We start from the raw sequence: 72,089 nt of genomic DNA, 5'->3' as shown, positions 1-72,089 counted from the left end.
TTGTGACACAAGTTGCGGGAAAGAGACAAATTTTTTTTTGCACAAAGTTGTCACTAAATGATATATTGCTCAAACATGCCATGGGAATATGTGAAATTACACCCCAAAATACATTCTGCTGCTTCTCCTGAGTACGGGGATACCACATGTGTGAGACTTTTTGGGAGCCTAGCCGCGTACGGGACCCCGAAAACCAAGCACCGTCTTCAGGCTTTCTAAGGGCGTAAATTTTTGATTTCACTCTTCACTGCCTATCACAGTTTCGGAGGCCATGGAATGCCCAGGTGGCACAAAACCCCCCCAAATGACCCCATTTTGGAAAGTAGACACCCCAAGCTATTTGCTGAGAGGTATAGGGAGTATTTTGCAGACCTCACTTTTTGTCACAAAGTTTTGAAAATTGAAAAAAGAAAAAAAAAAAAAAAGTTTTTTCTTGTCTTTCCTTATTTTCAAAAACAAACGAGAGCTGCAAAATACTCAATATGCCTTTCAGCAAATAGCTTGGGGTGTCTACTTTCCAAAATGGGGTCATTTGGGGGGGTTTTGTGCCACCTGGGCATTCCATGGCCTCCGAAACTGTGATGGGCAGTGAAGAGTGAAATCAAAAATTTACACCCTTAGAAATCCTGAAGGCGGTGATTGGTTTTCGGGGCCCCGTACGCGGCTAGGCTCCCAAAAAGTCCCACTCATGTGGTATCCCCATACTCAGGAGAAGCAGCTAAATGTATTTTGGGGTGCAATTCCACATATGCCCATGGCCTGTGTGAGCAATATATCATTTAGTGACAACTTTGTGCAAAAAAAAAAAAAAAGTGTCACTTTCCCGCAACTTGTGTCCAAATATAAAATATTCCATGGACTCAACATGCCTCTCAGCAAATAGCTTGGGGTGTCTACTTTCCAAAATGGGGTCATTTGGGGGGGGGGGGGGTTGTGCCATCTGGGCATTTTATGGCCTTCAAAACTGTGATAGGTAGTGAGGAGTGAAATCAAAAATTTACGCCCTTAGAAATCCTGAAGGCGGTGATTGGTTTTCGGGGCCCCGTACGCGGCTAGGCTCCCAAAAAGTCCCACACATGTGGTATCCCCGTACTCAGGAGAGGCAGCTGAATGTATTTTGGGGTGCAATTCCACATAGGCCAATGGCCTGTGTGAGCAATATATCATTTAGTGACAACTTTTTGTAAATTTTTTTTTTTTTGTCATTATTCAATCACTTGGGACAAAAAAAATTAAATATTCAATGGGTTCAACATGCCTCTCAGCAATTTCCTTGGGGTGTCTACTTTCCAAAATGGGGTCATTTGGGGGGGTCTTGTACTGCCCTGCCATTTTAGCACCTCAAGAAATGACATAGGCAGTCATAAACTAAAAGCTGTGTAAATTCCAGAAAATGTACCCTAGCTTGTAGACGCTATAACTTTTGCGCAAACCAATAAATATACGCTTATCGACATTTTTTTTACCAAAGACATGTGGCCGAATACATTTTGGCCTAAATGTATGACTAAAATTGAGTTTATTGGATTTTTTTATAACAAAAAGTAGAAAATATCATTTTTTTTCAAAATTTTCGGTCTTTTTCCGTTTATAGCGCAAAAAATAAAAACCGCAGAGGAGATCAAATACCATCAAAAGAAAGCTCTATTTGTGGGAAGAAAAGGACGCAAATTTCATTTGGGTACAGCATTGCATGACCGCGCAATTAGCAGTTAAAGTGACGCAGTGCCAAATTGGAAAAAGACCTCTGGTCCTTAGGCAGCATAATGGTCCGGGGCTGAAGTGGTTAACACATGGCCCAAAAACTTTTTGTCAAGGTGGTGGTTGTCAGTATATGCTGATATGGGCATGGGAGTTGGAAATAACTGGGGGACTCTGGAAGACGATGGTCTCTAATGACAGCAGGTGATGCAAGATTCCCAAGGGCATGGGAGTCTAAAGGCCAGCCAGCATTCAACAGAGCTCCTGATGGTGGGGATGTGCTTTATTGCATGCTGACACGACCCTAGGGATCGCTCAACTTAAAGTGGTGTTCCGGACGAAATTATACTTTTTAAATAAAAATACCCCTATAATACACAAGCTTAATGTATTCTAGTAAAGTTAGTCTGTAAACTAAGGTCTGTTTTGTTAGTTTATAGCAGTAGTTTGTTATTTTATAAACTTACAGCAGGCCGTGGCCATCTTAAGTGTGGGCATCTGAACCCAGACTGTATTTGTTCCTGGATCTCATCCTTGCAGATCTCGCACATGCTCAGTGCAGCACAAGCAGTGTAATAGGTTTCAGGTCAGGTTTCCATAGCAACGGCAGTGTCAGAGGAAGTTGCCGCCCCTTCCCAGAATGCATTGCAAACAGGAAATGATGCGATGGGCCACGGCCAGGGAGGAGGAAGTGAAAAATGAATACAGCAGATATACAGTAGGTGCTGAGAAAAAAAAAAAAAAAATATCCAATTTGTTTACAGTGCACAGTTTAGTGAGGGATGCTGAAGAGTTGTAAAAGTGGGTGGAACTCCACTTTAAGATTAGTGACTCAGAGACAAAAAGGTATCAGGAAGCAGGACTGAAGTGGGAAGATACACTGTGGAAATTTGCACAATGGGATAGCCAAAAATGAATTTAAGGATCAGGGCAGGTAGTGGACTCCACTTCCTGGATAACCAGAAAACAAACCCATAGCTCAATAAACGAGAATGAATGGAGGCTACTATGTATCAAGTTAGATAGAAAAAATTCTTTCTAGTTTAAAATCTAATTCACCACAGGTTGTAGCTTATCATGTCATTATCAGTTATTTAAGCAGTGGAGTTCGCATAATTCCTGGTTTAGCATTGGATTTAGCCTGTTATGGACAGTTTATAATTTATCTATTGAAGGAATTCCTTTGTTATTATTTAGCAATATAAAAACTTACAGTGCCTTGAAAAAGTATTCATACCCCTTGACATTTTCCACATTTTGTCATGTTACAACCTAAAACATAAATGTATTTTATTTTATGTGATAGACCAACACAAAGTGGCACATAATTGTGAAGTGAAAGGAAAATGATAAATAGTTTTCAACATTTTTTACAAATAAATATGTGCAAAGTGCGGCATGCATTTTTATTCAGCCCCCGAGTCAATGATTTGTAGAACCACCTTTCACTGCAATTACAGCTGCAAGTCTTTTTGGGGATGTCTCTACCAGCTTTGCACATCTAGAGAGTGACATTTTTGCCCATTTTTCTTTGCAAAATTGCTCAAGTTCTGTCAGATTGGAAGGAGAGCATCTGTGAACAGCTATTTTCACTTCTTTTTAGTATTGTTGAGTATTAGTGTCAGAAAGCTAGTTGTTAGGTCATTTGGACAGGGTATAATACCCAATCCTCATTAAATTGGTAGGTACAATGCCCGGCGGGTGTGGAGCTGCGACTTGGCATCCATCTTGCGGCATATATGCGTTCCTTGATTATCTGATCGAGGGCGAATACTGTTGTGCAAAATGTAAGCACATTGTTCGGCACATCACGGATCTGGTGGACAGATTACTGGGAGGGTTTGGGGAAGACCCAGCTGTCATGGTGCACGTTGGCACCAATGACAAAGTCAGAGGCAGATGGAGTGTCCTAAAGAACGGTTTTAGGGACTTGGGACCTAAATTGAGGAAAAGGACCTCCAAGGTAGTATCCTCAGGAATACTACCGGTACCTCGAGCCACACCAGTAAGGTAGAGGGAGAGTAGGGAAGTAAACAAGTGGCTGAGGAGCTAGTGTAGTAAGGAGGAGTTTGGGTTCCTGGAGGACTGGGCTGACTTAGTACTATAGAAGGGACGGACTGCACCTAAATGAGGAGTGTGCAGATCTGCTGGGAGTAAAGATGGCCAAAAAGTTAGAGGGGTTTTTAAACTAGGCAACGGGGGGGGGGGGGGGGGGGGGGGGAGTCCAGAGGTAGAGATCAACGTGGAACATATTCCAGAGGGTAGTATTGGAGGCATTAGTGGTAGGTTGACTAAAGCTAAACTAATGTTTAGACTAAAGTTGACTAAAGCACATAAACCCAAGGTAAGTATAGTAACAAGTCCTAGTTGCAATCTTAGAACACCCAATAAGAGTATAGTATGTGACTGGTCTAAACTACGTGGCATATTCACCAATGCCAGGAGCCTGGCGGACAAAATGGGTGAAGTAGAGATACTGTTGTATGAGGAGGATTTGGATTTTGTGGGAATTTAAGAGACCTGGCTCAACAGCTATAGTTCATTGAGGGAACCATGACTGCCAACATGTACTGTGACATACTGAAGCAGAGCATGATCCCATCCCTTTGGAGACTGGGCTGCAGGGCAATATTCCAACGTGATAATGACCCAAAACACACCTCCAAGACAACCACTGCCTTGCTAAAGAAGCTGAGGGTAAAGGTGATGGACTGGCTAAGCATGTCTCCAGACCTAAACCCTATTAAGCATCTGTGGGGCATCCTCAAATGGAAGGTGGAGGAGTGCAAGGTCTCTAACATCCACCAGCTCTGTGATGTCGTCATGGAGGAGTGGAAGAGGACTCCAGTGGCAACCTGTGAAGCTCTGGTGAACTCCATGCCCAAGAGGATTAAGGCAGTGCTGGAAAATAATGGTGGCCACACAAAATATTGACTTTGGGCCCAATTTGGACATTTTCACTTAAGGGTGTATTCACTTTTGTTGCCAGCAGTTTAGACATTAATGGCTGTGTGTTGAGTTATTTTGAGGGGACAGCAAATTTACAGTGTTATACAAGCTGTACACTCACTACATTGTAGCAAAGTGTCATGTATTTAGTGTTGTCACATGAAAAGATATAATAAAATATTTACAAAAATGTGGGGGATGTACTCACTTATGTGAGATAGTGTGTGTGTATATATATATATATATATATATATATATATATATATATATATATATATATATATATATATATATATATTCTGCATCCAGTGTAGCCTATATTTACAGTGCATTCCGTGGTGTACTATTTCTAATATACTTCAGGTGGTGTATGTATATATATATATATATATATACACACACACACATACACACTCTGCATCCAGTGTAGCCTATATCTACAGTGCATTCCGTGGTGTATTGTTTCTACGACACTTCTAGTGGTGTACACAGTACACAATACAGTGCAGCCGTAGTGCAGTTGCTACTACATTTCTGGTGGTGTACACAGTAAACAATACAGTGCAGCTGTAGCAGTTGCTACTACTTTTCTGGTGGTGTACACAGTACACAATACAGTGCAGCCGTAGTGCAGTTGCTACTACTTTTCTGGTGGTGTACACAACACAGTGCAGTTGCTACTACACTTCTGGTAGTGTACACAGTACACAATACAGGCAGCCGTAGTGCAGTTGCTACTACACTTCTGGTGGTGTATACAGTACATAATACAGTGTAGTGTGGTGTTGCAAAACAAAATATACATCATATCCGGAAGGCCACCAAGGAGAGGCACACGCTCACAGGCCACTAAAAGAGGGCAGGCAGCCTCTGTGTCTACAGTCAACAGTGCTAGTCATGGACATGATGCATCCTCTGCAGGTGGCCGTGGGGCATGCTTGTCCTTTTTTACTGCTGCTGGCCGTGTTATTGAGCCAGAACATGCAGAAGAGTTGGTGGAGTGGATAATAAAGCCGTCCTCGTCCTTCTCATCCTCTGTCACCCAGGCTCAGAGTAGTTTGCCTTCCAATGCCGCTGCCAAAGCAGCCTATTCCACCGGCTCCTTGTCCACAGTCACTCCTTCCGTAGCCCCAACATCATGCACGGAGGAGTTCCCCGAACTATTCGACCACAGTGTCGGGTACATGCTGGTGGAGGATGCACAGTGATTTGAAGGCTCCGATGTTGATTCCCAGGTTGAGGAAGGGAGTAACGGAAACCTAGAGAGAGGGGGTGCCCAAGAAGGACAAGAAACTGGCAGTCATGTTCCCCCAGCTGCAGCATACTGCCAAGTTTGCTCCAGTGACGAGGAGGGAGGGGATGGTGAGGTCACTGACTCTACTTGGGTGCCTGATAGAAGAGAGGTGGAGGAGACGGCACAACTTCAATGAGGCAGGATGTAATTTAGGGGTCAGCTTAAGGGCAGTCACCCTATTGCATCACACCGCAGAGCTCCGCAGGTGCAAGGCGCTGCAAACTCCCCGCTGATTTTGAAAAGTTCCTTGGTATGGACCTTTTTTAACACGTGTGCAGCAGATCGCACCATTGCTGTTTGCAACCTATGTCTGAAGCGTGGCCATAACAGCAGCCGCTTGGGCACCACATGCTTGACCAGACATATGACGACCTCCCATGCAGTCCGTTGGCAACAGCACTTGAAAGACCCACATCAAAGAAAAAGGCAGACTTCTCCTTGCTCCTCATCTGGGATCTCCAAGCCCACTATACCTCCAGTCCTCTCAAAAACCTGCACTGAGAGGAATGAAGGTATAGCAATAGATGTCCCAAGTACTTGCAGCCAATCTGCTATCTGTACACCACCATCTGAATTTAGCAGGCAAATTTCCCTACCCCAGTTGCTAAACCGTAAAAAGAAATTTGGTCCCAGCCATCCACATGCTCGGCCTCTGAATGCTAGCTTGGCCAAATTGCTAGCACTGCAACTGCTGCCTTTTCATCTGGTCGACTCTGCCCCCTTTCCTGAATTTGTGGAATGTGCTGTACCTCAGTGGCAGGTTCCAAAACGCCATTTCTTTTCACGATAGGCCATTTACCTAGTTATCTACCGGCATGTGGAAGGCAATATTTTGGCCTCATTGGACAGGGCGGTCGGCAGTAATGTGCATATTACCGCTGACTCATGGTCTAGCAGGCATGGGCAGGGACGTTACCTTTCCTTCACGGCGCACTGGTTAACTCTGCTGGCAGCTGGGAAGGATGCAGGATAGGGTTCAGTATTGTTGGAGCTTGTTCAGCCACCACGCCTCCAAAATGCTAGTGGCGATTCTGCCACAGCTCTCTCCTTAACCCCCTCCTAATCTTCTTCCACCTCTATGGCCTCTTCTGCAGATTTGTCCTCTGAACCAGCGGTGCTCCGTAAGCATTCATATCAATTTCTTTGATCTGATCTCTACTAGCAGCCCCAGTAGTTTAGGGTTCCCAAAAACGCAGAGTTAGCGGGATCAGCCCAGATACCTGGTAGCACCTGGTTAAGCCCCTTCGCCCAGCCCAACCCAAGTGCAGTACCAAATCGATCACTGTCACTTACAAAAACACACATGACTACAGCATTCACAGAGTCAGGCCTGATCCCTGCAAAAGCTAACAGTTTTTTTGGTAGCGATTGAAGCAGGCTCTGGCAGTCAGGTGCTCTTTTTGCCTGTGAGTCTCACTAGTTGTACCAGTAAATTTAGAGGCCACAATGTCCAATCAAAGGAACACTAGTGAAGAGGCCTACACGTTTCTGAGCATGACAGATGAGAGTGAAGAGGTCACCCATCTGTCAAATCCAGGATCAGTATTCAAACCGTAGACAGCAGCAGCACCCTGACAGCTCTGACTACGGAGTAGTGGTCCCTGCCAAGGTCAGGTGTACCCGACCCCGTTCTGCTGTTGTCGAGGTGCAAGAACCGCAGGGCTCTCGTATGGAGCAGAGAGCCAGTACTAGTGCCGCTCATCCTTCTGGTGAACTGGCACCAGCAGCCTAGTACACCCTGGTCGTAGTCAAACCAGCACTGCAGTATCACGTGGTGAGTCCCATAAGTGAGTCCTACAGCCACCAAGAAGACAAAGACAGGCCCGTTGAGCCCATAGTGCCCTTCCTGCTGCATTTGCCAATCCTAACTGCAGCACCCGTACTTCCCCCCCCATTCACTGACCAACCCGGAATCAGGTGGAAACAGTTGCTTTTATGTCACTAGATTTTTATTTGCTGTTTTTCACGAAAAATCTCCATAGATCAGAGGTGTCCAAACTTTTTTGAAAGAGGGCAAGATTTGATGAAGTGAACATGTGTCAGGGCCGACCATTTTGCCTGACATTCTTTAAAGCATTAAAATTCAGTGTAAGTGTGTTCGTCCGAGCACTAATACACTGCCTAACAAGAATTCTCTTGCCTTTGTGGCTGTGTGTGGTGAAGAGATGAGCTCCGGCGTGATATTTGGCTATACCATATTTATCGGCGTAAATAAAGAACTGTGAAGCAAAATAAGGGTCAGTGCCCATCTGCAGCCCCACCGTTGCCATGAATGCAGCCTTACCATTGCCATGCCTTATCATTGCCAGGAATGCAACACCCCCATTGCCAGGAATGCAGACTCACCATAGCCATCACTGCAGCCTGATTGATGCCCATTTGCAACCACGGATGGGACAGGGAGGGGGTGGGACAAGCGCCGACAGATTACATACAGCAAAATCTTTTTTCTCTTTAATAAAAAGTCCCACCTCCTTGATGGACAGAACAGTCGTCCAATGGCAGCGCAGGAGACAGGAATTCCTATTACAGAGGCCGCTGTGCAAACAGGAAATTCACCTGTATGTATGTCCCGCCCCTCCAAAGGCAGCCAGCATGTATATCTTTTGTGGCCCCCGGCGCTTGGGGATGTGTTGGGGGCCACAAAAGATATACATGTCCAAATCACCAGGCGGGCCATTCAAAACCGGAAAACGCGGGCCGCAATTGGCCTGCGGGCTGGACTTTGGACATGCCTGCTATAGATCTATAGTGGACCAAAGCAATTTGTATGCTGGTCCATTCATTGCCATTAATCCCCATTTGACCCTTGCCTGGGCCTATCCCTCCTCATGGGCATAACTAAAAAGAGTGAGTTGCGGTTATATTGGTTCACTGACCCAGTTCATCATATGCCCCTGTTCTCTGCCTCCATGGCCAGGGCTAGATACGAGCAGATCTTGCGGTTCATGCATTTTAACGACAATGAACTCTGTCGTCCTCGGGGTGACCCTGAATACGATCTGGTCCACAATATTCAGCCCCTCATAAACCACTTCAACCAACAGTTTGCAGCCTTGTTTACTCCCAATCAAGTTGTCTGCGTTGAGTCCCTGATTAAGTTTTCTGGCCGCTTGTCTAACAAACAGTATTTTCCCAGCAAGCGTGCCAGATATGGGGTCCAGATGTATAAGCTCTGTGACAGGGCAACAGGCTATAACATAGTATACAAAGTTTTATGGTTTATGAGGGAAAAGATAGTCACGTGGAGCCAGAGAACTGCTCAGGCTACATAGCGAGTGCTGGTAAAATTGTGTGGGACTTGGTGCCACCATTATTCAGAAAGGGGTACCACTTGTATGTGGATAATTATTACACGAGCGTGGAACTTTTTAGTCACTTGTTTGATCATGGAATTGGCAGACGTGGCAACGTGCGATCCAGTCGCCGGTGCTTATTCCAGCGGATTTTAGATTCCCGTTTTAGGCTGGGGGAGAGAGCCTGCTTGAGATGTAATAATTTGCTCACGGTGAGGTGGAGGGATAATCAGAATGTTTTCGTTCTGTCCTCAATTCATGCAGATACAACAGTCCAAATTCAAAAGGTGACTGGTGTTGTGGAGAAACCCCTCTCTGTCCACGAATACAACCTTAATATGGGTGGGGTGGACCTCAACGACTAGTTGATGGCGCCGTACTTAATTGCCCGTAAGGCCAGATGCTGGTACAAAAAGTGTCTTTATACTTATTCCAATTGGCTCTGCTGAACCCTTATGTGCTATGCAACGCTTCAGGACGAAATGGATCCTTCCTTAAATTCCAGGAAGAGATCATCACAGCCCTTCTGTTTCCAGACAGTGCTGTGCCCCACCTTCCAATGCAAATGCAGTAAGCCGGCTGCATGAGAGTCATTTTCCACATGGTCTCCCTGGTACCCCTACCCAACAATCACCCCAAAGAAAATGTTGTGTCTGTAGGAAACGCAGATGTAGGCGTGACACCCGCTATTAATGTCCCTCCTGTCCTGACCAACCTGGTCTTTGCATCGGTGAATGTTTTGAACGCTACCACACACTAGTGTAGTATTAGCATAGAGTACAGCACTGAACAGACTGGGACCCGCAGGAGTCTATTCCCAAAAGTGGGTGCAAATACCTTTATTATATGGGTATCTGCACCCCCCCTCCCCCCTGAAAGGTGCCAAATGTGACAGCAGTGGGGGGGTTCCGAAAAGCGGAGGTTCCATTTTTGTGTGAACCTCTGCTTTAACTGCAATGTTTTATCATGTTTGTTTTTCAGGCATGTAATTCTTTTATTCTTTGTTTACTGTGTTTTATGGTTAACCTCTTTTTCTTTTTAGGTACGCGATTCAGCTGCAGCACCAATTTATTTATCTCAACAATAACAGCGTTTGCTCCCTCGACACGTAAATCAGCGACTCCAGCACTGTAGGAGGTGATTTCACCACCACAGTTAAAAAAAAAAAAAAACTATGCATGTATGCCAACCGTTAAAAGTGGGTGGATGCAGAGCAGTATTCTAATGGTGGGCATACCCACCGATCAATATCTTTTTTTCGTTCAGCCAACGGGCTGCGTGAAGATAAAAAAAAAAAAAAACAAAACACAACAACATTACAATACATGCCCAACAAGGACCAGCAACGTACTGGTATCCTGCTGGACTTTGAGTGGTTATACCAGAATGATGCCTGCAGGATTGGGTATCATCTGTGTATTCTTCTTTTCAGCCAGAGCTCGGCTTTCAAGTAAAAGCAATCCTAGCGGCTAATTAGCCGCTAGACTGCTTTTACAAGCAGTGGGAAGGAACATCTCCCCCCTCTCTACCCCCTCCCGTCAACTTCCTTGGTTTTCAAGTTTCAGGACAATGACAATTTTTATTTTATCCCACAAAGTTGTCACTAAATGATATATTGCTAAAACATGCCATGGGCACATGTGAAATTACACCCCAAAATACATTCTGCTGCTTCTGAGTATTGGGATACGACAGGTATAGGACTTTTTGGGAGCTTAGCCGTGTACAGGACCCTGAAAACCAAGCACCACCTTCAGGCTTTCTAATGGCATAAAATGGCGATTTCACTCCTCACGACCTATTACAGTTTTGGAGCCCCTGAAATGTCAAGATCCTTGGAGGTGTCTACTTTCCAAAATGGGGTCATTGGGGGGGGGGTTTGTACTGTCCTGTCATTTTAGCACCTCAAGAAATGAGATGGGCAGTCAAACGAAATGCTGCGTAAATTCCAGAAAATGTACCCTAGTTTGTAGACCCTATAACTTTTGCGCAAACCAATAAACATACACGTATTGAATTTTATGACTAAAATTGCATTTATTGTATTTTTTTAATAGCAAAAAGAAATTATATATAGATTTAATTTTTTTCAAAATGTTCGGTCTTTTTTTTTTTTTTTTAAGTTGCCTCTCCTGTCTTCTTCAGTTAAGCCCCTTTCACACTGAGGCGCTTCTAAAACTGCCAGTAAAACACTGAGCGCTTTTGAAGAGCTTTTCATTAATTTCAATGGACAGGGGAGTTTTTTCACCGCCCTGCCAACGCACTGCCAACGCACTGCCCCAGTGTGAAAGCATTCATTGATTTTAATTGAAATGGTTTTTTGTGAGCTTTTCAGGCGCTTTTTTTTTTGCGTGAAAGTGCCTGAAAATCACCTCAGTGTGAAAGGGGTCTTAGTGCCTGCAGAGCAAGACTTCATCCTCCACAGTAGAAAGCCTAAGGAATTCGTAGTCTTTCAGATATATATAGGATGAGCAAATAGATCAGCTTTTCTGAAACTACTAAAAACAAAAAAAAATCATTTGAGAATTGACCCTTTCTGTGGGCTGAGCCCCCAACTGTGTCGTGTTACATCAACCTAAGTAGCTATTAAACATACAAACATGTTTCTTTTACATATTCAGACAGACACAAACACACATTTCAGTTTTTTTTTATTATTTCATGAAAACTTTGGACCAAAATATACAGTAGGGAAAATATCAATGCGGATATATCTTTTCTGCTTGTTCCAGACACTTGTATATATGCAGTATATAAACCATTGCCACACAAGCCCAGTCTTCACATGCTATAAGCATTAAGGGATTTTGTAATCTATTTAAAATAGACCAAATTTGTTCATTAGACCTTAACCGATTTACCTGTGGCAGTGCATTTTTGAAGGATCCTGGGCCTTAAGCCTAAGGACTCATGCACACTGGGTGTTTACCGAGCTCACGTGAACGCCTTTCTAATGGCAGGAGAACAGCGTCAAAAAACGCGCTTAAAGTCATGTTTTTGTAAATGCATTTAGGAGTGTCAAGCAGTTAGGTGTTAATTTAATTTGTCAGAATAATTTATTCTGGCCATTGAAATGTGCCTATTGTTAATGAGTGTTTAGGCACATCAAAAACTTTGCTGCGTTGGCAGTTTATTCTGCCTCTAAAATGCCTATGTATGTGTGAATAGACACATAGGCCAACATTAAAAGGGTCTTTAGAGGCAGAGAAAAAAAAAAAAAAAAAAAGTCAAACACAGCATTTTTAGGGTCAGTTCACACCAGAATGCGGTGCAGGAAACCAGCATTCAAAATGATCTGCAATTGCAATCTGCAGCAGGGGTCAAGGTAACTTGACACCTCAAAACGTAGATCAAAAATGCAGTGTGTTTGCCTGCACAAGATCAAATGGTACAGTAGTACCATATAATATGGTTATTTTGCATTTTGTAAAAGTAGTGCATATACTACTTTTGGTGTGGTCCGACACAATTTCAGCCCCTTCAAAATGAATGGGCTGAAATCGCATGATGGTGGTGTGGCCACATGCTCTGAACTGGACTCAGAGGGGAATTTATCAAATCCGGATTTAGCCAGGTCATTCGAATTGGATGTGCAGGGCAACCAATTATTTCAATTTTAAAAGCTTAACTAAAAAACAAATACGACTATAGACGCCAACTGGTTGCCATGTACAGCTCCTCCAGGTTCTAACTGCTCCACATTGTGAATCAGAACCCCCTATGGCCTAGCCAGGATGCCAGATCCTGATCTAACACCTTGGACTTGCAATTAGGCTGCTTTCAGACTGGGGCAGGCAGGCGGGCGTCGGCGGTAAAGTGGCGCTATATTTAGCGCCGCTTTACCGTCGTTTTAGCAGCGCTATTCGGACGCTAGCGGGGCGGTTTTAACCCCCCGCTAGTGGCCGAGAAAGGGATAAAACGGCCCGCAAAGCGCCGCTGCCCCCATTGTTTTCAATGGGAAGGGGCGCTTTAGGAGCGGTGAATACATCGATCTTATAGCGCTGCAAAGATGCTGCTTGCAGGACTTTGACCGTCCTGCAAGCACAGCGCTCCCTCTGGCTTTCACTGGAGACACAGGAGAGGCGCTATTTTTAGCGCTGTAGCGCCTCAGTGTGAAAGTAGCCTTAAGACAAGATCCCTCTAGAACAGGTGATAGCGAACCACAAATGCTAGCTGCAGCCATTCTGGGAAGAACCAAGGATAGATAGGAGAGCGCAGAAGAGGGTAGCTCAGAGAAAGCTGAACACATTAGTGTGATTTAGCTTGGAAACAATTAAACTTGAGGTCGCACAAAGCACAACCGGAATATAGGTCCAGTTGTTGGGGGCTGCCAGTATCAGCACTGGTGCTCTTAGATGTGGTGTCAAACATGTTGCCAAAATTAGGGAACAGTCCTAAAAGGATGGACCAAGTAGTGACCTTTAGGTCTAGTTCACATAGGCTTCAACTTGTATAAGCGCAGTATGAACAGGTATTTAAAGCACCATTTAGCGCCAGTTTGGACATGTTATTAACCACTTCCCGCCCAAGGTACATCATATGATGTCCTGACTTTGAGCGGGGATATCTGAATGATGCCTGCAGCTACAGGCATCATTCAGATATCGTCTTTTTTCAGCCGGCGATTCCCTACACCATAAGAAAGATCATAGCAGCTGTTCCGCTGCTTGATTGTTTTTGGGGGCAGTGAGAGGGGACGTTCCGCCACCCTCCGGTGCTTCTATCGACTCACCACTTCCGTCGGTGAGTTGGGGAAAGGATCCGCCGCCCCCACATGTTAACCAGAGATTTCCGGTGGCCCAGATGGTCGCCGCAGTCTCGGTGCGATGTTATGACATCACGCCCTGCTTCTGCATTCAAACAAATGGCGCCGCCTCGGCTCGGAAGCCAAGATCATTTTTTTTTAATTGCAGGATTCCCAGCCTAGAGGTGAGATGTGGGGTCTTATTAACCCCATATCTCACTGTAAAGAGGACCGAATAAAATAAAAGGAATAAAAGCGATCAAAATTTTTTTTTTTTTTAAAGTGTCAAACTAAGAAAAGTAAAATTAACAAAAAAAAAAAAAAAAAGTAAAGGGCTCCTATTCCCGTGTGCTCGCTCACAGAAGCGAACGCATACGCAAGTCCCGCCCACATATGAAAACTGTGTTCAAACCAAACGTGCGGTATCACTGCAAACGTTAGAGCAAGAGCAATAATTCTTGCCCTAGACCTCCTCTAACTCAAAACATGTAACCAGAAACATTTTTTAAAGCGTCACCTATGGGGATTTTTATATACCGAAGTTTGGCGTCATTCCAGCGTGTGCAATTTTGAAGCATGACATGTTAGGTATCTATTAACTCGGTGTAACTTCATCTTTCACATTATGCAAAAAAAATTGGGCTAACTTTAAATTTCTTTTGAAAGAAAAAAAAAGAAAAAAACATAGTTTCTTTTGAAAAAAAAAAAAAACATTCTTTAAAAAAAAAACAAAAAAAAAAAAAAAACACACGTGTTCGAAAAATTGCTGCGCAAATACTGTGCGAGATAAAAAGTTGCAACGACCACCATTGTATTCTCTAGAGCCTTTGATAAAAAAAAAAAAAAAAACACAATGTTTGGGGGTTCTATGTAAGGTTCTAGCAAAAAAATGATGAATTTTACATGTAGGAGAGAAATGTCAGAGTTGGCTTGGAAGGGAAGTGGTTAACATCTTAATAGGACCTCTGAGCGTCACTCTAAAACAAGCTGCTAGCGGGCTTCAGTAAGATCCAGCACAACTTGAAGTTTGTTGAAAGCATGATAAAGTCTACTAGTAACTTTTAAGTGACAGTCAGCACCCCTATTAAGATCAGTGTCTAAGGTGCCTTTCACACAGACGGCTGTTCTGCCGCAGTTAATAGCATATAATATGTTGTGTGAAATTCAAGACTCCAGGCACTGCGATCAGCTGCATTTGTACAGTGCGATTACCTGCGTTTATGTGCGGCTGCGTTTAGCTGCGGTAGTCATTCCCATATTGTTTTTTGATATTGTTGACAAAAGACTGCGATTACCTGCGGTTATGTGCATATAGCTGCGCTAAATAGCTCCTGGACGCAGTCCATTCTATTTTTTCTATCTGCACCAAACTGCATGTAATAAAATCGCAGCTAAACGCAGTGTGTGAATGGGGCCATAGGAAAGCATTGTGTGCTTTTAGCTGCAGTAGAAAACTAGAAAATCTGCAGCTAAAAGCACAATTCTATCCATCTGTGTGAAAGGGGCCTTACATTCCCAAACTGGAGCTGAAGGGTGTGAAAGCTACTTTCAAAAAAAAAAAAAAATACATACCACACCACATGCATTCAGTAGGTAGTAGGATTGCCCCAACAGCAGCTTAGATGCTTTCTAAAAAGTGATCCACTGATTGACTTTCAGAAAATAAGCAAGTATGAATCTAGCCTAAGACATGTACCAGATACAGCACTAGCGGTGGTGTTCTGGAGTCTGCGGTGTTCTCTGCACGATGGCCATCTGGAGAAATAGTGTGCAGTGTATACAATTTATTTTTTAATTTGGGAAAAAAGCCTCAGCAATTTTGGGTGGAGAAGGTCCCCCCCTTCAGCACAAAGGTGAGTATTTTTTACAAAGAAAATCTGTTTAAAGCTCAACTGCAGTCACAATGTCCATTTGGGATAGAGAAGTGGTGAAGTCTGACAAATTCTACCAGGATTTTTATTTCTGTCGGTAACCCCCATTGAACAGAATTATTTCCGCTTTCTGTTCCTGTGGCTGATCAAGCCTAAAATGAGGGGCGAGGTAGACACTGGGACAAGACAGCAAAGACAGAAATACAAACCTTGTCATAAGCTGTAATCCTTCCCCACCCTAATAAAATGTTTTATTGTTTACATGTGTTAGGGAAAAAAAAAAAAAAACACATTATGGAGTTTTTGCTTTAGACTTAGGCTCAGTTCACACTGGGGCGGCTTCAAAGTCGCCCGACTCTGAAGCCGTCCCGCACAGCGAGACTTCAGCGTGGCTTGCAAAAGACTTCTTTAATAGAAGTCAATGCAAGCCGCCCTGAAGTCACCCCCCCAAGTAGTGCAGGAACCTTTTCTAAGTCGGAGCAACTTGAGTCGCTCCAATTAGAACGGTTCCATTGCACTAAATGGAGCGCAACTTGTCAGGCGACCAAGTTGCCCCAGTGTAAACTGACACTTAAGAGTTATGCTTTAGGCTTCATTCACATAAGCATGAGAAAGTCAGAGGATTTCAGATTATTCCAATCCAGAGCGAAATGTCAGGGAATACATAGCACAATCATGGATTAGAATAATCTGGGTATGAATTATTTTTGCTATTTGAGCATCTAGAATATGCATAAAATTTAAGGAAATCTGATTAAAAAGATAAATGCACATCATTGCTTGAACAATACTTTGACAAAAATGCAAATAATAAATATGCAATCGAGATGAAAAACAAAATTTGGGGAACACAATTATTGCTATTGCTACTTGTATGCACCAAGCTATATACAAATTTAGTATTAAGAAAAAAAAAAAAAAAAAAAAAAAAAAAAAAAGGCAAGTGAGTGGCAAGTTCAGCTGTAGCTACAACCACCACACACAAAGAACCACCCCACCCCCGCGCTCGCTCGCGCACACACACACACACATATTTGAGTACCAGCCAGGATCTGTGCAAATAAAATTAGCCAGTGCTGAAAGGAGCCATCACTGACTCTAACCACATTTTCACATTTCTTTAGGTTTAGTGCCAGACACTTATGTTAGATGTAATTAAATTGCTGCAAAAAAAAAAAAAAAAAACGCTTTGTTTTCTTCTAGCAGGGTGTAAAAAGGGTGGATTTCCATGCTGCCCTTATGTTCATGAAGGGAGGGGTAGCAAAATAACCTCAGCAGTCAAAGTCAATCATTCATTATTAACAGAGCAGGAGTACATGACCAAAAAAAACCTTGTTGAAACACAAGTTTAAAAAAGGCAGCAGTTGGCACCAATATGAACCTGAAATATGCAGAATCTCTTAAAACCCAGTTAGCCATTTCTTTGGGGAGGAAAAGAAATCCATAGCAACAAAAAAACACCAGTTCATCACAAGTACTTTTTCTGTTCAGTACAATTTTGTCTAGCTTTTTAAAATCAGCAGACTCCCAATTCCAGGATGCCATAATGAGCTCCTTTTGTGCTTTTAAAGGAGGCAACATCAAGGTCACATACTTGGACAACCTGTAACTCACCAGTGACAGTAATGCTTTAGTAAGGCATCTAGTTTGTTTCTCATGACACCTCTTTAAGAGATTCACGGTTTTGAATGAATAAAAAAAATTGGTTTCAGCTCGATTCTCGGCCAATAAGCACCGCAGTCCTGTAAACCTGCATTGCCTCTTCTTCTGACACACCCAAGGATAGGCAGCTTTCTGCTACACGTGCCTGATAGCTAGCCATATTCCAAAGTCTGGGTCCATCGTATCCAAAGTCATCCTCTGAATTCAGGTTTAAAAGATCTTCAGCAGAGAGACTAGCTCTCATGGATCGCATTTTTCGTCTTGGACGCTCTCTGTATCTGGTTGGAAAATCCAACAACTCAAATGATTCGGTGGAAAGGATACTCTCTTGGCTGATAGAAGATGGTACTTTCTCATGAGTAAGCATGCATATAGGTAAATTTTCATTTTTTAAAGACCAGTCAGCAGCATCAAAAGACAACTCAGGAGCTGCTCCAGCGGAAGAGAACTTGCCATTTCGCTTGAGAATACCTTTTCTGATGACTGGTTCTTGTGGTTCTTCTGTGCCTGTACCGACTACTGGAGGAATAATTGCCTCAGTAGCAAAAATAGAACAGGATGCATAATTTTCTTCATTCATCACTTCTCCCTCAGTATGCTCTGGAGAAGAATAGTAACCAGATTCACGTTGTGGAGGCTTCTTTAAGATACCTTTCTTGGGAGCTGGTGGAACAGAGGAGATTTTGTCCTGGGGAGTCTGTGTCGATATTATTTGGCTCATATTTTCCCTCTTAGAGCGCTTGAGTGAGCGCTGACGAGTTAGTGCTGTCCCTGGAAGATGCTGGCGTAAGAAAGAGCGCATTTTAGAGCCATTATCCCACAACGGACGAGAAGATCTTCTAAACCATCCACCAACAATAGAAAAGGGTGAATCAGATTCTTTCGTTTGCTCTGGTTCACTTAACGGTTGTTGGTACCCCCAGTTCACCCACCAATGAGAGGCAACATCTGATAGTGTGGCTCTGCGCTCTGGGTTCACCATCAGGAGCCAACGAATCAAGCCACATGCATCTGCAGAGAAAAGAGAACATTTGAAGTCAGCAGTGGTAAATAGAAGACTGACTTAGATATAGATACACATGTCTGCCAGTTGTTTGCTGTAGGAGTGATTCAGTGTTACAAAAATAACCTGACAGTGTGTGTCAGATACTAACAGGTTACTCACCAGATGGGCCGCTTGGCTCCTTGTAAGCTCCACAGGTGATTTGAGCTACCAGTTTCTTGTAATCCTGCCCATCAAAGGGCATACAGCCATGAACCAAAATGTAGAGAAGAACTCCCAACGACCAGCTATCCACCTATGACACAGCATAAAATTACTTTTACACACCTGTACACAATGTAAAATGAATAAATAGAAATAAGCACATATGATTGATTAGTTTTTTTAGATTTTTCCCCACACATTAAAAATCAGGTTTGCATGACTTTAAACATCAAATTATATATGGTCAGAAAGCAAACAGTGCTAATTTAGTCAACAAAATAGTTAGTCATAATTTTCGTCAGCGGCATTTTTGCAGTGATGAAAACTAACCAAAAAAGTACACCACATTTTCGTCCACTGACGAAAATCAATTCTGTTTTAGTTAACGAGCGAAAACAAAAATGTGAGGCAGGGACGTTTACCCTTGGAACTTCTGGTTTCCACAAAGCTCCACCTACTTCCTCTGGATGGAGCCCGGCATTTGTTGATAGGAGGCTGTCCAATCAGATGGTTAGACCATCAATAGCTGTTATCTACAGCCTGAGGCTAGGTTCACACTTAAGCACAGAGCAGCACAGAGGAGAAGTCCGGTGTGTCCCTGTTCACCGTTTCAGGTCCGATTTCAGTGCAAATTTTTGGCTGGATTCAGACCAGAGGACTAACAGGACTCCTGTGCAATTTGCACTGGAGCCACTCTAGAGATGTGTGAACCAGCTCAATAGAGAGATGGTCACATTTTCCTGACATGCGAATTGGATGTGGGGGAGATCCGCATCCAATTCGCAATAGTGTGAACCAAGCTTAAAGCGGAGTTTCACACAAAAATGGAACTTCCGCTTTTCGGAACCCTCCCCCCCTCCGGTGTCACATTTGGCACCTTTCAGGGGGGAGGGGGGTGCAGATACCTGTCTAAGACAGGTATTTGCACCCACTTCCGGCATAGACTCCCATGGGAGTCTATGCCTCTTCCTGTCCCCACCGCGCTGTCTTCTGGGAAACACACAGCTCCCAGGAGATAGCGGGGACCACTTGCGATGCGCAGCGCGACTCGCGCATGCGCAGTAAGGAACCGGGAAGTGAAGCCGCAACGCTTCACTTCCCGATTCCCTCACCTAGGATGGCGGCGGCAGCTGCCGAGAACCGAGCGGGTTCTCGGCGTCGCCTGCCGACATCGCTGGACCCTGGGACAGGTAAGTGGCCATTGATTAAAAGTCAGCAGCTGCAGTATTTGTAGCTGCTGGCTTTTAATTTTTTTTTTTTTTTTTGCGGTTTGGGTGGACTCCTTCTTTAAAGGGGAATGTTCTATTAGGATGGTGGGGGCTGGGCTGTGTTACTACACCTCTCACACTGCCTCTGTAGATACACACTTGCAGGGCTGATTGCATCTCTACTAGACCAGTGAGGTAAGGGCTGTGTCTCCCGGAAGACCGGGTGCTCAGATCACACTGATCCTACAAGGACTGTGGGCTCTCCGCTGTCTGTGGACACTTCATACTGATACATAGAGGCCCCTCTGAAGGAGATCTGCTCCTTATCAATAGGCTTCGCAGCTTGCCCACTATGGAAGAGCAGCACATTATCTGATCTGTGCAGGATTAACCCTTTTGCTGCCAGAGCTGTTTTTACACCGATGCTTAAAAATCTACTTAGGCCTGAAGATTACATAAACCCCCCCCCAAACATATTTTCTGAAAGCAGACAAGTTCATGTAAATGTGCACTGCATGGTGGCATCATCACGCAAGAGTTTTTATTTTAACGTTCCACTTCTGTCAAAAAAGCAATATTCCTGTAACGATTCTTGAAATTTTGAAAAAAACCTTTACTATAATACCCCCCCCCCCCAAAAAAAAAAAAATTCTTCCTCAGTTTAGGCCGATATGTATTCTCCTACATTTTACCCCCCCCCAGCCAGCGATGGCTGGTTGAAAACCAGTTAATGACTAAATGTGTCTGTAGTGCATGTTCAAACTGTAATACCATAAAATAACATTTGATTTTTCACTCCAGGAGTATATAATGTTTGGAAATTGTAGAGAAATGCTTAAAGCGGAGTTCCACCTATATAAAAAAGTCAGCAGCTACAAAAAGTGTAGCTGCTGACATTTAATAACTGGACACTCACCTGTCCCACGGTCCAGTGATGCGTGCGAACAAAGCCCCGCTCCTCTCCCCCTCCATGGCATTGTGACTGCGCATGCGTGAGCCGTGCAATCTTCTGGGACCTGTGACGTATCCCAGAAGATTGCATTGAGGGAGGAGGGGGGAGAGGTGAACTTCCGGCTCCACGGAGCTGGATGCCCCTAAAAAGCGGGTACCCCCACCCCCCACCCCACCCAAAAAAAAAAAAAAAAAAAATGACATGCCAAATGTGGCATGTCAGGTGGTCACTTTCACTTAAAGCGGAAAATCCATTTTTGGGTGGCACTCCGCTTTAAATAATGCATTACAATTTAACTAAACCCATTCTATTCTACTCGACTAAAATGTACTGGCAGATAGAATAGATATCATGGGATATTTGATTATCTATTCTAACTGTTTATCAAATGCATATTTTTTCAGTGGGGGGAAAAAAGAAAAAAAAAAATTACTTAAATGATGCACACAAACAATATAGTACCCAACTGTTTGGCATCTATCTGGTTCATCCACATCTTTTGTATTTTACCAAGCACAATAGTCCTTAAAACCAAGTTTGCCTGGGAAATGGCAAAAAACAAAACAAAAAAAAAAAACAAAAAAAAAAAAAAAAAAACACAACTTTGATTGTTCATAGGAGACATTTTAAAAGCCTTTACAGGTAGTTAGACTTTGTATTATTTCTCTTAGTATTATAATTAAATTTTATTAAACACTTTTAAATTATTCATTAAAACCTTTATTACCACAAGGAGGGTAAAAGGACAATGGACTGCATAGTCTCTTTGTTGAGACAACAGGGGTCTATTAGACCCATAATGTCTAGTCTGCTCTCCACTGCAGCTAATCAAGCACATATTATGCAGCTAGGGAATGACAGCTCTGAACTTTCACGTGCCCAAATGATTGCGGCTTTCTGTTTTGTTTTTTTTAGCCGCAGAAGAGACTGGGGAACAATGGTTTCCTGCACTTCTTCCATTTAGATTATTAATTACAGATGATATGGTGCAGGGCTCCCTGGGAGGGACAAGAGAGTCTGAAAAACACCGCAGGCAGCAGTGCACATTCAGGGCGTAATTGTGATAAGGCGGCTCCACAGCCACCTAGATCACTTTTACATGAAAGCCACAATACCAAGCTGGTATGTTTAACCCATGAAATACCAGGATGTTTATAAAACATACAATGGTAGACAAGGGATTAAAGTTGATGGGTCCTCCCTCCAACTTGTTTTATTTCTCCCTTATTTCAGTCTTGCAGTTGTACAGACTTCTCCCCTGAACTGAAATTGCTTCCTCCGATTTCACTGCACACTGAGCTTCTCACAAGGTGCAATATAACCTGAAGCAAGTCAGATGGGTAGAGCCCACCTAATTTCGCAGCTGAAGGGTATCCAGCATTATATAACTCTTTCCTCCCAAGCCTGACTTTCCCTAGGCCTGCTCCTTTCATGTATTGAGTTTCAGTTTTTTCAATAATAGAGGTGCAGATGTTACCTAAGGCAGTGTGTTACTCTTGCGCTACCACTGTGTATGTGAGGTGAATTAAGAACCAAAGCTGCTGCCTTCACTAAATACTATATACATACCTACTAATATAATAAATGAATAAAGATAGGGAGGCGCTGTTAATTTAAGTAACGTGATTCCTATATATAAAAGGTGCAATCCTGTGTTCTTTTCGTGTATATCAGATGTGTTTCTGTGTCGTCACAATCAGTGTAATAGTTGATCAACCTAATTGATCACTACCATTAACTTACATAAAATCATAAACAGTTCATACAATTAAAGTGACTTCCGTATCTAGACCTGACGCATATGAGCTTTGATTGTTTACGCACTGAAGGCACTTTAATTGTATGAACTGTTTATGATTTGATGTAAGTTAATGGTAGTGATCAATTAGGTTGATCAACCATTACACTGATCGTGAAGACACAGGAACACATCTGATATACAAAAAAAGAACACAGGATTGCACCTTTTTATATATAGGAATCACGTTACTTAAATTAAAAGCGCCTCACTAGCTTTATTCATTTATCATATTAGTAGGTATGTATATACTATTTAGTGAAGGCAGCAGCTTTGGTTCTTAATTCACCTCACATACACAGTGGTAGCTCCATAAGCTCCACACTGCCCTAGGTAACATAGGAATCATGTTACTTTAACAGTGCCTCACTATCTTTAATCATGTTACCCAGGGCAGTCTGCCTGCAAATGCAGCCTGCCGAGGAACACACAGTCCTCCTTCCAAGAACCAGTCAACTGCTTGCATATGGGCTAAGGGCTCTTGAGAAGAGTACTAAGGCAGGGTGCTGTAATTTTTTCAATAATTTCTGTACAGCACCCCGCTAGCCCCTTCCACCAGCCATCTCATTACAGAAACACAGAATGCCAGTGATAAAATCACTGAGTCTAAGGCAAGTTATAACAAAGGCTTTAAAAATATAAGCAGATTAAACTTTAACAGCATTATTGTTGTAAGTGTGCATAAGGTGAAGGCTTTTATGCACAGAACAACAGGTGTATATATATTTCTTCGAACAAAACTCAAACAATAAAGGCTTCACTCTCACGGCTTATAGATCCGTACCTCCTTCCAGGGGGTCGCATATATGCATCTAGGAAGGAACAGTTCCATGCAGCCAGCCTCATCAAAATCAATGACAGCCTAAGGCACAGTTCACACTACTGCGACCTAAAAGTCACGTGACTTACGGTGCGACTTTGCTAGCTGACTTCTTGGTGACTTGAGTACTACTTTGATGCCACTGTCTTGTGAAGGTCATGCATCTTCTTGTAATGTCGGATCCAAAATCACATCAATATAGATGAGGATCCAACTTGGAGGCAACTTCCATTAAAGTCATTGTATAGTCTTTTTTCCCCCCCTATAAAAATAACAGACACTTACCTGCTCTGTTGCAGTTTATTTGCATAGAGCAGCCCGGATCCTCCTATTCTTGGGTCCCTCTTTGCTGCTCCTGCCCCCTCCCTCCTGTTCAGTATCCCCACAGCAAGCAGTTTGCTATGGGGGCATCCGAGCCAAGTCACAGCTCCCTGTGTCCATTCAGGCATGGAGCTCAGACCCGGCCCCCTCTTTCTCCTGATTGGCTAGTTGACTTTGATTGACAGCAGTGGCAGCCAATCAGGAGGGACCTCAGGTAACTGTTAGGGGAGGCTTCTGCACACAGAGGCTTTTTATCTTAACCACTTCCCATCCCAGCCATTGTAATGACGCCATCCTGGGTGGGCGTCATATGACGTCCTTAGCTTCCCGGCGTTGTAGGGGGTGTGCGCGCCCACCGCGTCACTCGGGAGCTGATGTCCGCCGGGCACCCGCGATTGCTTGTCACAGAGCAGGAAAGTGTAAACACACAGATCCACATCCTATCAGGGGAGAGGAGACCAGCCGTGTGTTACTAGTATATAGGAACACCGATCAGTCTCCGTCCCTAGTCAGTCCCTCCCACCCCCCCAGTTAGAATCACTCCCTAGGTAACATTTAACCGCTTGATCACCCCCTAGGTGTTAACCCCTTCCCTGCCAGTGATATTTACTCAGTAATTAGTGCATATTTATAGCACCGATCGCTGTATAATTGTCAATGGTCCCAAAATAGTGTCAAAAGTGCCCGATGTGTCCGCTGCAATGTCGCACTCTCGAAAAAAAAAAAGCCATAAATCAAATAAATCTATTTTGTAGGTGCTATAACTTTTGCGCAATCCATTCAATATATGCTTATTGCGATTTTTTTAATCAAAAATATGTAGAAGAATACATATCGGCCTAAACTGAGAGAAAACTTTTTTTTTTTTTTTTAAATTGGGATATTTATTATAGCGGTGTATATATAGAGTAGCGTAGCATAAAAACCCATTTTTTTTCTTCCACATCACCCTGTACTGATGAATCTCGTAAACGTTTTTCAGATTGCAGTACATTGTAATACTTACAGGAGAATTGAAGCATTTCCCGTACCCCCCTATGTTGGTCCAGGAGTACAGGCCTACTCAGTACATGTGTCCGAGATGTCGAGCCACCTATCCCAGACCTTATTATATTTGGTGGGACAGCCCCGGTGTCGGTAGATGACTTTCTTATATGGTAGATTCAAATAGATTTCCCCAATCCAGGCCTGGAGGGTAGGGGTGGTAGTCTGCATCCAGCGTCAGGCCACTAGCTTCCGTGCGCTAAAGAGGGTTTCGTGTAGGTAGGTGGACAGAAACTTATCTATAGAGACATCTGGAAGTAGGCCCTATAAACATGGCTTTGGGTCCATTTGTAGGGGTGAGCCCATGTGGTCATGCAGAAACTTAAATTTGTGCCCAGTAGTTTTGGATAACTGGGCATGACCATATTAGGTGGAAAAATGTACACGGGTGGCCAGCACATCTAGGACACCATGGGTAATAGTTAGGGTGGTATTTGACAATTCTCGCCAGAATAAGATAGGATTTGTGTATAATGTATAGTTGTGTAAAGTGCTCGGAAAGCCTAGGAGAAACCTTCTTGGGGTTTTCCAATATTTCGTCCCAGTTCGATTCTTCTATGGGGCCTATAACCCCCTCCTATCTGGTTCTAGCCGTACCAATAATTCGTGTTACCGAACCAGTTTTATGATATTATAGAAAGTGGATATCAGTTTGGAGGGGTCTGCACCTATGATCACATCTACCAGGAATAGAGTTTGCGGGTTTGGGAAACTGTCTGCAAATTGGGTTTGAAGGGCGTGTCTTAGCTGTAAATATCGGAATAGCATATGGGAGGGCAGCTCAAACTCATCCTTCAGCGATTGGAAATTTCGTACTCCGAGAGGGGTAAGTATTTGGTATAAGAATAGTATCCCTTTAGAGGCCCAAATGTCAACGTCCAGGATTAAAGTAGTTGAGGGATTATGCCACAGGGGTACGTGTGTGAGTGTTAGATGTCAGCATCGGTTATTTTGAGCGCAATCTCTCATATGCCTTTATGGTGGGATAATAATAGGTTCCGATTGTTGGCAACCTCTCTACCTTCCTTGTCTCCAAATAGTACTTGCAGGGGAGATTGTGTGCTACAGCCAGGCTTCTTGCATATTAGGGTTTGATATCTAGGGCCATCTGTTTTGTGTATATGGTAGAAATTACAGAGTTGGGCCACTATATAATATGAATGGAAGTCTGGGAGGGCTGCTCCTCCTGAAGAGGTTGGGTTTTTGAGAGTGCACCATGCTAATTTATGCTTGCTAGGTCCCAGATGAAAGTGTTTTTAAAAAGGGGTTCAAACCGGAGAGTGCCAAAGCATGTATAAAAACTTGGGCAGTAGGATCATTTTAGTAAGGCTGACCCTCCCCAGTTACCCCCAATAGGAGTCGTGTCCAGGATTGTGTACGGGCTTTCAGAAAGGTGAATAGAGGTTCTAGGTTATTGATAATATACTCTTGGGGCTCTCTAGTAATCTGTACTCTTAAGTATTGAACAGAGGACACCCTGCTTAGTGATAGGGAAGCAGAGCATCTTGTTGGTGGGGAATTTGTGATTTGGACCAATTTATGCATAGTCCTGAGTGTTTTCAAAATTTCTCAATGGTCTGGAGGGCAGTCTGTAGAGACAGGCCAGTGTCCGATAGGTACAGGAGCATGTAATCTGCATATAGGCTCACTGTTTCCATGAGAGGGCCCAACCGAAGACCATAGATGTTTGAATTCCTCGTAAGTGAAATGGCCAGTGATTCCACGGCAAGGGCATATAACAGTGGGGATAGTGGGCACCCCTGCTGGGTACCACGACCGAGGGGGAAGGAGTCCGAAGTCCAACCGTTCACTGCCACTCGTGCCTCCGGAGAGAAGTATAACAGCTGCACCCATTTGACAAAATTAGGGCCAAACCCGAAGCCTCTCAGGCACTCCCATAAGTAGCCCCACTCCACAGAATCAAATGCCTTAGCAGCATCCAACGCTATCACTGCTCTGGTACCAATGGTACCAACTGCCTCATGGCAAGCTTGGCGATTTATGTGAAGGCGGCGGATATTCATGGCTGTGTTTTCCCCAGGCATTAATCCCGTTTGATCAGGATGGATAAGGGATAAAATGATTTGTTTAAGGCGAGTGGCTAGTACTTTTGCCAATATTTTAATGTCCGCCTGTAATAATGGAGATTGAACGGTAGGAATCGGGGTATTGAGGATTTTTGCCTGGTTTGGGGAGCAGGATGATCACCGCTTGGCGAAGGGATTCAGGTAGGGTTTCGGATTCAAATATGTGATTGTATAACTTCACAAGTTCAGAGATCAGTACCTCTGAATAGGTTGCATAAAAGTCTAATGGCACGCCGTCCTGGCCTGGGGCTTTAGCAAGGGACGCCATCGCTATTCATCCGCGGAGAGGGGGGCCTCGAGATCAGACACCTGAGTTTCAGACAACCGAGGGAAGAGTATATTCTGCAGGAAGGCCTGCGTCTCCTGTGTAGTGATGTTTACTTGGGAGTATAATAGACTGGCATAGTAGGAGCAGAACTCAGCGGCAACCGACGAGGGATCAGTTTTAAAAAAGTGTTCCCTGTGCACCCACCAAGGACACCACCACTGGTGGTCTAGAATCCTGATGGGCCAAGTAGGGCAAAAGCTTCCCCGCCCGCTCTCCCTGTTCGAATACCCACCATTTCAAGAAGAAAAGTTTTTGCCTAGCCTTTTCAAAATGTAATTGATCGACGATGCGCATTTAGAACTTAAGCGCCGCGACGTTGGCAGGCGTGAGGTCTGACATGAATGCGTCGGTTATTGATACCAGTCTCTCTGAGGCTGTTGGAACAATAGTTTGGAGGAAGCTTTCAGTCTGTTTATACGTCTGGAGAGGGTGGAGAAGACGTGCAGTGAGTGATCTCTCCGAGCTCAAGCAATGTATACGAGATAGCCTGCGCCAGAGTGATCTAAGGTGAAGCATAGGACCCAAAAGCCTGGCCGAGTCCACCTCCACGTTTGCATTCCAGAGCAGTCTATTTGGATGTGTAGGTGCCATCCGAAGACGTGCAGTTTAAAGCCTTCCCATACTAGGCCTACGGACGCCGTGTCAAATGGTATTAAAATAAAACTTCCGGGGGGGGGGGGGGGGGGGGTGGCGTGGCCTGGCTATGGAGGAGTGAGGACGCGTGGCCTGGCTATGGAGGAGTGAGGACGCGTGTCTCCTCAGCTCCCCGTCCACCGCTGTAATTATAGCCACACAGAGGGGAGAGGGGAGCACCGGGGATCATGTCACAGGGACGGGCGGGGAACGCTCTCACAGCAATCGAGAGCCGAGGGATCCCGGCAGGAGCAGCTGGACACTTACTTTGGCCCGAACCGTGGACCGGGACACAAGGCCTCCAAAATGGCACCGACGCCGAAAACAACTAAGGCAGCTAAGGCTGCACAGAAAGCGACGGCTCAGCAGCAGCAACAGCAGCTACAGAACTCACAAATCCCCTCTCCGAGGTCAGTGAATGATACAGCCCCCCCCCACTCTCTCCGGAATCCTCTGCCTCCCATGACCAGGGCCTGACATGGCTGATTTCCTAGGGGGAGGGGACATAAAACACCATATTTGGTCCCTCCCCACCCGGGATGATTTGGAAAAGTTCACAGCCAGAGTGGAGAAGGCCATCAGAGAAGACATAGCCCAGCTCAAGGCAGATACCAATCACTTGGGAACCAGGGTGGAAACTGTGGAACAGAGGCTGGATGAGGGGTTGCCTGTAATCTCCATGCTTCAGGACAGATGCAGCTCCCACGATCAGAAAATTGAAGCCTTATTGTGTCAGTTAGAAGACTTTGAAAACCCCAGTAGGAGAGCAAATATCCGCATACGCGGTTTACCAGAAGCCACAGCTCCTAAGGATATTGTTCCCTCCCACTCTGGAGGATGTCTTTAGAGAAATATTAGGTCTGCCTGCCACGGCTCCTATTGAAATAGACCGTGCTCACAGAGCGCTTAGACCACCCTCCCAAGATGCAGACAATCCGAGAGATATCATCTGTAAGCTCCATAAATATACACTGAAGGACAGGATTATGCAAAAGAAGCGTGGGAAGCAATACTTTGATTTTGACGGGGCACACCTGTATTTTTATCAGGACATTTCAAGACGCACTCTCATGCAACGCAGAGCCCTCCAACCTTTGCTGGAGGCTCTCCAAAAAGCAGGCCTGCCGTATCGCTGGGGTTTTCCTTTTTACCTGCAAGCATCTAAAGAAGGCAAAAATGTTACGCTGCACACTAAAGATGACCTCCCACATTTTTTGGATACCCTGGGACTTGAACCAATTGATTTTCCGGACTGGAGGGGCCCACAAGATCACCCGCACCTACAGCTCCCCCAACCTTGGCTTCCAGCTAAACACAGGAGCCGCAGACGCCCCACTTCTGCCTCTCCCATGGATCCGGTGTTACCACGGCACTAGCGGCATGCTCCCTTTCACTGACATGCTTTCTGCATTTCTATGAGGAACATTATTCCCTTCAGTTACAGAGATCCACCTTACTCTTTCCAGGGACCCCCGTCCACTTGAGCGAGTGCGCTGCCTGAGGTTGGGACATAACCTCAGCTACACGCCATTTTACCGTGAACCCTCCCATAAGAATAACTGACTTTCCTAATGAGCCTGCCCATTGTTTCATGTTGTGGGGCTGGGTGGGTAGCCGGAGGCTGCAGTCCCAAACCCACTCCAACAGGCCTTTGCTTTGGATGCCCTGTTTCTCCAGTTCATTTTTATATTTTTCTCCTTCCTCAAGTTTAAACTCTGTTCTTCGGTTTTTGTTTTTAAGATAGTTCTCCCCCTTTTATATATTGCCTATTGATCAGGAGAGGGCGGTGATGGGGGCGGACCCTGGCCCCCCTCCCTCTCGTGATGGTCCACGTACCCCATGTGGGCCATACCATCTTAGGTATTTTTTTCCTTTTACTGGAAACGGGGACGGGCCTCGGGAGCTTCCCCCCTGTGGGGGGGCCCGATGCCTGTCCCCCAGGTACCTCATGTTGTGGTATTATTATTAATGCACTTAGCATTTGACATGTGCTTTGCTCTCTTTAACCATGTTTTCTTCTTTCCCTTCTGTTTACTCCTCTCTACTGTATACCTCCTTACAGGAACTGCCTCCGGCTCCGCCTCCTGCTCTACGCCCATAGTCGTACAGCGAAACTCAACTACTCCAAGAACTCTTTCTGGCGTCACTTAAGGTACTTTCGTATAATGTACTTGGTCTCTGCTCCCCATGTAAGCGCAGTAAATTATGGTGGGAACTTAAGAGCTCAGGGGCTCAGGTGATCCTTCTACAGGAAACGCACTTCACCCCCCATTCACTGCCCAAATTGCCCACCCATATCTACAACCAATGGTTCTTAAGCAATTCACCTGTTGCAAAATCTAGAGGTACAGCTATTGCCATACTTAAGTCTTGTCTCCTCCAGGTCATTGAAAGTAAGGTAAACCCTCAGGGGAGATATGTGTTCCTAAAGGGGACTTTAGCGGGGCAGAAGCTCACAGTTGCCACAATCTATGCCCCTAACTCCAATCAACTCACCTTTGTAGACAGCACCCTCGATAGTCTGGCGGAATTTAAAGAGGGCCCTTTGGTCCTAGGGGGTGATTTTAACATTAGCCCAGACCCACAATTGGATACTTCACACAGACGCCCCTCTCATTCCCACGCCTTCCTTAAACACTTTCGTAAGTCCCTACAAGCCCATTGCCTCTTAGATAGCTGGCGGGTTCTCCACCCTGTAGATAGGGACTATAGCTATTATTCTAAGGTACATGATGTTTATTCTCGCATAGACCTGATATGTGTAGACCACTTGGCTCTAGAGCTGCTGCAGGCCTCGTCCATGGGGAATATCACGATCTCTGACCATGCCCCAGTAATGGCTGCACTGGTTTTACCACAGGGCACCTGTAGGGCCTGGTCGTGGCGCTTGAATGAATCCCTGTTGGACGATGTGTTGGTGGTTTTGGGAGTCAAGGAGGTCTTGTTCCATTACTTCAAGGAAAACAACACGGAAGGGATGAGCAAGGGGATTGTGTGGGAGGGCCATAAGGCGGTGGTAAGAGGTGAACTGATCTCTCAGGGATCCAGACTCAAGAAAGCTAGACAAGCAGATTTTGATAGGGTACTTCAGGCGCTCCAGCAGGCGGAACTTACACACAAACGGGATAGTGACCCAGAGGCTTTGAGGAAGCTGAATTATTCTCCCGATTACTGGACCGGCAGGTATGCAGGCAACTGCGATACTTGTCGCATAAATTCTACGAACACGCAATAAATGTGGCCGCATTCTGGCTAGAGCTCTTAGAAAGAAGCGTGCGCTCATGTATGTACATACGCTACGCCTTTCTTCAGACGACTATACGGTCAGGCCCTCTCAAATAGCTTCTGGGTTCCGGGACTATTAGAATACTCTTTATAATCTTCATCACAAACCCCGGAGACCCAGGCTGCAAGAAAGAGACATCCAGACTTGCCTGACCGCCTACCCCCACTGACAGACGAACAGTGCTCCATGCTGGAAGCCCCCATCCCCGCCACTGAGTTAGAATCCACGGTGAACTCTCTGCCTAATGGGAAGAGCCCAGGTCCTGACGGGATCACCAAGGCATATTACAAAATGTTCTTACCCCTACTGTCTGTCGATGTGCAACTATTTTAATTCTATAGCAGATGGCACCGCAATCCCTAGTGAAGCCCTATTGGCTCATATTTCCGTAATCCCTAAGGAGGGGAAAGATCCCACTATGCCCCAAAGCTACAGACCCATCTCTCTTAATGTGCACATAAAAATACTAGCTAAGATCCTTGCGACCAGACTGAAGCACCTAATCCCACTAATTGTCCACCCAGATCAAACAGGATTTATAACAGGCAGAGAAGCTAGAGCCAATTCAATCAGAGCAATTCACCTTATTCACTGGGCACGCACTTCCCCGGAATCCCCTCCCTACCTGATTCTGTCCACCGATGCGGAGAAAGCTTTCGATCGTGTAGATTGGACTTACTTGCGTGCTGTACTAGAGGCTTTGGGCCTCTGCTCAAACATGCTCGCATGGATCATGGCTTTGTATTCAGACCCAAATGCCCAAGTCAAGGTTAATGGCTTCTTTTCTTTGAGATTCCCAATCAGAAATGGCATGAGACAGGGGTGCCCCCTTTCGCCACTTTTGTTCGCCCTGGTGCTGGAACAGTTTCTACGCACTGTCAGGGCTATACACGGATATTAAAAAGGACTCAAGGTGGGTCACACGGAACATAAGCTCTTGGCTTACGCCGACGATGTGCTTTTCCACCTTACGGAACCCCTGATCTCTTTGCCTAATCTGATACAGGAACTCCAGCATTTTGGGACACTTTCTAACTTCAAAATTAATTACACGAAGTCAGAAATATTACCTATCCAATTGACACCCTCTCTGACTGAAAGGTTACAAACTGCCTTCCCATTCACTTGGACTAAATCGTCCCTAAAATACTTAGGTATAAAGCTGACTGACAGGTTTGACGCACTATATACCACTAACTTCCCCTCCCTATTAACAACCGTGAAAAAAGATTTAGCTCAATGGACTAAGACAGCTTTCACTTGGAAAGGAATACTTAATATCATTAAAATGAACAGTCTCCCACGCGTGTTCTATATGCAAATGGTACCCGTGGCCCTACCTAAGAGCTTTTTTACCCAATTATCCAGTCTGAGCTCAACCTTTGTCTGGAATAACAAGAGACCGAGAACTGCAATCAGACTGTTGAGTCACCATAGAGACATAGGAGGCCTGGGCCTCCCAGATGCTCAAAAATATTATAGGGCTATAGTCCTTCAAAGGGTACTTAACTGGCGCTTCCACACTCAATCCAAGGTATGGGTCTCCCTAGAAAAATATATGACGGGGAGAAATATGGCCTATGCCCCATGGCTGGCCCAGGAACACAGGGGGCTGTCTGCCACTGCTTCTCCGTTGACGAACCAGGTTCTGAAAACCTGGGACCAACTCAACGCCAACCTGACACTAGCGCCCCCCATGTCCCCACTGGCAGGTTATTTGTTGTTCTTTCCTGGCGAACAGGCGGCCTTCTTTGGACCCTGGGTGGACGATGGCAGCGCCAGTTGTGGTAAATTAATGCAAGACGGTAAATTAATTCCCCTTGAGGCTCTACGAGTCCACAGGGGAGGTTTCCCTATGGAGTTTTGGCGTTATAGGCAGCTCCACCATTTTTTCAAAACACAAGGAGACTCCATACGAGATATCTCCTCCCTCACACCTTTCGAACGCCTATCCACGGGCGTTTAAGTGCAAGTTGGAGTTGGCCAGTGATGTGCGTCTCCACTAAAACTACTATATCAGCTCTGTAGGATCTGAGACAGCCAAACACTGCTGTGCGCTTTAATATCTTTCAGAAGAAGTGGTGGACCGGTCCCCAGAGCATCTCAAGAGCAAAATGTACCATGTATACTTACAGCTTGTACAGAGCAATACATTACAAATAAGTAACCATAACCAAAATGTATAAAATCCCCTTTCCCCCCACCCAGCCCTCCGCCTCCCAAACTCAGCAGGGGTATAATACCCATAACCTGTGTGGAACTGACTCAGCAAACAAACAAACTAAGAGGGCAGTGAGATCCACAACTTCCATACTAACACCTAGAGGGGTTTCCAGGAAAGTACGGCTGGTAGTCATTCTAGGGGGGCAAACATTCGCTGGAGAAGGACCCAGTGGTAGGACTTGCGTCGTGCTCACAGTTTTCCAAAGTTCATTGGATAGTTGATAAGGTCTGTATTCTTACTCACGGTAAAAAGACAGCGTTGTATCACAAGAACAATGGCATGGGGCCAGTGACTCATCCATAGATAAGGGGAGGGAGTGGGCCTCTAGATAGGCGTAGGAAGGGTACATGGTTACCAAAATCCGGGGAGACCCGTTCAATAGAAGGATAATGTGCAGGATATAGGCTGCGGGTACATCTCCAAGTCTATGACACTAGGTGGGACAAGTATCTGTGGGTGGGACTGGGACATGATAAATAGAGTCCAGGAATCACAGGTCTTCAAGAAAATGTGTGCGGAAATGTGTATAATCATACACATAGGTTGGACTTGTGTCTTTTTTCAACCTCACCAACTATGGCAGCAATGGGCACTCAGGATAGCCGTTACAGGATATACCCAGAGCTCAGCTCAGCTCAGCTCAGGCGTGTCCTACACCATTGTTGTCCAGGCCACAACAATTTCATATTTTACGTCAGTGGTTCTCAGCCTCAGTCCTCAAGTACCCTCAGTAGGCCATGTTTTGGGAACTTGCCTTAGATAAAATAGCTCTTATCAATACCATGTCATTGATATTGATATAAAACAGCTGTGCAAAGTAAAAGACAGCCTGAAAACATGGCCTGTTGGGGGGCACTTGAGGACTGAGGTTGAGAACCACTGTTATAAGTCACAGGGGAGCATTTCAAGAATGGTTTTACAAACAAAAGAAGACTGCATAGTAAGCATTAATAACCCCTTTTTACCATATCCAAGACTGGCAACTGCTTAGTGAGACAGTTGAAAATGAAGTATAATGGACCTTTATAAAGAACAACTGCTTGCTACAACTTATAGCAGGTTGTGAATTACTTTTGTTAAAATGCATACCAGCAGTATACAGTGAGGTTGATGTGGTATACTGCAAGTACATTATTCAATCAGCTTTATAGAATAACTGGGTGCTGCAGAACAGCATTCAGGAGCAAAAAAAGAAGTAAAAATTCCTGTTTCTAGTAGGTGGGCAGTCTCAGATGTGCAGTCATGAGATGTGATAGGAAAAAAAATGCAGGTATGTCTCAAAGGCATAAAAATGTGTTTAGGCTTCTATTTCAGAATGCAGCTGAACCACTATAAAAATTATGAAGGGGAGGGGTTAAGAGGACGAAGATACAATCTCACCTCAGGTCCTATATAAGGTCTGCCATTGACAATTTCAGGAGATGCATAAAGGGGACTACCACAATATGTCTGCAGATATCGATCTGAATGATAGATGTTAGAAAGTCCAAAATCTGCAATCTAAAAAGAAAAATGAAATAGAACATAAAAAGGGGAATAAGTATGGTGGCATAAGACTTAAACAGGTTAACAATATGTTGCTTGAGCTGTATTTAGCATCCTGTAAATAAATGAACCAGAAAAAACACCCCTCCCTCCTGTATTTGCACAGATAGATAGTGGAACACTGCCAATCAGACATTTAAACAAGTCTCCTACTGCAGGGTAAAGTTCACCAACGGCAAAAAAAAAAAAAAAAAAAAAAAAAAAAAAAAAAAAAATCCCAGGGAGATTGTACAGGACAAGGACATTACTGTGAAATAGGCACCTTACAATATGCTTACCAAAGTACAGTACTTTGCTCTATTACTATAAACAAAATCTCTAAACATTACGGTACTGTATCAATTTGTTGCTACAGTACTGTATATGGCAATTTGTTGGTATTTTTGCATAGTATAAATTCTCTAGGGGCAAAAATACAACCTTGTAAAGTAATTACTTTATTTTTGTGCGTATTATCAGTGTTTTACTAGTTGTCAAGATAAACTGATCTAGCAATGCTAGCAGGGGAATTCCCAACCTCTGAATAATTCAGTTTTTAAGGCTTTATGGCAGCAATTGCATAGCAGGAAGTTTCTGTAAGAAAATATATGCCTCAATACACTTGAACCTTTACCAAAGACATTACATTTAAAAGTAGATCATTGAGAAAATACTGAGTGAAGACATGTGCATGAAGAAATTCTACCTATGCAATACCAAAAAAAATGAAGTTTGTATTTTTTTTCCTCCCACATACTAGACTAAGGACATGCCAAGACCATACACATTGATTGTACCTGACTCACACCAATAAACAAACAATGTTTGTTCTTAAAGGAAAACCTGTGTCCCTCCCAAAGCTCTTGCCCATGGGCGTAGCATAAGGGGTTGCAGGGGTCACAATTGCAACCCCGCCCCTAGCTCCAGGGGGCCCCTGCAGTCTCCCTATTATATTATTATATCCTCCACAAAGTCCAGCTCCAATCAGCCCTAGGGCCCCACAGCCATGCTCCAGTACTGGGCTTCCACAGTCCACACCCCTCTGTTCTCATTGGCTGGGGAGAAGCTGTGAGTCATTTCCTGAATGGAGAGGAGCATAGGGTGAGAACAGCCCAAGATGGGGGAAGTATCTGTGCTGTGTGCTGGCAACATGGAAAGGTAACTGAGCTCAGCGCGTTAAGGGGTGGAGAATGCCTTCCTGTAGCCACGATGGGACCGATATCACTGGTGAGGTAAGACACCGCTCAGTGTCTTCTAGTCACTAGCTGAGATTCTCTGTACCCCCCCCCCCCCCCCGGGTTGTCCACTTACCCCACTTCCCTGACAACTGGGGAAAAGACACGCACATCCGGGAGGTGACCTTCCCCCAACACCTGCCAACACTGACAGAGAAACCTTTAGAAATTGCTAAAAACAAATCCCTTGGGCTGCAGGCTCTAGATTTTGTGTCACATGGCTTTCTCCCCCAGATCTAAGCCCCCTGACCACCCCCTCCGTCCTGGATGCTATGCCTGAGGGTGAGCTTCTTTCCCAGTACAGCACTCTATACTGCTCCTCCTCCGCAGGGCTGAAATCACATTCCTTTACAACACAGCCAGTCAGACATTATCTGCATAGGGTGTATCTGCCTACTTCAACTACACTGCCGTTCTGACAAGGGGATTTCACAGGTCAGAACTGCAACAGAAAAACCAGATTACACCCAGTGAATGCTGACAGACTGTGTGTAAAGGAATGCGATTTCAGCCCTGTGTATTTCGGGGGGGGGGCTGGAATGGGAAAGGAGCTCTGCCAAATGACCTGCCAGGGGTGATACCTGTCCTCTGATGTAAGGAGGAACGCTAAACTCCTAAGCCACTTTGAGTATCTTGACGCGCGGTGGGTGTATCTGTACACGGGGGGGGGGGGGCAGGTCAACTTTTACATCGGGGCCCACAAGCTTCAAGCTACACCTCTGCTCTTGCCATAATGTGCACATACATACATTTGTTGGTACCGTTCAACAGAAAAATAACTCATCATTTTCTCTGAAAAAATAACTTGAAGGACAAAAGTAATTGACATCCATTGTTTATTCTAGATTTGATCTGACTTTGCTTCTAATTTTTGATTCAAAAGAATACTTCAAAATATTAAAACTAATGAACACGGCATGGATAAAAAAAAAAAAAAAAAAAAAAAAAAAAAAAAAAACCACACAACCACAAAACAAAAACAGGGATACTTGATCTAATGCTTTGTTGCACAACTCTAGAGTCAGTCACTACAAGCAAGCAATTTCTGTAGCTCTTATTGAGACTTCTGCACCTGCCAGCAGATGGGTTTGGCCCACTCTTCTTAAGCAAACTGCTCCAGCTGCAAAAGGGCTCGTTTACACATGGGGGGGGGGGGATGATTTAAAAAACAGGCGATTTAGCCCAGCATTTACCACCCCTCTACACCCAAATCACCTCCTTGCTGCCCAATCTATCCCTGTAAATGCTGCAACCGCGTGCATTACACGTGGCTGAGCACACCCCAACCTCCCCCTTATGCCGTGTGCACACTGGACTTTAATGGAGTTCCAACTAAACGGACTTGCCTAAACACGATCACACCAAAGTCCGATCGTTTCGAACGCGATGACGTACGACAGGACTAGAATAAGGAAGTTCATAGCCAGTAGCCAATAGCTGCCCTTGTGTCCTTTTTTGTCCGTCAGACTAGCATACAGACGAACAGATTTTTCGAGTCTGTCGGAAAGATTAGAAACATGTTCTATTTCCAAAGTCCGTCAGATTTTGAGACAGAAAAAGTCCAATGAAGCCCACACACGATCGAATTGTCCGATGGATTTGTTCCGTCAAAAAGCCCGGTCGTGTGTACATGGCATAAGGCTCGATTACACCTATGCATGTTGCTTTGAATGTTTCTGCAGTGCTTTCCCTGGGTTTTTTTTACTGCGATTTGTGGAAAATTTGTTGGGCTGAAAAAAATAAATAAAAATTAATCCTGCATTTCTGCAAAAAGCCTGGGGGGGGAAGGGGGGGACACACACCACACACACACATTGGTGTGAATGGAGCCTTAAAGTGGATGTAACCCTCTCCTATACACAGTGAAGTGAACAGCCTCCGATGATACAGAGATTAAACAAATCTCCCTACATATTTTTACATGTATATCTGCGGTCTTCAGCTTGCTATATTGCTTTAGAATTTTACATTGTATTCGAATTTTTACTTCCTCACTCAGCAGTAAAAAAGTGGATTCTTGGCACTGTGCTACAACTGATTGGAGGAATGCACCCCCACGTGGGCAGAGGAAGGAAGGAATGAACAGAGCTGTGCTGTGAGAAGACAAGCTCTCTGCTAATCTATTTATAGCACCCTGTGACAAACGCAGGTGTCAGATCCCTGCCCTCCTCACTACCTCATGACGAAGGGCCGGCCAACCTCAAACCATGCTGTCATTTACGCAACAATGCCACTCTCAGCTGCGCCCAGCACAAAGATTTTCCAGCTTGCAGGACCACAATCTAGGTGCCAGCAGCCCGAGAGCGATTGTCACTGGACTAATTACGCAATTAACCCTTTAACTGCACCACCCCCATTTTAGAAGACCGAGCCGAGGGAGACTCGTAATTTTAGCAATACCAATTATGATTTTAGAATAAGCGTCTGCAACACACGCTGCCACCACAGACAGGTCTTCTCCGAGGCCTTACAACAGTAGCACTCTTCAAGAGGCAGGTTCGTGTATAGCTTACAGGGTTAACACTTTTCAACATAAGGGTTTAACCCTTTCATGACTAAGCCTATTTCTGACATTTGGCGTTTTTTTGCTAGAAAATGATTTAGAACCCCAAACATTATATATATAATTTTTAGCAGAGAATCTATAGAATAAAATGGCGATTGTTGCAATATTTTATGTCACACGGTATTTGTGCAGCAGTGTTTTAAATGCAACTTTTTGGGAAAAGGGACACTTTCATGAATTTAAAAAAACAAACAAAAAAAAAAAAAAACGAAACAGTATAATTATCCCAATTTTTTTGTATAAATGTGAAAGATGATGTTACGCCGAGTAAATAGATATAAAGTGTGACACGTTTGATAATTGCACGGACTCGTGGAATGGTGACAAACTATGGTACCTAAAAATCTCCATAGGCGACACAAAATTTCAGGCTGCTTTTATCTCTGTTGTCGAAAAGCTTGTCAGAAGTGATCATGCTGATAACAGAGGAACAAAACAGCAGAAACATGCTGAACTTAGGGCTTTGGAGAGAGATAAGTAAACTCTACAGACAGATGTGCCTAGGTCAAATTTCATGAAATCCGGTTTACGCCCACTTTAAGCTGCAAAAGGCATTGTGTACTGCAGCAAAAATTCTCCCCTTGCCCCATTACGCTCAGTGGGCAGTACCACCCACCAAGCACAACTCATTCTACTAAATATTGTTGCCCCACAACTGCATGGAATGTTTAGTTGTGCGGATTTTTGTGGGTTAAAACGGGCAGTCAGGGGGCAACAATGTCTTTTCACTGCCTGTCACGAGCGCATACCCGCGATAAACTAAGGTATCCAATATCTCTATAGGTGACGCTTTAAAAGCCTTTACAGGTTACCATTTTTGAGTTACACAGAATTATTGCGATAGCATGGGCAGTGACCAGAACTCTTTATCAAGAGATGTGATGTCCAAGACCCCAGATCTAGTCTCTCCCTTCAAATTGCAGCAGATCAAACCAAGATCAGTACGAATGTACCTGCCTCCCCTCCCAGCTGCAGCCATGATACCAGTACAACCACTTGAGAGCATACAGGTACGTCCTAAGGGCATGAAGTGGTTAAAAGGACAAGTTCACTTTAAAAACAAAAAAAAAAAAAAAAAAAAAAAAAACCACCACACAATTTTATGCCAAACGTTGCATTAAAAACCAAAATGCACAAAGAAGAATTACAGGAGAAAAAAACTGTACTAGACCATGCAACAACTTGCTCACCTTCACATTTTTATTTTCATCCAAAAGTATATTCTCAAGCTTTAGATCCCGGTGCACAATCCCATTCTATCAAGAAAACAAAAAACAAAAAAACAAACACACTTTTAGATCACGGTACGCTGAAATAGTAAAATTGTACAAGCAGTAAAGTTCCCAATTGGAATTCAGCTTGTACTTCAGTAAAAGGTCAGTTACCATGGTTTATTGTACTCTATTAGCTAGTAACCCAAGGGCTGAAAGTACTGAAATACTTTATTTGCCAGCATATACCTACCGCATGACAATACTGTACAGCAGATACAATCTGTCTAAAGAATCGTCGTGCCTCTTGGTCACTGAGTCTCTGGCGTTCACTGATGTAATCATACAAATCACCTTGGCTTGCATACTCCATAACGATCACTATCTTGCTGCTGTTCTCAAACACTGTTGTAGATGAAAGAAAGAATTTAGTATGCAAAATATAAAAGCACATTCATAAATTGAGGAAAAAAAAAAAGTCCTTAACGTGAAAAGGTTTGGGTACACCTACAGTAGTCAAACCATACATTTGAGGATTTCTATCAATACTAGTAGTTAATACTACCTCTGCAGAAAGAAACGTTATACATTTTTGCACATCTTAATTTAAGGAAACAAAAATGCAGTACTCTGTTCTCAGGCCGTCTTTCATGTACACCACATTCATTTTTTTTTTACAATTATGTTGGCAGATGCCAAGTTTAAACAAATGGCAACTGTGCAATAATATTTGTTCCTTTATTACCGAGCTTATAATATTTCCTCCCCACGTGCCTCTTCCCCTGACTTTTCTGTGAAGAGCAATGGCAAAACCATCCACCCGTCCCCACATGTCAGGGTGCTAGGTGTTATCCTAGATTCTGAACTCTCCTTTCAGTCCCACATCCAATCACTTTCCAAAGCTTGCCGCCTCAACCTCTGCAACATCTCTAAACTACGTCCCTTTCTAACCAATGAAACCACAAAGCTCCTGATTCACTCCCTGGTTATCTCTCGCCTTGACTACTGCAACTCCCCCCCTCATTGGCTTACCTTTAAATAGACTATCCCCCCTTCAGTCCATCATGAATGCTGCTGCTAGACTCATCCACCTTACAAACCGCTCAGTGTCTGCTACCCCTCTCTGCCAAGACCTCCTGCTCTCTAGCTCCCTCATCACCTCCTCCCATATCCGCCTCCAGGACTTCTCCCGAGCCTCGCCCATCTTCTAGAATTCCCTACCCCAATCTGTCAGACTGTCTCCAAATTTATCCACCTTTAGGCGATCCCTGAAAACTTTCCTCTTCAGAGAAGCCTATCCTGCCTCCATCTAACAACTGCACTATTTTCTCCATCAGCTCATCCCCCACAGCTATTACCCTTTTGTATAACTTGACCCTCCCTCCTAGATTGTAAGCTCTAACGAGCAGTGCCCTCTGATTCCTCCTGTATTGAACTTGTACTGTCTGTCCTAATGTTGTAAAGCGCTGCGTAAACGGTCGGCGCTATATAAATCCTATATAATAATATTAATAATTATTTAAGGATCTTTGTTTTTTTCCTTTTAAGCCTACATGAAGTGACAAGGTCATTGCATTGCCGACAAGATCAAATTGTGTTTTCTGCAGGAAAAAAAAAAAAAAAAAAATGCCCAGCGCTCTTAGCAGCCAGCCTGCAAGAAACTGCTTCCCTGTACATTTAAGGGACGGGCTCCCTCCAAGCATATCTGCCCTTAATCTAATTATAATATACTGTATGTGCTCGAAATCCAGGAGACTCAAAATTATAGAGTTAGGTCTGCAGTACATTGGGGGGTGCCGAAACGTGGCTGCTGCAGCCTACACATGTATTTGCAAGAGTGTGCAAACTAAACCCCTTGGTCTTAACGTGAACTGTTAGACGGGGCAATTCGGTTTGCTGCAGGCTGGCAAGTGAGTGGGAATTTTTATTTGTTGTTTGACATGCGTCGCCCTTCCATGTGCTCTTTGCTGCAAAGGCCAGTGGTTTGGGTGGTTGCCATTTGTTCTAAAAAGGTTCTTGGCTTAAAAAGTAAAAAACATATGCAGCCACCACATCCAAGAACCAGTAGGCTGCAATATATTACCTTTTTGTTTTCAAGCTTATATACATATCTAAATAATTTGCACTGTGGGTGAACATACATGGGCATCTGTCATAAGTTTGTACTTTTTGCAAAAACTTATTCTCGCATTCTCCTTCTGCACAATACGTAAATGGCCATTTGCGCTCATGAAGGTGTAAATTACTGACCAAAAAAGTAGGATTTTGCATTTATTTTTTTTTCACTGAAAAATGCACGGTGCTCGTTTACACGCATGTGTGCATAGGCACATTACAATTAACGGGCTGTATTTTAGCTTAGAAAAAAAAAAAAAGCTGTACTGAGGCTTTTCAAGCTACTGTGTACAAAAGGCCTAAAAAAGGAAAAGCCATTATTGTAACCATAAGGCTGCACCAACCACTTCACATTCTTGATTAGAATGCTTATAGCTCCCACATTAATCCAGTATTAATTCTTCTCAATGTTTAGCAAGTTTGGTTCAGAGTGTCATGAGCACATAGAAACAAAACTAATGGTGCACAAAGTATTTTATTAAAACTTACTCAAATGCTGGGGAATTTTTTTCTACTGAGGCTACAGATTGAACAATTTCTTTCCCATGCTACACCATCTATGTAGAAAAGGCACAGCAATGGCGTTCACTTAGGCAATTTGAATGTCACCTGTGTATGCCAGGTGGCTGAGCTCTTTTATAATTTTACAGCCCCATGTTATCTTCCTTTATAGATAAGCATGACCCAGGTTTGTTCTTTGTGGTATGTACTTTCGCTCTGAACTTCAGTACCCGACTAGACAGCATAAAATGGCTTTTGCATGTTACACAAGTAAAAAGGAAGAAAAAAAAAATATATTATTATAATTTCAGACAAATTAAAACAAGCTCCATTTTAGCTGCTTAATATTTAGACCAGGGGTGCTCAACCTTTTGCAGAGCGAGGGCCACTTAAGTGGTTTGGCAACCGCTCGCAGGCCCCAATGAACTACTGGGATTTTACCTTCCCCAAACTGCAAATATAAACAAGCCCTTACCCCCTTATAAGGCTTCTGCCACACTAAAGCACTGCAGTTTACTGGCACCTTCAACCCGTTGATTGCAATCTGGGTTTGACCTGCAATTCCAGAGCATGGGCATGTGGTTCCCTGGTTTAAGTTCACTGGTCACAGGCTGGCACCCCTGATCCAGACTATGCAGCATAAAAGAACACAGGTGTACAAAAGGAATGTCCAATTAAATGAGAATTACTAGCTTAAACAAAAAGTTTGTTCAAATAAAGGCATTGCTTAACATAAAAAGCATCTCCTTGTATGCAGTACTTGTAAGGCTTCATGTACATGGGACGTTTTTACAACCTCTCCTGAACGATTTAACTTGACAGCTAGTAACTCACATTTAAAACGTCCATTTTGCTGCTTTTAGAAGAGCTTCAAAAAAAAAAAAAAAAAAAAAAAAAAAAAAAAAAAAAAAAATTCCCAGACAGGCTCTTTGATACAAAACGATAACTTCAGGGGAACAAAGGCCAACTGCTCCTTCTGAAAATGCTAGTTGCCTTGCTTTTATGTTGAACCAGAGGCCTCAATTCATTTAATTACTAATTACTTAAAATGGCCAAAAATGAAAAAACGCCTATAAACGAAATGCGGCTAAACGAGGGTTACCGCATTTAGCATCTGAACTCATTTTTTTTGCCTTCAAAAAAAGGCCTATAATACACAACTGCCTAACAACGACAGTAAACGAACCTGTGTACATGTACACATAAGATAACATTGAATGAGTTCAGGGGCAGTTGAAAAAAAAAAAAAAAAAATAAGTGTTCAACTGCCTCTGAATGTCCGTTTAGAAGCAGCAGTGTACATGGGGCCTTACCATGTCCCACTATTGCTCAACTAGATCACAATTTCCAGACAGGCTCTGTGATACAAAACGATAACTTCAGGGAAACAAAGGCCAACTGCTCCTTCTGAAAATGCTAGTTGCCTTGCTTTTATGTTGAACCAGAGGCCTCAATTCATTTAATTACCAACCCAAAAACAAGCATGCATATTAGAAATGACACCACAAAGCAACTTATTCACTCCTTGATTATTTCCCGCCTTGACTACTGCAACTCTCTCCTTAATGGCCTACCCTTAAGCAGGCTATCCCCCCTTCAGTCTATTATGACTGCTGCTGCTAGACTAACACACCTCACTAATCGATCCGTGACTGCTGCCCCTCTCTGCCAATCCCTTCACTGGCTTCCCCTACCCCACCGTGTAAAATTCAAAATGCTAACCAGAACATACAAGGCTATTCACAACATCGCCCACATCTACATCACCAACCTCATCTGCAGATATCGCCCAAATGGTCCCCTCCGCTCCTCCCAGGACCTCCTGCTCTCTAGCTCCCTTGTTACCTCCTCCCATGCTCGCCTTCAGGACTTCTCCAGAGCCTCTCCCATCCTCTGGAACTCCCTGCCCCAGTATGTCCGATCAGCCCCTACCCTGTCCACATTTAGGAGATCCCTGAAAGCTCATGTATTCAGGGAAGCCTACCCCACACCCACCTAACTGTCCCTGAGCCACCCCCCATCAAATCATTCTCTGCAGCTAATACCTTTTGTACCACCACCCCCCTCCCTTTAGAATGTAAGCTCTACGAGCAGGGCCCTCCTGTACCTTTTGTATTGAACTGTACTGTAATTGTGTTGTCCCCCTTATACATTGTAAAGCGCTGCGTAAACTGTTGGCGCTATATAAATCTCGAATAATAATAATAATAATAATAATAATAATAGAAATACTGACTATTGGCTGCACATTTGCTCTGCATGAGTGATTTAAAGTGCTGAATACTAAAACAGCCAGACAACCAACATTTCTAGTAATAGTAAGTGTCCCTGTGCCCGTGTATTGTAAAAAATCTGACGGATTGTACCCATATAAGCTTGACTCCCGTCACTCAGCTGACTTGTCAGCTCTCTTCTCACAGTTCCAGTTGGTGGAGCCGAGTCCTCCTGCTGATGTCAGCCTGTGATACAGGAGAGAGAGAGAGAAAGCGCTGATAGTCAGCTGAGCGCCGGGAGCCACGGTCATGTAAGTACAGATCGGCAGATTTTTTACATTACACAGGCACATTTGTTATAGTACAGAGACGATGGGAGGATTTAGCTGCAGATATGAGAGGGGCGGGCACTGGTACGAGCAATATATAAAGACAAAAAGGGGGGATATTTGCGCTAACGACCAAAATATTATCCAAAGTGAAAAAAATATTTATGAGTGCACAGGTGATATGACTGTGTATACAGATAACGTGATTAAATGCTGCACCTCTATAGGTTAAATACTGAAACCTAAAACAAAACAAAGAAAAAAAATGCACAAAATAACCACTGCAAATAGTGATAAATATTGATATAGACCAAACCTCAATAAAATATATGAAAAATAAATGTGTATCAAAACATATAAAGAAAAAGTCCATGTAATATGTGAAAAATAACTAGATAAACCAAAGTCCTAAAATAAATCTCCAAAATTAGAAAATAAAAAGTCCTTCAATAAATCTTCAGAAAGCAGGACACATATTCCTCACTTCAACCATCTGAGATGCGGTGCACGATGTACAAATACAAACTGCTTACCAGATAAGTTGGATCTCAGATGATAGAGATTAAAAGCGCCTGTGCATTAGCCTGCCAGCAGGTGAACTTGCGATGGTTAAAAAGCAGGGGAATATACACCTGTTATCAAGGAACCAGCAAAGACAAGCTTCACTCCTGGGACACGCTTATAGAAGCAAGGATCTTTTTAAACAAAAAAAAGCAACCTTTAATAAGCTACAGATCTATTGTTCTAAAACAGGCTGTGTCAGAACAGCAATTTCGAAATATGACTGGTCTCAGTTTTCAGACAGTTCAGGAATTAAACTGGCTTGCTGGAGAACTATACCTGCACAGCCACGTCCTGTATCCTGCAGCTTATAGACGTGTACAAGCATGTCACTCCCTAACATGTGCCGATTTCAAGGGGTGCGGCTTTATTATTAAAAGTGGGAAAAACCTAACTTGCAGCATCACATTACAACAGCGTTGCTACCATGAACTCTAAACTGTATGCAAAGACAATTTTTTTGTTAGTTTTGTTTCAACATGTATAAACACATAAGTGGTCCAAATAGTGACCTTGGTGTAGAGTTTTTAACTTTAAAGTGGTTGTAAAAGCACAAGGGTACCTTCATGCATTAAGGTAAAAAACTGTGCAGCAGCACCCCCTTATACTTACCTAAGCCCCCTCTTGATCGAGTGATGTCCACGAGAGCCCTGGCCCTCCGGGGGACGCGCACTCCTGATTGGCTTCAAATCAGGAGACGGAGGGGGCGGGCCAGGCTCGTGAGTGTGCCTGCTTGTGTGACCCCACAGCAAGCTGCTAGCTGTGGGGGGCACCCGGTAGGAGCCAGGGGCACCAGCGTGGGACCCGAGAAGAAGAGGATCCGGGCTGTAAGTATAGTGCGAGCATGTAAATAACATGTTTTTAATTTTAGGGGGAAAAAAAAAAAAAGGAAGCTTTAGTATTACTTTAAAGGTCATCACAGAGGACAAGGGGGCACTCTTTACCAGGAAGGGAGTGGTTTGAGCAGCACATGTCTATAGATGGACATTGGGATCGAGCCTGCATTAGTGCCCCCATTGCAAACGGTGTTATGAGCTATTGCACTTTTAATCGCTTTTCTCCTTACCAGACCAGCATGCCTATTTAGTTTGCAATATTCTACTACAGAAACATGTTCGTATTCTAAAATAGTTACCCTTACCTTCATATATTGATATAATATGAGGATGGCAGAGGGAGGTCATTATCTCAGTCTCTCTCCGGATGTGTAGCATATCCTGCTCATCTTTTATACGATCCTTGCGGATTGACTTAATGGCCACCTAGAAACAAATGTATATATAAAAAATAAATAAAACTGATGTATTAAAAAAATAAATAAAAATAAAATTGTGGAATCCAGGTTTAAGCATTCTTTTTTTTTTAACATACTATTTTATACTGTCTATTACAGAACCATCAAGGGTCAATTTAGACATTTTACTTTCCTAGGACATGGTGAAAGGGGCATGTCTTTACAAATGTTGATACCTTTATAGTAAAGAGAAACTACTCAGGCTGTATTACTAAAAAAACTAAGATGCTGGCAATAACATGTTTTGTTTAACAATAACATTTACAGTATATTTTAATAGATTCGCTCAGTCAATAGCAAGATGGACTAAAGTAGAGAAACTGAGCAAGTATTCCATTACTACAAGACCGTACTTATGCATCCTGCACCATATGCAATTTTATGTAAAGATAGCAGACTGGATCCAACACCAAAACCAATTAAAAGTAAAGCATGTCTAGGAAATGAGGAGGCTGTCTTTGCTGCCTCCTAAGCCAGTGACCTGGAACACGTATAAAAATTAGGAAAGTCAGAAGTCACAAGTTTATGTACTCATTTGTTTTGGAAGTGTGTGCACGAGACCTCAGGAGTTCAAAGTACTGAAGCCCCGTAGAGTCAGCATGGCTAGTGTTTGCAGAATGAGAAACCAGAAATGTCAGCCTACATGTTTCTCTCAGGAAAGGTTTCTTTAGCATCTTCTAAAGAATCCTACACTATCAGGACTGTCTTAAAGCCCAACTCCACCTTCTACTTTCAATGTACTTTTTGTGTTCCAAGCATTAGGAGCTGCCACACGGTTTACCAAAGAAAAGCAGCACATGGAAAAGTATAATAAAGTTAGCAAAAGCTCACATCACTCATGTGCTTCTTTGAAATTCTTTACTGAAATTTTCATGAAATGCCTCCATTGGAAAGGTGAAATTAAAAAAGGTGGCATTTTAAGGGTATATTTGGCAAAGAAGTAGAAAAAAAAAAAAAAAAAAAAAAAAAAAAGACAACCCACCACACACACACACACCTCCTTGTGGTCACATGGTGAAATTAAAGGCATAATAATAATAATCTCTAGACGCTAGTGTTTATGGGACAAAATGTATTTTAAATCTGAATACATTACAGCCCAGCACTTGACAGGCAGACAAGTTAATACACATACGTTTTGCCTTTTAAAAAGGATTTTTTTTTGTCCATCCAGTTCTGAGATTAAGTCCAGCCAGACAAAACCAGACAAGTGACCCAACTTTTCTCTGCTTCAGTAATGCAGACTGATGACTCACTCTTCTCCTGTAAGCAGTACTGAATTAACTCCTAGCACTGCCCTTCCTCTGACATGTTTTCTCATGACACCAAAATCAAATTCAGGAACCTTCATTTAAAAAAACACATGTAATTGATTACATAACTGCATTAGCCTTGTGTTTTTTTTAAGCTGCATTTCAACTTCAGGGGCTGGTTGTAATCTACTGGCTAAATTTGATATATCCTTTAAAACTGAAAAAAAAATTAAAATATGCAGATCTCTACAATAATACATAGACTTTCCAAAAATGTTTTTTTTTTTTTTTTTTTTTTTTAAATCAGAAAAAAAGTTTTATTGTACTCTAGATATAGAACAACGTACCAAGTAATGGTTTTACTCTTAAAAAAAAAAAAAAACAACACCACACTGCATTTCAGACTGTGTACATTACACCAGTTTATACATGCCACTAGTTCAAACGAGAACCTCATGTAGATGGGATTTTAAGGGCAACATTAACAAAGAAGAAAATTTAAAAAATGTAAATTTTATTTATACAAAAATTTAAAAGCAATTTTATGCAAATAACAGGTATATAAACAAAAAAAAGAAAAAAATTGTGATACAATACAGAAGTGGCAAAAAGCGATGAACCATAATGACATGAACCTATTCTTCACTATGTCTTATGATCATCATCAAATTAATTTTCTAGACATCACTATTTACAAAGACAAAAATGGCCAAGTTGCCAGCAGACTGTACAGGAAGGAAACTACCGGCAATACTCTTTTGCATGCCGATAGTTTCCATCCGGAATCCCTTAAAAAAATCTATACCTTTCAGCCAATTTCTACGCTTAAAACGTAACTGCACCACTATGGAAACTTTCCAGTGTGAGGCGGACAAACTGAGCAAAAGATTACTCAAAAGGGGGTATACAAAATCCTCCCTGAAAAAAGCTTTTAATCGAGTCAGAGACCAAGACAGACATGCTTTAATTTTTGGGACTAAAACTCACAAACAGGATGATACAACAAGGATTATTTTACGCTACTCCAATGAGCACAACAGCATAAGAAAAATTCTTACAAAACATTGGTCAATTTTGACCGATGATCCAATTTTGGGAAATTTGTTGACTCCAAAACCCCAGATTACCTTCAGAAAGGCAGGTTCCCTAGCTGACCTACTAACTCAAAGCGAATACAAGGGGAATCAAAGACGGGATCCCTGTAAAACATGGGGGACCTTTCCCTGTGGTACTTGCTCTTTCTGTAAAGTCATTGGTAAGAGAACTTCATTTCTACTACCCAACGGCGAATGCTTTCAACTAAAGCACTTCGCCAACTGTAAAACCCGGGGGGAGGGGGGGGGTAGTATACTTGGTACAATGCCAATGCGGGGCCTTTTATATTGGCAAAACCCGCCAAGAATTTGGACAACGTGTTAGCAAACACCTGCAGAGTATGCAGATTGGCAACCTGTATCTCCCCCTCGGTAGACATGTAGCCAGGGGACATGGATACAGGATGCCAACCGTGAATTTTACGGTGGTGGATCGTATCCATGTCCCCATTCGAGGGGGTGACTGGAACAAAACTCTTTTACAACGCGAAATGCTCTGGATAAGGCATTTAGATGCCACTACTCGACCAGGCCTGAATGAGGCAGAAAGTTTTAGACCTTTCCTTGATGGTTTTAGTTCTGGAAAGACAGATTAAATAAATCTCCCTTTTTTCTTTGTAATTTTTTCTCTGCAAAACTTCTCTCTCCCTCTCCCGTCTATTTCTCTCCTATTTTGTTTAACCAGTGGATGAACATTTGGAATGATAATATCTATTGGGGTATAATACATTTATATATGGTATTCATTTATTGCTTTTGTTTTTTGAAATATTTTGTGGGTAGGAAAATTTTTCTCTTGTCCACAATGTTTCACATGATGTTTTTTATTACATTTCTTGTGCCTGTTTCATGATATGACTGGTTCTCAGTTGATCCTCTAATTGCTCTCACTCTGGTCTGCGGCCATATCGTGCACCCGGCACAGGGGGGCCCTCCACTATTTAGTTTGGGGGCCCTTTTTCTCCATTGCCATTTGTGGTTTGGCTTATGGTAGACTTTACTTTGTCGGGGGTTGTTTGTTTCTCCTTAGGAGGGTTTATCCTGGTTTTGGATTTTCCCCTCTGTTGTCCCTGCTGGAATACTGGACATGGGTGGTCTCCTTTTCCCACCCACCCAGTTATATATATGGAGACTTATGCGATAATTTTAATTACCATTGTTTTTAGAGATCTGTGTTGTATCTCTATTCTAAATCCTGCTATAGTGTGGTGGGAATTGTCTTTGGATGTGTTCCGTGTCATGTGGGGATGGAGTGGAAGGCGTTTGCTCCTCCCCTGATCCGGCACATGACGTGACATTGCAGTGCTGTCAGCAATGGTTGTTTTCTGCGTGTCTTTCCGGCTATTGACGAAGAGGGGAGAGGCGGGGCGGGATGCCAGCCTGACTCCCCTTGCGTCCTGCCGTTCAGACACGCTGTCTGCATATGAGTAGAGCGGAGGAAATTACGTCACCGTTGTCATCTGAGGCGGCGTCATTTCCCGACGCTCGTTAAGCAACTATCAGCACGGACCTTAAAAGGAGAACGCCGGGAGCCCCTGAGCCGCCAGCGTTATCCCACGATCACTCTCTATAAGGACTAAACAGCAGTGTGTTACCATTGGGAACAATGGGTTATTGTACCTCCCGGACTGGTCTTGTGGATTCTGGGTGTCTTTTTACTCAGCTGTGGGAGATACACGTACTAAGACTGTGGTAAGCTCTAATCATGATTTTTCAATTTATATTTTGACTGATTGATGTACATTATTTTTTGCCTCTCTCCAGGCAACTTTCCCTATTTTTAGGCATTACCTGGGAGAATTTTTCCCTTCTCTGTTTTCTTTTGGGGTTTTCATTATTGGTCTCATTACTATCTTCATGTGATTGTCTCTGGCCATGAACACAGCCAATAGACATAGGCATTTTTTTTTTTTTTTTTTTTTTTTCCCTAACCATCGGAGACTGGGACCCCCTTCCGGGGGAAAAGTTTCCTTTTCTTTATTGCATTTTTTCAGCCTTTAGCATTCTCATGCAACTCTATCATTTTTTTTCATATTTATTTTTGACATTTTTTCCAATGTAGTTTTCATATCCTTTACAAGTTTATGTTCCTCTCCATTTTTTCATTAGCAATATTTTTCTATAATGTGGAATGTATAGACACAGCCCCATATTGGGATAATTAGAACTAGATGTCTTGATACAATTCTTTTTTATTTTATAAATAAATTAAAAAAAATTTTTCTTCTTTAGGATTGGGAATTCCCCTTTTCTATCTGTAGTTGTTCAAATCCCCTCCTTTTTTTCGGCTTTTGAAGGCACACAAACCCGCATAGTCGATGCAAGGTTGGTTGTTTTTTTTTTTTTTTTTTAATATACTTACCACAGACGATGTATCTCCTTCACAGATTCTACATCCCCGTCCCTTTAAGCGGTTCTCCGCTTGGTGTAATTTGGCGCCTCTCCTTGGATTTTAGTATCTGGGGGCTCTTTTGCACGATAAAAGACCTTTACAGATCAGGTGGAAGTCTTTGGATGATTCGCTGAGAATCCGCTATGTCTATTATGACTTTTTGTAAGTTTTTGTTCTTATACATTGTTTATTTTCATTTCTATACATATATGGTTTGAAGTTGTATACATATGCTTATATTACATTTGTGCCTTTCAGATAATGGCAAAAAAACTTATCCCTGAAGATTATAAAAGTTAATTATTTCGAAACGCGTTGGATTCAATAACTTTTTGCCACTTCTGTATTGTGTCACAATTTTTTTTTTTTTTTGTTTATATATCTGTTATTTGCATAAAATTGCTTTTAAATTTTTGTATAAATAAAATTTACATTTTTTTTTAATTTTCTTCTTTGTTAATGTTGCCCTTAAAATCCCATCTACATGAGGTTCTCGTTTGCACTTTTTAGGGATGATGGCAATTTCTCACACTAATCTTTGAGAGTCTACTTATTTTATACATGCCACTAGTTTTCCACAGTTCAAGTAGAAAAATCCAGATTAAAATCAAAAAACATAAGAAAAAACAAACCACCAACTTATTTGGTATGCACTATCCCCCAATCAGGTACAGTGCATCCAGAAAGTATTCACAGCGTTTTACTTTTTCAACATTTTGTTATGTTACAACCTTATTCCAAAATGGATTAAATGCATAATTTTTTTCAAAATTCTACAAACAATACCCCAGAATGACAACGTGAAAGAAGTTTGTTTTTTTTTTTTTTTTTTAATAAATCACCACATGAACATAAGTATTCACAGCCTTTGCTCAATATGTTGTGGTATGATGCTACAAGCTTTGCAGGACCTCTCAAGCTCCATCAGGTTGGATGGGTAGAGTTGACGCACAGCCATTTTCAGAACTCTCCAGAGATGTTCAATCAGGATCAAGTCTAGGCTCTGGCTTGGCCACTCAAGGACGTTCACAGAGTTGTCCCATAGCCACTCCTTTGTTATCTTGGCTTTGTGCTTAGAGTCGTTGTCCTGTTGGAAGATGAACCTTCGCCCCAGAGCGCTCTTTAGCAGGTTTTCATCAAAAAGGTCGCTGTACATTGCCGCATTTATCTTTTTTACCTTGATCTAGACTATTCTTCCAGTTCCTGTCGCCAAAAACATCCCCACAGGATGATGCTGCTACCACCATGCTTCACTGTAGGGATGGTATTGGCCAGGTGATGAGCGGTGCCTGGTATCCTCCAGGCATGACGCTTTCCATTCAGGCCAAAGAGTTCAATCTTTCTGTCATCTGACCAGAGAATTTTGTTTACCATGGTCAGAGTCCTTCAGGTGCCTTTTGGCAAGCTCCAGGTGGGCTGTCATGTGCCTTTTACTGAGGAGTGGCTTCCGTCTGGCCACTCTACCATACTGGCCTGATTGGTAGAGTGCTGCAGAGATGGTTATTCTTCTGGGTGGTTCTCCTCTCTCCACAGAAAAATGCTGGAGCTCTGTCAGAGTGACCATCTGGTTCTTGGTCACCTCCCTGACTAAGGTCCTTGGCCCCCGATCGCTCAGTTTGGCCGGACAGCCCGCTCTAGGAAGAGTTCTGGTGGTTCTAAACTTCTTCCATTTACAGAGTATGGAGGCCGCTGTGCTCATTCAATGCTGCAGACATTTTTCTGTACCCTTTCCTAAATCTGTGCCTTGTAACAATCCTGTCTCAGAGGCCTACAGACAATTCCTTTGACTTCATGGCTTGGTTTGTGCTCTGACATGCACTGTTAACTGTGGGACCTTATATAGACAGGTGTGTGCCTTTCTAAATCATGACCAATCAACTGAATTTACCACAGGTGAACTCCTGTGGGGATGCACCTGAGCTCAATGTCACGTGTCATGGCAAAGGCTGTGAATACTTATGTAGATGTGATTTTTTTTTGTTACTTATTTTTAATAAATTTGCAAAGGATTTCAAACTTCTTTCACGTTGTCAATATGGGGTATTGTTTATAGAATTGAGGGAAATAATGAAATTAATCAATTTTTGAATAAGGCTGTAACTAGGGTTGTCCAGATACTAGTATCGGTATCGAGCATGTACTTGCACAACTGCCCCGATGCTTGATCCGGTACTTACGGAGTCAGATTATCGGTGCGGTGGTGTGGGGAGTTACAAGCACCAATCCCCCTGTATAGGATTTCAATACAGCAGCTGACAGCCGCTTCTCCTCCTCCTCCTCTCTCTCGCTACTATGTTGAAATCTTTACAGGGGGATCGGTGCTTGTGTCTCTCCCCCCACAATCACCCCCGAGTGTCCCTGTATCCTTTTCCAGGCCCCCTCCGGCCCCCCCCCCCCCCCCGTGCTCCTCCGCCCCCTTTGTCCTGGATCTTTCAGGATGAAGAGTAGAGGAAGGAGCCGTAAATCTGTCATTTACTGGCTCCTTCCTTTTCCGAATGAACAGTCATTGATCAGTGACTCTGTCCATTCATAACCGAGCATCGTTTATGCTTCAGTTTATGAATGGAGAGGAGCATCTGTCTCCTCTCCATCTCCAGTGCAGCTGAGGCTACAGAGAAAGGACTGGGGAATCTGTGTTCTCAGTCCCTTTCCCTGTCTCACACAGGGGTCCGTTTAGACCTCCGATATCTCACCAAACCCCCCCCCCCCCACCCAACTGGGGCTGAAAGATTAAAAAATAAATAATTAAAAATGGTTCTTGTACTCTGTCTTAAAAAAGTGGTACCCGAACAACGCTAGCTGTAACATAACAAAATGTGGAAAAAGTGAAGTGCTGTGAATACTTTCCAGATGCACTGTATATCATACAGTGAAGACTCTTCACAATGTAGCAGCACATGCAAAAACACCACACATCAGGGAATGTATATATTTTGTAGTTGCATGTTTTCTTTGCCAATCTGACCAGATTCAGCAGGTTTTATTGTGCTGCTGTGTGATGACGTCTAGAGTGTGTAAATGACTCCATCTCTTCCCCCTTCTTATTATGTAAAGGATAAATAGCAAAGAAAACAATCCTGAGAGCAGGAATGCAGAAGTAATTTAGTTTCACAAAAGAGAAAACCTGACAATTACCACTATGTTAAGGAAGAAGTTTGTGAAACCAAACTAAACCATTCAGAGAGCAATTGTTCTCATATGTTACATAAGAGGTGTAATGGGCATGACAACAACCAGCACAAAACGGACTGTTATTTCAGGTGGGTATGATCCAGTGGAAATTCATCACATCAATCATAAGATTCAAAAAAAAAAAAAAAAAAAAAAAAAAAAGGCACACCATTATGTGAACTGGCCTAGTACAGAGTGCTACATCAAATGATTGATCATGCAGCAGCGACATAATCTCTCAAATCATGTTTCTGACGCTATCAAAAGTTAATGGCAGTCAATAGAAGGGTCTGTGTCACAGTCACTACAGAAGATTAAAACCCGAAAGTATTCACTTTTAACAATTTTGTGAGCAGACTACAAAAATCCAACAGCTTCTGTTCAACTTAGCTGATGATGGTCATAATTCAAAGCATAATAAAAAGGAATAAGTTTACTTTGAGCTTTCCCATTCTACTACATTACATAAGAGCCAAACTAATACGAGATCACTTTACTCAGACTAATGCTGGCCATACACTATACGAAAAATCGGCCGAACCCATTTTCGAAAAACAGACATTCGGCCATGAGCGCAAAAGATAGTGCCATCGTGTAATGACTGATAAATCGTGCAGTGGACATAAATGAATGCATTTTTTGTTTCTTTTTTTTTACATATACCTAGTGCAGACAGTTCGGACGGGAAACACATTAACCTTTCAATTTATCATTAGTTCGGTAGATTTCCAAACTTGTCCTTCATTTTTTCGGCTCAAAAACATCCCAACGATTATCGATTTTGTGCCCATTAACTGGCCGAAAAATGTACAAACTGTCTAAATGACCGAATTTTGGCTGATTTTTCGTATAGTGTATGGCCAGCATTAGTCGATTACATTTTGCAGTAAATATAATGAATAGTAACAATGGGTGAAGTCACTCCCCAGCCGTTGCCTTTTCTCTCCTGCATACAGCATCCACCACTGGAGATCAGGCCGGATGCAGAACAGGTAAGTATAGCGATTTCTTCTTTACAGGGTTAGATTAGTTTTAGAACATGGCTTCAAGTAGATTTAGCGTTAAGATATGAAGCCCTCAAAATTACCACTTGCCTGCTTGCATTTGGCCTGCTTGCATTTGGCGAGTGGAAATAAGCTGAGGATAAGTACGCCACATCGGAGGGAGGGGGTTTTCGCTGAACAGGAGCGGAATCTCCTAAGCCCCGGTTCACACAGGGGCGACTTGTCAGACGACTTAGCCGCCTGACAAGTCGCGTCCCATTCTGTACTACGGAACCATTCTAATAGGAGTGACGCAAGTTACTCAGACTTAGAAAAAGGTTCCTGTACTACTTTTGGGGCGGCTTGGTGGTCCTCCTTTTTTACAGAAAAAAGTATAAACAAAAATCAGAAGACCGAAAATCCTTTGCTACTTCGAGATACTGTAATAAAGTCCTCCTTACATCCAAATTGTGGAATTTGCTTTCTTTCTCCCCTGAAGGGTTTGAGCAAAAAGGTTGGTAGGATGATCTCCTGCGACCTGTTGTGGGCTGACGCCACCTTTGGCGAAAACCACGGAACGGTTTTGAGTATAGCCCTATCTGTGTAGATGGATAAAAAGGGCTTTTTAATCGATAGGGCATGCAGCTCACTAATTCTCCTTGCCAATGTTATTGCAACCAAAATTAAAGTCTTAAGAGTAAGATTCTGTAGTGAAATTGCTTGCAGTGGTTCAAAAGGTTCCTTTGTGAGGGCCTGAAGGACCACTGATAGATCCCAATTGGGAAACTGCTTAGCTGCAGCTGGTCTGGATCTAGTAAGCACCTTGAAAAATCTTGTAACCAAGGGCTCAGAAGAGATTGGTCTTTCTAGAAAGACTCCAAATGCGGCTACTTGCACTGCCTTTGTCTGCACCATTTTGAAGGAATTCTAAAATGGACACCAAATTCTCTACTGTTCTGTCGAATGACACCAGGAGTTGTAAACTTTCCAATATTTAGCATAGATTTTTCTGGTTACTGTTTTTCTACTGGAAAGTAAGGTAGATACCAAAGGTTGTGACAGACCTTTGTTTCTTAACTGCTCCTCAGATACCAGGCAGTAAGGCTTAGATTGGCCACTTCCGGATGATGTATCGGACCTTATAGGAGCAAGTCTTGCCAGAGAGGCAGCTGCCAAAATGGTTTGACTGCCATTTGCAGAACGGTGGTAAACCATGCCCTTTTTGGCCAAAATGGAGTAATTAGAATTACTGCCACCTTCTCCCTCTGCATTTTCCTCAATACTAACAGGATTAGTTGAAATGGTGGAAAGGCGTAACCCAGATGAAAGTTCCAAGGCTGTATTAATGCATCTATCCCCTGGGTCGTTTCTGTAAATGGAGAAGAGAACCGTGAGTTGCGTATTTTCTTCTGACGCAAACAGGTACATTTTTGGCTGGCCCCAGGCCCTAGTGATCATTGCAAAAACTTCCAGATTCAAGCTCCATTCTGCCTCTTGAATCAGTCTTCTGCTTAGAAAATCTGCCACTACATTTAGAGTTCCCTTGAGATGGACTGCTGATAAGGACAGCAATTGATTTTCCACCCATTCTAGAATCTTTAATGCCAGTAACTGAAGGGTTTTGCTTCTTGTGCCCCCCTGCTTGTTCAGGTAGGCTATGGTAGTGGCATTGTCTGAGAGAACCTGGACATGGAAACCTTGAAGGCTTGGAGAGAAGGCATCCAATGCTAAGGCGACTGCCCTTAGTTCCCTCCAATTTGAGGACCTTTTTGCCTCCGCCTGGGACCAAACTCCCTGTGCGAAGTTCTGGCCCAGGTGCACCCCCCATCCCCATACACTGGCATCAGTTGTTACCACTTTTTCTATTGGGAAAGACCATAGCAGGCCCTTTGACAGATTTGCCCGATTTCTCCACCGCCAAAGCGATCAATTGCCCTTGATGGGGCTTCTTATCTTTGCCTCCAGAGTTTCTATCCTGTGATCCCATGCTCTTAGGAGGAAACTCTGAAGAGATCTAAAATGTAACCTTGCCCATTGAATGGCTGGCATGGTTGAGGTTAGGGTTCTTAGGGCTGACATGACTCATCTGACTGATAATTCCTGATTTGTCTGTAGGGAGGCCACGACATTTTGGACTTTTACCTTTTTCTCTTCTGGGAAAAAAACTCTCTGCTCCACTGAGCTGATTTGATACCCCAGAAATTGTACTTCTTGGGCTGCATTGAATTTTGACTTCTGCACATTTACGATCCAACCCAAGGCTTCTAGATGACTGCGGGCTTTTCTGAGGTCCTCTAACAACTTCTCCTTGGAAGGGGCAAAGAAGTGCAGGTCGTCCAGGTAAGGAATTACAGCGATCCCTGCAGGCGAAGAGGGCTTCTGCCATCACCTTTGTAAATATTCACGGGGCAGAAGAAAGGCCTAAGGGGAGGGCCTTGAATTGTATGTGCAGAACCTCGTTCCCCATATTTATCGCCATCCTTAGGAATTTTTGAGACTGAGGGGCTATAGGGATATGCAGATAGGCATCTCTAAGGTCTATCGATGCCATAAAGCACTCCTTTGTCAATAGGTTTCTGACTGTAAAGATGGGGTCCATACAAACTCTTTGGTATAGGACCAATCTGTTCAGCGGTTTCAAGTTGAGGATTAACTGAAAACTTCCGGATGGCTTTTTTTTTTTTTATCAGGAATATATGGTAATAGAATCCCTGATAATACTCCTCTTGTGGAACCTGAGTCACAACCCCCTGATTTATCAGATCCTTTAACAGGTTCTTCATCGCCAAGGCCTTTGTTGCATCTCTTGGTAGATTTGTTATAAAGTACCTTTCTGGGGGGCGATCCGAAAATTCTATTCTGTGCCCTTGGGCCAGCATGCACAGAATGTACTGGTTTTCCGTTACGCTTTCCCAATAAGGGAGAAAACCCTGAATTCTTCCTCCCACCTGTAACCGGCTGTCATTGCGCCTTGCTGGTTGACGCAGGAGGAAGAAAAAGGACATTTTCTTTGCCTTTTCCCCTCCGCCCTGACCAATTTTTCTTTTTCTCTTGAGGCTTACTTTTGTTCCTGAGCCCTTTGAGGACAAAAAAAAAAAAAAAAAAAAAAAAAAAAAAAAAAAAAAAAAAAAAAAAAAAAAAAAACACGTTTGACTGGCTGTTTCTTCTTCTTGACAGGAAAAGATTTCTTTTTATCTGCAGTCCTGTCAAGAACTGAATCCAAATCGGGCCCGAACAATAAATCCCCTAGAAAAGGGACCCCGCATAATTTGTTTTTAGATGCTGCATCCCCTGGCCAGGTTTTTAGCCACAGAGCCCTTCTGACTGAATTAGTAAGGGCTGCAGCTTTTGCTGTCATTCTGGTAGATTAAGCTGATGCATCTGAGACATAGGCTACAGCTGCTGACCGTGTTGAAAAAGAATCAAGGATTTCTTACTTTGGAGAATCAGCTATATGAGCCTTAAGCTGATTCACCCAATACTCCATATTCCTGGAGATGCAAGTAGTTGCCATTGCTGGCTTGAGGTTGCCCATGATGGATTGCCAAGCCCTCGTCAGTTGTTGATCCATCTTTTTATCCATGGGGTCTTTTAAAATCCCCATGTCCTCAAATGCTAGATCAGTTGATCTTAACACTTGAGAAAAGGCTGCATCGAGTTTTGGAACCTTATTCCAGAGAGCCGCTGGGTCTTCATCAAAAGGGAACCTTCTCTTATGAGCCCTGGAGAAGAAAGGTTTTCTTTCAGGATCAGTCCATTCTTTCTTGATTGTCTCAGAAATTACTGCGTGGACTGGAAGGGTAGGCGTTTTGGGCTCACTGAGTCCTGCATACACCCTGTCATGTAAATACAATTTTTTACGCTCTTCCTCTAGGCCCAAATTAGCATAGATTGCCCTTAAGAGGCCGTCTACTTGGTCCAAAGACAACTTGTATTTAGAGGGCATATTCTCCAGCTCGTCCTCATCTGATTCTTCTTTAGACTGTGGGGGGGAAGCTCTTCCTGGTTTAGAGGACCCACTTCTGTCTCCACTGCCGGGACTAACAGTGAGCCTCGAGAGGATTGTGAGGTAGTAGGCCGACTTAAGGATGGATTTGTAAGTGAGGATCTAATGGACTGAATGGTAACATCCAGTTCCTTTTTAACAGATGCAATCAGAACGATGGAAGCGGAAGAAGCTTCTTCCTTCACCAGAGTCAATGCATGCTTGACAAAGTCTTTTTCCAGCCTTCAGGCAGGGATGGACTGGCCATCGGGACTACCGGGAGATTCCCGGTGGGCCGATGGCTCAGTGTGGGCCAGTTTCACTTTCAGCCGCATCTGCGGTGCGCGGCGATCTACCTGTCAACCGCCAACAGCTGGCGCCTGACGGGTAGATCGAGATTAGCCAGCATGCAGAGTAGCGCAGGGAGCTTCTGTAGTAGTAAGTTCTCTTTCTCGTGTCATCACGCTGTTACCCGGCGGCCCCTCCTCTCTTCTCATCTATACTAATTGGCTTGTAAGATCATCTGGTATAGACAAGAAGAGAGGAGGGTCCGCCGGGGAACAGCGTGATGACATGAGAGAGAGAGAGAACTTACTACTACAGAAGCTCCCTGCGCTACTCTGCATGCTGGCTAGTAAGATCCCATAATGTGCCACATAATGTGTCCTCATAATGTGCCACATAATGTGTCCTCATAACGTGCCACATAACGTGCCACATAACGTGCCACATAACGTGCCACATAACGTGCCACATAACGTGCCACATAACGTGCCACATAACGTGCCACATAACGTGCCACATAACGTGCCACATAACGTGCCACATAACGTGCCACATAACGTGCCACATAACGTGCCACATAACGTGCCACATAACGTGCCACATAACGTGCCACATAACGTGCCACATAACGTGCCACATAACGTGCCACATAACGTGCCACATAACGTGCCACATAACGTGCCACATAACGTGCCACATAACGTGCCACATAACGTGCCCTGATGTGCTATGTGCCATAATGTGCCCCATCATGTGCCCCGTAGCCTGATGTGCTGAGTGGAGATGGGAGGAACCAGCTCTCTGAGGCAAGTAAATAAACAGTGGAGTAGGGAGCCTGGCCTCTCAGGACAGTACCTTGAGAGCTCCTAACTCCCCCATGTGTTCCTTCTGGAGGTTACACAAAACTTGTTAAGTGGGAAGGCGCCTCCTTTTAAAGATTGGTGGATTTGTGTTTCCTGACAAGTGGGTGGAGCCACACTCTGAGGGTGCTGTCCTGAAAGACGTTAAGGGAAAATGGCCCATTAAGAGCTAAGGGCGGAAGTGACGTTTTGACGTTGCTTCCGCCCTGCAATGATATGGACACGGGTGGGGGGCCATCTTCCCCTCATTCATCTCCATGTCAGGCCACAAGAAGGACCCGATCACCTCCGCCGCTGCCGACGGCACCGGTAAACAGCAGAGGGCACCAGAGCTTGGCCCTCTCCCGCCGCGGATAAAAGTGATCTCACAGCGAATCCGCTGCAGAGACCACTTTTATCGTAAACTGGACCGTTCACTGAAGAAGAGGATACCGGGGAAATGGCGGCTAGCTGCTGCCATAACAATGATAGTCCTCTTCAGTCAGCTGACATATAACGACAATGGGCGGTCCGGAAGCGGTTAAATGTTTTTTATGCAGAATTAAGGAACATAATTAAGTGTCATTTTATGAGATAATTTACAAGAGCGTGTTTAGGAATGGGGCAACTGGTGGCGAGTAACTCCTAAGGCCCCTGCTAGTAGCTCAGGACTAGAAATTTTAAACACTGAGATAGAAGTTCAGCCAAAACCTACTTTGAAGCTTCATGTACACTGGCAGCTTCTAAACTTGAGTTCAGGAGCTTTTGGTGTCTTTTGACAAACGCAAATCAATAACAGCCAAAACATAAGCTTTTAGCAGAGTTAAGGATCTGGCGCATTTAGGTGAGCTTCAGCCTCCCTCTCCTGAACGTGAATCTTCTTTAGGAACATTCTGACCAACAGCCGTGGGAAAACGCAAAAAGTGGTACTATTTTGCTGCGTTTTCCCGCGTCCTCTGTAAATGTAGGCCAGTGTACATGAGGCCTATGGCACCAAGCATTTTTGTTCCAATATCTGTTAAATTAACTATGGTTTTAAACCAGGAGACTAGAATAGAAAGTCTCCTCACGCACACAAACTCATACAACTTATAACTCATCTTTAGTAAGTGTGGTTTTACCCCTGTTTCCCTGGGAATGTACTATTTTGTTGACAGACAACTGTACAGGGGAATTTCAAATGAATGACTATGACACATAAGGGACATGTGACAAAAGAGTTTCTGTAAACAAAGGATTTCCCTATAAAGTCTCCACTTATCCTCATGCACAGTTGCACACATAATTTAAGTCACTGCCAAATTCTCAACAGGAACGTTCAACCCAGTTTATAAAAAAACAGTTATCACTAAACAATCCAAGCCTTCAATTTGGAGCAACACTAGCCATAGCATGTTGTTACTTCAGAAGTGATGCCTTCTGGAATGGTTGGGTATGGGTTAAAAGCAGACAGCATGTGACTGTAGGCCAGGATACAGCCTGGAATTTGCTTTATAAAAGGAAGCAGAGCCTTTATTCAGAGATTACTGGCTACTGCAAATGTTTGCAAGCCAATTGTGGGTAACCGTGCAACAGAAGAGAAAATGCTAAAAGGAATCCCATTCTTGTCATCAGACACTAGGAGAAAATGGAGAAAGTAGAGTTACCATCCCTTTACAGTGCGAGGTCAATATTCAGGCTCCATATACAACAGAATGTTAACAAGTATTTTATAATATTTTTATAACAATAAAACACAGTTAAAGGAGGAGATTTAAAAAAAGGTAACCTCAATTGGTTTTGTACATATTTAAATATGGCAAAAAAGTCTTTTTTGAATCCTCTCCATAATAAAATGTAGATTACAGCATATATTTTTTGTTGTTGTTTAATTATCATGCTCCCCCTTTCTCCTGTATTAAGAAAAAAAAAATAATTGCCCTGGTATGCATCACCAAGCAACCCTCATGGTACTCCAGGACTGAGCAGAGCTCACACATCACTGAGCGAAAAAAGGAGGTATCTGTGACATAAGACTGACTGGAATACTACAGGGGACACACACACACACGGGTGAGGTTAAAGAGGAAGTAAACCCTGATGTGTTTTACTTTCTTCCCCCCCCCGCATAATAAAAGCATAATAGGCTAGTATGCATACTAGCCCATTATGTTACACTTATCTGCAAACGAAGCCTGCAATGTCCCCGCTGGTGGCCGCATCCATTTTTCACCCCCTTCCTTCTGGGGGCCAGAGTCGCAGGAGCAGCCAGTCACAGGACAATTGTGCTCTTTCTTCAGTGCGCATGCGCCAATGACAGGTTTAGGAGATATTTCCAATACCTACAGGCAAGCCTCATTATAGGCTTACCTGTAGGTGAAAATGGTGTAACTAGGTTTACAACCACTTTAATGGAAAGGAAAGTAGGCAGCAAACGTGCAGGGTTTTCCCTTGTCTAGAATCCCACTTTGGTATTTTGAAATTTTAAGCTAGTGGGTAAAGCTTTTAAGTCATAGCTATACGTCAGCTTGCCTTTTGACCACTAGGGGGCGCTGATGCGCGTGCGCGACCGCCGGGCACCCGCGATCACTCCACACAGAGACAGAACAGACAGATCTCCTTGCTGTCAGGGGTGAGGAGAGGGATCTGTTCATACTAAGTATGAACAATCGGTCTCCTCACCCAGGCAGTCCCATCCCCCCCAATTAGAATAATGCCCTGAAGTCAATTTTGTTTGGGTACAACATCGCACGACCCACGCAATTGTCAGTTAAAGCGTCTAAATGGCCTGTTTATTGAGCAGCCAAATCTTCCGGGGCTAAAGTGGTTAAAAAAATAAACAAACTTTTCCTGTCTCTATCCCACCCCCCTACACAAATATCCTTTTACTCACTTTTTTACATTAAATAGGTTTCAGCGTGTCCAAATCCTCTCTGATCATCTAGGCGAATTAGGTCAGTGCCCTTTGGTGCACCCTGGGATGTGACGTGCATATACCTTAGGGACCAGGATAACTAAAGTAATTCCATTCACCAAAAGGAGGAGGGGGCAGGCCTAGCTGTGCATCATCGAGAGGCTTCGCCTGAACCCAGAAGAGCTAGCAGCCTACTGTAGATGTCACGGGGGAACAGTGGCACAGACAAGAGCAGTGGTTGCAGAGAAGAGGATCTCAGCAGCATAATGCTTGAGTCTTGGCCATTGGAGGACAAGCAGGCTGCTTTCCCAGCACAGCCAGAAAACTGACCATGCTGGGTTGGATGTGCTCTCATGCCTAGCGTGGTCATTTTAAAATAGGAAAGCAAGAGGACCAGCAGGAACGCCAGGTATTTCACACAAAGGATGCAATACAAAGAATAGAATAAGTTTTAACACAAGCACATGGTACAACAGGACATTATCAGGATTATGAAATGATGGGGTAACATTCTTTAAAGTAGAACTAAACACAATTTTGTTCCCCCCAGTTTGGATGGAAGGGTTCAGAGGGCTGTAACCTGTCATTTTATATTTTTTTGCTATCTGTGTCCCCTTTGGGAGACCTCCTTTCACTTCCTGTCCCATAGCCAAAATAGGAAGTGAGAGGAAATCCCTGTAAAAAATTAGTGGTTGTCTCCAAAAACTAGTTTCCCCATGAAAGATTTTTCCCTCTTACCGTTCGGGTAACAACCAAATATTTGGGATTTTCTTACTTTCTCTTTTAGTGATAATGGTAAACGTGACAAAAAGAGAGGGTGCGAGGAATATAATATTTGTACTTTTTACCCCACAGAAACAAACCTTAATCCATGTGATGGGGGTAACGCTGCTAAATGAACAAAGCAAGGGGGTTGTGGGACATTAAATGAGGTGCATGATAACATGCACCTCCATCCCTAAATCAGAAGAAAATGGTAATGCTGCATGAACAACCATGCATATGTCTGCACAATTACTTCTTTGAATGGTACAATCATAGCATGCTAAAGAATGCATATCTACCATTTGTTTTATCCACATCTATGTGCATCAAGGGCCTTACAAAAAAAACAAAAACACCAAACACAAACCAATTTAATCCATACAAAGATGTTTTTATCATATTATAGCTAGAACATGGAAACTAACAAAAGATCAGATGTGAATAAATCGTACAGCCAATAACACATTAAACTTTGTTGCCTACTCATGGGTTATGGGCAATTCAAAATTGAACAAAGAGGGAGTTAAAATGACAAACTATATGGAACTAAATTCAAGACCACAACATAAAAAATAAAAAAAATCCTACAAGCTAATAAAATATACTAAACAGATGCCCAAGCCTTTTGTTATTCCATTCTGAATAGAATACGGAGGAGTTAAAAACCCCCTGACAGTTTGTTTTTTCTCTGTCTCCCATTGGAAACATTTTACTTTACTTGCCCTGGACATACAATCTCTCCAAGGCAAGCAGAATTTTTCTCTCAGCCAACGATCATTGAAACAGGGGGTCCCAACTGGATAACTTCCCTTCACCTCTTGTTCTGGGGAAGAACGACTTCACTGTACCGCTAATTGAGAGTGTAATCCTCCTAACAGGACACAGACAGCAATTAAAAACTGACACTGTACATATATACATTGTATGCTGCCTTAGAGCAATACTACTGAAAATAATTAGTCCAGTTCATATTTGGTCAAGTAGGCCTTCACTATATGTAGTTGCTAGCTAAAGCTGACCATACATGTTTGGCCTCCTTCCCATGGGACGATTACAGCAACAAGAAATCAGCAGATTTTTGCACCTGGGATCATAAACGTATGAGAATAGTTGCAGCAATGAGATGTTGCCCTTTGCATGCATCTTCACACCTAGCAGTTACCTGGAGGAAAGATGAGCAACCCTGGATGCCAACAGATGCTCAGATATCCATCCCTAAACAGCGAGCAGCGATGGCTCCTCGTAGGGCCAGTTCACACTGCTGCGATGAGGGAACCTTGCGACAGTTCACACTGTGCTATGCGAACTGCTGGGAGTGTCAGGTAAAAGTTAATGACATCCCCAAATCATTTTCGTGTGAACACCCATGTGATCCGATTCTGCTGCGGACAAAAAAAGGGCCCTGTGCGAGTTTGATGCAAATTCAGCCATGCGATCTTTATGGCTGAAATCGAATCGCACAGAGATTGCATGCGATTTTCACTGCAGTGCAGCGCGAATCACATCTGATCTCTGATATCGCACCAGTGTGAACTGCCCCTAAAATAGGAAGTAAACTGCTAGAAAAAAAAAAATAAAAATTCCCCTCCTTCCCTGCAAAGTAAAAGGCATAAATGCGCTAGTTTGCATTGCATATTAGCACGTATGGAAACCCTATTTTCCATCTGTCAGGCGGATCAGATGAAAAACGGACAGGCGGTCCGTTTTCATCGGATCCCCCCATAGAGGAGAGCAGAGATCTGACAGGTCCATTTCTGTGCAGTGACGGAATTTTCATCCACCGGCTCAGTGGGGATCAACAGAGCGATCCCTGCTGAGCAAGCGGATGTCTGAATACAGATCTGCACATGTGAAAGAGGCCTTATAGCGTATTTTATTATAGAAGAGACCTTGCACATCTCTTCTGCAATAAAAATAAAAACTGCCTGTTTGCAGTTTTTTCAGCCTCTAGTGCCACTTTAAAGGGGTTGTAAAGGTAAAAATTTTTTCACCTTAATGCATTCTATGCATTAAGGTGAAAAAACTTCTGACAATACCGTCGCCCCCTGCCCCCCCGTTTTACTTACCTGACGCCTCGAAAGTCAGCTTCGCGTTCCCGACAGCTATTCCTCCGCTCACCCTGGCTGCTGATTGGCTACAGTGGATGGATTGGAAGCAGCGCAGCCATTGGCTCGCGCTGCTGTCAATCACATCCAATGACGCGGCGCGCTGGGGGGCGGGGCCGAGTGATAAAGTGAGCGGCTATAGCCGCCGGCTGTATCACGGGAGCGCGCCCGCAAGCACTAACCACCATGCGAGGGAGCTCGCATTAAGGTGGTTAATGCTTGCAGGGAGGAGCTGAAACAGCCGCCGAGGGACCCCAGAAGACCAGGTTCGGGGCCACTCTGTGCAGAACGAGCTGCACAGTGAAGGTAAGTATAACATGTTTGTTATTTTTAAAAAAAAAAAAAATTTACCTTTACAACCCCTTTAAATTGGTCTAAAGGCTTAGTGTTTTTTACCCTAATGCATTCCCTGCTTATACTATTTTCCTCCCTGCCCCTAAACACTTACCTGAGCCCATCAGGGATCCAGCACTGTGTCCGGCTGCAGTTTTCTCTACGCGCACTTCCTCTTCTGACAGGGACTGGCCATTAGCTCCTGCTGCTGTCAACCAAATGCTGTGAGAAGGGGCAAGGCAAAGCCATTGCTGTGTGTATTCTATGGAACGTGGCTCCATAGACACACACAGCACAGGAGCGAGCACACGTGTGCGCCCCCATAGCAGTCGGCTTACTATGGGGGCACACAGAGAAGAGGAGGAGCCCAGGGGACCCCAAAAGTGGAGGTTTAGGGCTGCTCTGTGCAAGGCCATTGCACAGAGCAGGCAAGTATGACACGTTGGTTGTTTGAATAAAAGAAAAAAAAAAAAAATCTAGACTTTACAATCACTTGCCAACCATAGTAAATACAAGTCATTACTTTGACATTAAATACTGGAGTCACATAACCCCAGTATAATTTTTTTTTACTATGGGCGATTTGGCATCTGATAAAGTGGTCCCGCGGGCGGATTTGCCGCGGGATCACTTTTAGAGGTAAAAACCCCAGATCTCTCAATAAAGAGGATATGTCATGCTTATTTCTATTATAAGGGATGTTTACATTGCTTGTAATAGAAATAAAAGTGATCAAAAAATAAACAAAACAATAATGGGACAGTGTAAAAATAAAATTAAGAATTTTTTTTTTTTTAGCATCCTATCCTTTCGTGGTCACCCGCAGATGCAAACGCATCGTTAGAAATTGTTAGAAAGAGCAATAATTCTAGTGCAAGACCTCCTCTAACGCTAAACAGGTAACCCGTAAAACATTTTTAAAGCGTCACCTATGGGGATTTTTAAGTACTAAACTTTGGAGCCATTCCACAAGTGTGCACAGTTTTAAAGCATGACATGTTGGGTATCCATTTGCTCGGCATATCATCTTTCACATTATACAAAAAAAAAAAATTGGGCTAACTTTACTGATTAGTTTTTTTTTTTTTTTTATTAAATTTATTTTTTCCACAAAAAAAAAAAATTGCGTTTGAAAGACTGCTGCGCAAATACAGTGACATAAAATATTGCAATCACCACCATTTTATTCTCTATTATATTTGGGGGTTCCAAATAATTTTCTAGCAAACACACTGATTTTAACTTGTAGGCAACACGTGTCAAAAAAGGTTTAGTCTAAGTGCCAGTTCACACAGGAGCGACCTGTCAGGCGACTTAGCTACCTGACAAGTGGGGTTCCATGCATTGCAATGGAACAGTTCTAATAGGAGCGGCTCGAGTTGCTCCGACTGAGAAAAAAGGTTCCTGTACTGCTTTGGGGGCGACTTCGGAGCGGCTTGCATTGACTTCTATACAGAAGTAGTTTTGCAAGCCGTGCTGAAGTCGCTCTGTACAGGGCGGCTCCAGAGTTGGACGACTTTGAAGCCACCCCTGTGTGAACCGGCACTCAGTGGTTAAACTGACCTCATTTACAGACGAAAGTCCATCCCTTTGATGTAAAAAACTATGTGTTACAATGTTTCTCTTTAGCAATATTGTGAGAAACTTGGCAGGCTGCCTGTTTTTTTTTTTTTTATTTTTTTTTTTTTGTTTGACAGCTGTCGGCTTGAGCAGAGAACTCTGAACTGTATCAAGGAAATGCTTTTTTAAGATCGGGAGGAGTGGGTAGAATCGCAATCTCGATTCTTTAACGATTAATCATGCAGCTCTAGCCGAGCGGGACGTGGTCAACACTTGTAAACAAAAAGTTCCAGAAAAGGCCTGGTCAGCAAGTGGTTAAGGGGTCATGCACACTACCTATTAGGCTGAATTGAAACATATGCAGAGTCCAGTGCAGTTTCTCTTCAGTGGTCCAGGTGCAACTGAGGAGCGAATTTGACACTGAAATCGCACCTAAACCGTAATGAAAAACACACAAAAGACCCTTTATGAATTCACACAGCAACCGGCTTGCATTTATGTGAACCGCCTCCATGGAAAGCCGGTCTAGTTTCCAACTTCACGTTATGCAATTTGGATGCCGTTCAAAACGCATCTGATTCCCTTATATGTGAACCGAGCATTAGGGCCATACAGCGCCCAGATCAGTGTATTTCTACAATGGGTATGGCCAGCTTCAGCCAAGAAGCCTGTACAAACCAATGACAGGCTGAGGCTGTCCATACCCATTTGCATGTAATGGAACATGGAGAGAATACCTACATTTAGAGATGGAGGTGTGCCCTGCTTGCATCCAGGAGTGCACATCACATCCCAAGGTAACTGCTCCATGTGCAATTACATGTGAACTACTACAAGTCGTGTCAGCCTGTCCTTCTGTACAAGCTTCCTATCTACAGCTCACCATACCCACCGCAGAAATACAGCGATCCAGTAAGCCATGCACATGAGCCAAAAAACATTATTATACTTTACCACGCTGCTGATCTTCGTGCTCTTCCAGAGCTTACCTTTCATCCACTCCTGAGCGCTTTGTGGCTCGAAGCTTAAGAGCCCTTTCACACTGAGAAGGTTTTCAGGCGTTTTAGCGCTAGAAATAGCCTAAATAATGCCTGAAAACCACCTCCCATTCATTTCAGTGCGTCTTTTCACACTGAGGTGGCGCTCTTGCAGGACATTAGGAAAAGTCCTGCAAGCAGCATCTATGCGGAGGTTTGGAAGCGCTGCATGCAGCGTTCCCAAAAACGCCCTGCCCATTGAAATAAATGGGTAAGGCTTCCAAAAGCACCTGAAAAAAGCTTTGGAAGCCCTGCAACACGGGTGCTTTTAACCCCTTCTTTGGGGTTAAAAGCACTGCTTAAACAGCGCTAAGGCGCCGCTAAAATGAGCAGTGCTTTAGCGCTGACGCAGCCACGCGGCTCAGTGTAAAAGGGGTCTGAAGCTCCAAAAAATGCTCAACAACCAAAATCCCACCCTAATAAATTATGCCCAGTCTCAAAGCCTGAACCTTGGTGTGGGGGTACACAAGTCACTTTGGATACCGACTGGGATGAATTCGGCACCTGAAGATGCAACAGAGCATTTTTCGAGCCTGAAAAACAATCTCACTTCCCCGTAACTAGCTTTCCAGTTGCTAAAATGCCCAAGCTGGAATATACCTGAAAAACAAAACCTAAAAAAAAAAAAAATTCCAATAAACCTGGAATTTTGTAGGATGGAGAAGATTCTCCGAGCACCATGGCTCTTGTAGAGATCACAGATCAGAACGTGCAGCAGGTCAGGTAAGCGTATATTTACTAAGACGGAAGCAGCTGGGCAACCAATCAGCCTCTAGCTTTTGTTTTGAAAGCTTGACTGAACAAGCTGCAGCTAGAAGCCGATTGGTTACACAGCAGCTCCAGACTTACTAATTTCCTAAACTATATATCTCTCAATCCCTCCAAGAGAACAAGGCCGCCCACAATAAACAAGCGCAGGTTGCCACTAAACACAGCCCAGAGGCTATTCATTACAGCAGGTTTGTCGCTTTCACCTCTTTCCCTTGCTTGTCCCGAGCTCTCTTCACAGTGCCGTACGTTCCCTTCCCCAACGTCTCCAGGAACTCATAGCGGTGTTTTAAATTATGTTTATGTAGATGTCTCTTCACCGCCTGCCGCCGAAGCCCGGCTTCCCTCAGCTCCATGTGTCCACAGTCCTCCGCCGTCCGCTACGTCCCTGAGAAATACTGCAAGGTAACAAACACAGCGCTACCGCTGTTCACCTCCGCCCCGCCCATGTGGCAGCGATTGGTTCTTTCCGTCACCTATGTCCAGAGCTCCTCCTCCAGTCATAGCTTACTGGTTTTCAGGCTCCGTTTACGGGAAAGCGCCAGGTGAGGGGAAGAGGGCGGGGCTTTGTTCAGTGCACATTTCCTGCTTAGTGGAGTGAGTGAGGGAGGGAGTGGGATGGTGGAGATGTCACACCTCTGAGAGGAGGACAGGTGTGTTGGCAGAGAGGGGGGAATTGTGGTCAGGAAGAACGGCGATAATAGCTTGTATCTCGCTTTCCATCACCGCTGCTTAAAGCACAGACATTCGGTTTCAGTAGATAACAATAGCTTGAGGGAGCTTAAAGGAAATATCTGGGAGAGGTAGTGACCTTCTCCTGTATTTACATACTGGCCAGTCAGGCCCCATTCACACCTGAGTGGTTTTAAAAAGTTGTATAGGGCGCACAGGACTAACGTAGTCCAAGTAATGTCTCTTATAAAGGGTCGGCAGTCCAAAATGAACAGAAAAATGTTGATAAGGATGAAAGGATGGTGATCTTCAGCAAAAAGGGCTGCAGCTTTAAAAGACTGAAGCAGGGTCTAAAATGACATAAAAAACAAACAAAGGCGCCTCTAAGTGCAGAAGATAAACAATTTTAATACCCCAACTGGGTTAAAAACACTTACAAAATAGGAGTGGTAAATAGGCACATCGTTGGTAAGGCTGCATTGGAAGGGGTCACGATCAGAAGCATTCAGGAGGATGGGTGTAGTCGCTTGTCAGCAGCGGTGTAGAACACAGGGAGCCGCTGTGAAGCCGGCGTCGTCAGCGTGTGAGGGCTGCGAACCCGGAAGTGAGTGGAACACCTGAGTGGTTTGTAGCTGGAATCTATGGAAGGCTTTGCATTACAAATGTCTTTGTTTTTAAATGGTACCTGTTCTGACAACATTTGCTACTCCGGGCTGCATTCACACTGTAGTGGTTTGTGAATGAGCATATTTATGAAATGTGCAAAAACATGTGTGTCGTGCTTGCAGTGCCGTGTATTGGTAATGGAATCCTCAGACGCGGCAAAACACGCAAAGCTCAAAAAGGTGTATGAGCTACATTGTTGTGTGCAGGGCAGCCCATTGAAATGAATGAGGGGTGTTCATAGGAATGTATGGAGCACAAAAAAAGCACATAGTAATCGTATTGTGCTTCAGGGGCTGCCAGTACACTTAGGACAG

General features: G+C 43.6%; 1 protein-coding gene across 1 annotated transcript; it reads right to left on the bottom strand.

The window, feature by feature from the left end:
* Nucleotides 1–11,874: 11,874 nt before the first annotated feature.
* On the bottom strand, nucleotides 11,875–70,989 carry NUAK2 (NUAK family kinase 2). Its single transcript, XM_073615814.1, has 7 exons — nucleotides 70,644–70,989; nucleotides 46,822–46,942; nucleotides 40,215–40,366; nucleotides 39,941–40,006; nucleotides 34,806–34,925; nucleotides 18,683–18,815; nucleotides 11,875–18,528 (listed from the first exon to the last, which is right to left on the bottom strand). The coding sequence occupies exons 1-7, from the start codon at nucleotides 70,791–70,793 to the stop codon at nucleotides 17,564–17,566; spliced, it is 1,707 nt and encodes a 568-aa protein (XP_073471915.1). The 5' UTR covers nucleotides 70,794–70,989; the 3' UTR covers nucleotides 11,875–17,563.
* Nucleotides 70,990–72,089: the final 1,100 nt, after the last annotated feature.

The sequence above is a fragment of the Aquarana catesbeiana genome, linkage group LG02 (assembly GCF_042186555.1).
Source record: "Aquarana catesbeiana isolate 2022-GZ linkage group LG02, ASM4218655v1, whole genome shotgun sequence".
Taxonomy (NCBI): Eukaryota; Metazoa; Chordata; class Amphibia; order Anura; family Ranidae; genus Aquarana; species Aquarana catesbeiana.
The sequence above is the reverse complement of the archived record's forward strand: the minus strand, read 5'-3'. Positions and strand labels throughout refer to the sequence as shown.

Coding starts and splice junctions, on each gene's coding strand:
- NUAK2 (XM_073615814.1), bottom strand. CDS start 70,793: ATGGAGCTGAGGGAAGCCGGGCTTCGGCGGCAGGCGGTGAAGAGACAT. Junction 34,926..39,940: donor ATGAAAATAAAAATGTGAAG/GTGAGCAAGTTG, acceptor TTTTCTTTTTAG/ATTGCAGATTTTGGACTTTC. Junction 18,816..34,805: donor GACCTTATATAGGACCTGAG/GTGAGATTGTAT, acceptor GCTGTGTCATAG/GTGGATAGCTGGTCGTTGGG.